This window comes from Lycium barbarum, chromosome 5 (assembly GCF_019175385.1).
Source record: "Lycium barbarum isolate Lr01 chromosome 5, ASM1917538v2, whole genome shotgun sequence".
Classification (NCBI taxonomy): domain Eukaryota; kingdom Viridiplantae; phylum Streptophyta; class Magnoliopsida; order Solanales; family Solanaceae; genus Lycium; species Lycium barbarum.
This window is the reverse complement of record NC_083341.1, coordinates 58,739,273-58,811,361: the sequence shown is the minus strand read 5'-3', so window position 1 is coordinate 58,811,361 and position 72,089 is coordinate 58,739,273. Positions and strand designations below refer to the sequence as shown.

The following is a 72,089-nucleotide window of genomic DNA, read 5'->3' as shown; positions in this document are numbered from 1 at the left end:
GAATTATAATTATTTGCATAAAGAGAATTTTAAAATTAAGACAGGGTACTAATTGTGTAACCTATCAATTTATTTCAACTTGGATAAGGGTATATTTTCTAGAAGTGTGTGATTCTCCTATTGAAATATTGATTTTACTTGTATTGTTACTTTGTAAGTAGTGGAGGCATTATTCGCCTATTGAAATTTTACTTTTTACTTGTAAAATGAGATTTTCCTATTGAAAATGCTACTCTTGTTTATTTTGTTAATAAAATAATTATGTGATGACATCTCGAAGATGTTGTTTAATGTTTGTTTGTCATGCTGATCAAATGTGAGATTTTTATTTGTTGTTCTAAGTGTTTTTATGATTTAGCTAAAGATTACATAATTTGATTTAAAAAAATTTATCTCACTCATTCATAGAAAAAAGAACTATTCACAATTTTCAAAGTCTGAATATCCTTAGCACAATTCCTGACTACGCCATTGGATATGAATATATTTAACATGACTAAAATTATTTTTCACATTAATGGAAGAGAGAAAGATGTCGAAAGAATGAACATAAATGTCAGTTAATAAAAGCTATTCCCTTTTTTCAATTTGTAGTTTAACTTTGCTTTTTTAGTCAGTTCAAAAAGAATATTTATTTTCTATTTGACAACTCTTTAATCTGAACATTTACATGGCATATTTAAGATCACAAGATTAAATGAAATTTTGGTACATTATACATATATTTAATTTAAGACTGCAATATTCAAAAGTCTTTTTAAATTTCTCAAACTTCATACCAAATAAAATTAAAACGAATGAAATAATAATTTATTGGAGTTGTTCAAACAATCACGTAAACAATAGTACTTCTCATAGATCAAGATGATTTTGCAACATGACATTATTTTACTTCAACAACCTAATTTCACGAGGAAATGAGATCTCTTACCCTCTTACAATTTGGATAAAAAAAAATGACCTTTTTCGATCTGTTATGTGTTATTTTTCAAATCTCTTGTAAAAACGTCATAAAACTAAAAATATTTTGTAAGTGGCGTCCAAATCCAATTCTCATATGTAACACAAGTTTTAACATCTCGATTCATTTATTTCACAGTTTAATCAATGAAAAGGATTCAGGGGTAAGATGGTCATTTTATAGTATTATCCCAGGATAACTAATTCTGGTATCTCACTTGGGAATGGAATAATTTAATCTCAAGTGTTGCTTTAATTTTATACTAAGTTTAATTTATACCTCATACCAAACATGGAATAAATCTAATCTCACCTTATACCTTGTACCAAACGACTTGTAAAAGATACATCACGAGGTATGCGTCTGACTGTTTCTAAATCTTGTGGGAGCTTTCTGACAATTCCTCAAACCACAAGGGTCATAAAGGAAAGCGGTGTAATTTTATATGTTGCCCCTTGAGACAAACAGTTGGGCAAAAAGCGCTACGCGTCTCCATCAACATGAAATTGCTCCTCCTTAAGTGGAAGATAGGCTCATTTGGATAATATTTTTAAATCAGTATGTGGAAACCGAAAGGCAAAAGAGTAATATAATCAAATGCTAATTTCAAGTTTCAGTTAGGAATCTTTGCTTATCGGTTCACAGTTTTAAGGTAAAAGTGACCAGATCAAGAACTTCAGATTTTAATTTCTTCTAAGCTTAATTCGAATTAGTACCAGATGAATCCACTAAAATAATGGTATTCAGAGTTCAATTTGAGACTTTTAGTTTAGCAAAAGTAAAAGAATCAAACTTATTTCACTATGACAAAGAATAATTTATGATTAATTTCAATTGTATATACTGAAATTCGAATTAATCTATAGTAAATTATAATACTCGAAGAGTTAAGTTATGCATTAACGTGTAAAGATATTCACACAATCAGGTCACATATAAAAAAAATTATAGATAAATTCTTGATAAATCAGATAAAAGTAGTAAATAATATGTTATATTATAAATTATAGACTAAAATTACATTTATTAATAATTTATTAAAAGAATATTTAGACTATCAATTATATAACTTAAATCTTTTTTAAATTGCCATATAGCCTTGTTAAAGAGACCTAACGTAATGGACAAAACTAGAAAGAAAAAGAAGATGCACAAAACTGACTTATATTTCATAAAGAGTTAATGGTAAAAAACGCATCTTGAACTATTACTTTTTTGTGGATTTGTGTGAATTTTCTTTCTGTATTATTACCAATTATTTATTAAAACACAACTAAAATATCAGTTATTTATTTTTTCTATCTAAATGATTGTGATAAAAAACTCGCACATCTAATATTTTATGTAAAAACTCACAAAAAAAGTGATAGTGAAGGTGTGTCTGTTATCTCTTTTATATAAGGGGGAAAAAAAATCAAGAGGCAGTTTCAAGTTTATTGTGGGGCTATTTAAGTAGTACTAATACTCTTGATTCCCTCCACTTCTGTGGTCTGTTTCACAACCTTTTCTATCCATCAAACACCACCAGATAGTTGGGTTGAGAAATATGGCAACTGGGTTTGGGAGCAGCAACACTTGTCTTGTATTGAATCGACGCAGTGACTCTTGTTCCTCAATTCTCTCCCATTTTCCTTCTTCTCATCCTACTCCTTTTTGGTCCACTCCAAAAAGATCTTCAGTCAGGTATTTATCTTTCTTTCACTTTCACCCATGAATTCTACATTTTAAGTCACTGGGTATCGAGTACTATTTTGTCGTTGTTCATCTTATTTTTCTGAATGTTATGTACTGCTTTCCTTACCGCATTATTTGGTTATTGTTACTGCTTTCGTTTCTGTATTCCCTTTTCAAACTGCTTTGAAATGCTTTAATTGAGTCGAGGGTCTATCGGAAACAACCTCTCTATCTCTATTAGGTAGGGGTAAGGTCTGCGCATACTCAACCCTCCTCAAACCCCACTTGTGGGATTACACTGAGTATGTTGTTGTTGGGTGTCGAGTACTACTGGTTTGCCTCTTACTCTGTAACAAAGGCTGTGTGCTTAGTGTGTGTATTCGTTTTGTAGAACTTTTACCTATTATTGGCGAAAGTGAGTTTTTCTTTCAGAACAATGCGTACTGATGATGGTAGTGTCTGTTTTTTGTATTTATGCTTGTTGTACTTGTGCTTTTTGATTGAAAAGAGTTGATTGTTTTAGCAAAGAATGAAACTTTCATGAGTTTTACATGAATTGAAAACGGTGACTAACTGAATTTCATTCATTTTTCTAGCGGTTGTTACTTTTATGAGCAAATGATCTAGAGCCTGTTTGGATGGGCTTATAAGCCAAAAGCAATAAGTTTAGGAATCTTAACTTATTGCTTTTGGCTTATTTTCATTATTTTGGCTAAAAAAGAAGCGATTAAAAACATTTTTTATCTTAGCCAAACACTACAAAAGTGCTCAAAAGCTATTTTGGCTTAAAAGCACCTAAAATAACCCAATCCAAACAGGCTCCTAGTCTTCACTTTTCTTTCCTACTTACTAGCAAAGGCGGAGCTACGATTTGAAGATTATGAGTTCTAGATTAAATTTTTTTAAGTTACTTTCTAAATCACTCCCTCCGTCCATGTTTACTTGTCCATGTTTGACTTGACACATCTCTTAAGAAGCCATAAATAAATGGTAATTTTACTATATCACCCCTAAATATTAGTATAATTCATCTAAATGTTGGGAAATGAATAGTACTTAATAATAAGGGTTAAATAGATTAAAAAAAATGGTATTCTCGTGGTTTTCCAAATTGGACAAGTAAAAGTGGATAGTTATTTTTAGTATAATGGGCACAGAAAAGTAGACGAAGGAAGTAATAGTATGTACATATCCAATGGATTTTTAGATAAATACCGCGTTTGAACCAAAGTTGCTGGTTCCTGTTCTACCTTTTTTCCTATCCTTTTTACTCCTTCTGGAGTATAGTCATCTTGATTCGAATAACATTTCCTCTTATCTTTTGAGGTATCTAGTGATTATTTTTGGCAATGTTTATTGGCTGAGTTTGAGGATTATGAAATGCAGATGCCAGTCCACAAGCACAGATGAACCAAAAACAAAGATGAATTTATTTGACAATGCTAGCAACCTCCTCACTAATCTGTTGAGTGGGGGGAAAATTGGGTCAATGCCTATTGCGGAAGGGGCAGTATCTGACCTTTTCGACCGGCCACTTTTCTTCTCATTGTATGATTGGTTCCTAAAGGTAATAGCCTTAGTATGATGCTCTCTCTTATCCCTGTATTCTTTTGAGCAAAAGGCACGATTTAATTTTGTACTATTTCTTATTTCTATTTGTTTCTCAATGGTTAGAGGGCACAGGATATTGTTTTGGATGATGTCTTTTCGAGTGTTGGGTTGGTGTAAAGCTTTTATCTAAGCAAGAAAACCCTTGTATCATTTGGCAGAATATGTGAGAAAATAGAGACATGAAATATCACGGAGGAGAAGAGACTGATAATGTCCATTTGTAGTTTATGTCTGCGCCAACAGGATTACTTATATGCCTACCAACTTTTTTAGAATGAATTGGTTATTCAGAACAAAGGCGCCAAACATGTATTTAGTCTTTAGACATATTAATATAAAACAGCCAAGAACTTGCTAGGATATGTTGACTAATTTATTCATAACACATTTGACTAAGCTTTTAATCTATTTATAACGAGAAAATGGTTGAACTTACTTGTTAGGTTTTTCCCGGAAAAGCTATCTGAAATAAATATCGTACGACTTTTCTCTGCATGTTTGTCCACCTATTTTCTTTGTGAAATAATAATTTTCTTCTTTCTTTGGTTGAGCTGACAGTATGGATCAGTCTATAAACTTGCTTTTGGACCAAAGGCATTTGTCGTTGTATCAGATCCCATTGTTGCTAGGTATATTCTTCGCGAGAATGCATTTTCTTATGACAAGGTATTATGCTATGACTTCTCTTTCTCTCTCTCTCTCCAGCCCCTCCTCCTCATCCCACCCCCCATAAAACCTCCTAGCCCTTTTGTTCTTTGCAACTCTTGTGTGCATTCTTTAACATATCTAAGGTCATGCCTGCACTTGTATATACTCATATCTTAACTTGCCTCTATCAAAAGTAAATTATCTAAATTGCTTATTAGCTTTGGTTATATTTGCAATTCAATATCGCAAAATGTCAAGTATCAGTGGAACCTATAGACAAGTAGTAGTTGCACCTTGGTTCTTCATTAGGTTAGTTACTATGTTATATGGTGCATCCGGAATAGTTATTCTTATTCATTGAAGGAGAAATCTACTGTATGCAAAGAACTCAAGTTAACATATGATATTTGGACCTTGATATTACATATTTACAGTTTCTTGTTGCATATCTGTCCATTAGTTTCTATCAACTTCAAACCATAATAATTCCAGGCCTTGTTTTTGTTAAGAACTTGCTGATGACCTTTCTTTTCTCTTTTTAATTGTTAGGTAGAAAGTCTTGTTAATATACCTATATTAGCTGATAGAATTTAATTTTTATAGTCGCATAATTTTTTGTTTAATAACAATAGCAAGAAATTCAGTCAACTTACCTTTATTGTATGTTGTAATGCGACTCTTCTTATTTCTAACCAGGGGGTCCTTGCTGAAATCTTGGAACCGATCATGGGAAAAGGGCTGATACCTGCTGACCTTGATACTTGGAAACAGAGGAGAAGAGGTAAGCATGTGTTATATGGGGTCGCCCCTGGTTCTGCCTACTTTGTTCCCTTCTTAACGGTTGCCAATGATCCTGCAGTGGAAATTATTGACTCATATATTGGTTAATGTGGTCAATATGTGAAGGAAAATACAACAATCTAAGAACACACAGTTCTCCCAAGATCCATATAGTTGTTTCACTAGTCGACAGTATAATCACATGCATAAACGAACTATACCGTAAAGTTCATAGTCTAAGTCGTACCTGTTACAGAAGATTGTTCCAGTATTCGATGAAGATCGCTTTCATTCTTCTCAGGAATCTACCACTGTAGTTCTTCACGGAGAAGAAGGGAGGTTTTTTCTATTTTGGAATGAAGGAAGGAAACATTTCTTTTTCAGAAGTGAGAAGTTCTTTCCTGCAGAACTTCTTTTATGTTTCCTGAATAGGTACAACTGTTCAGGAACTTTTTCCAACAGTTGTGTCCTTTCCGTTTAACTTAATTTAAATATATAACAAATATATATTTGTTTAATATTTATTATTTATATGGATCCAGGTTGACCCACATGGGTGACCCGAATCTAATTCCTTCAATGTGGACTGTGATTCATTGTTTTCTTCATGATCAGTACATGATGCATTATAAACATTATTCTTACTTTATTTGATGGCCATCTTGACCCTAACTAAACTTTTCCATGATTAAGGATACTGATTTTCGGTATCGCTTGATTACGTGCTCTTTCCTGTTATTTGAATGGTCAAATAGAATGTTGCCCATCTGTGATAAGTTGGTTATGCAAGAGAAGTGCAATGCCTTTGTGACCGGTGAACTTGAATGATATTTGACATCAAAGTTACTGTAATAGCCTTTTGTTATCAAGGCTGGCACCACTGCTTTCAACTGTCCCCTAGGATACTAAGTGAGGCAGCATTTTGTTCCAGTGTTTCAGAAACACAGAAGTGCCATTATAATATTCATCACTAGTCAAATGATGTAGGAAAATTACTAATAGATGAGAATACCAATAGAAGTCTTAGAGAGAAGGATGAAGCTGCTCCAACCACTAATAAATCATAGAGATGATACTGTTCTGCTTCAGTTCTCTACAAACAAACAATTCTATTGATTGCAATTTGCATGGAGGTGGCATTCCGTCGACTTAGACTCCCCCTCCTACCTCAACACATAAAAAATAAAAATAAAAAGATAACATAAAGAAAATAATAAGGCAAAAAATTTACAGAGAGACTCAAGTTCCCTATCCGTTTTAGAAAATGATATGTAGCCAAAGAGAAAAAGGGTCATCTTGGTAATTGGGACTTTTCTCTTTGTCGCCCAATATTTCAAGGTAAAAGCTTTAAGACAAAAATAAGCTTTTGTGATCCCACACGACAGAGAAAGTTGAGGTGCCATTTGAGATCCTTATGCCTTTGTGTGGGTTATGAAGAGTCAGAATCACATTTATTAGCCAGTGGCAGATGTAGCTTTAGACCTATGGGTTCAACTTAACCCAACATTTTTTACTGGAAGTACGGAACATAGATAGATATGTAAAAAATAACAAAACTTCATCAAATATTAGAGTTTGAACCATAATCTTGAAGGTTGAATCCATCAAATTAAAATTCTGGATCCGTCTCTGTGATTACCAGTCATTTGTGCATACATTTTTTTTCCCTTGTACTTATTATTATGTAGGTGTATACATACAAGCGTGTGGATTCACGTACTGAAATATGTACACTTCAAATATTTTAACTAGCTCTCCTGTGATTGACAGTTATTGCTCCTGGATTCCACTCATCATACCTAGAAGCTATGGCTAAACTATTTACTGACTGTGCTGATAGAACTATGCTGAAATTTGATAAGCTTGTTGAACAAGAAGAGTCGGGAGGAGGGAAAACAATTGAGTTGGATCTGGAGGCAGAATTCTCAAATTTAGCACTAGATATTATTGGGCTTGGTGTTTTCAATTATGACTTTGGTTCCATCACTACAGAGTCTCCAGTTATTAAGGTCTGGCTATGCAACTATATTCCTTGATTTCATGAAATACTACCTTTACTTTCTCAATATGCTGAATCGTTAAGCATATTATTAACATTCCATGTTTTTCTCTAAACTTATAGTTCTGGAGTAAACAACACACATTTGCTTTTCTAACAGCTGACAAACAATTTCAACTTTTGCATTTCTACACTGCAGATATTCTTCTGTTTTCTCTCACCTTCTTCCACCCAATCAAAAACTGATGGTTCTTTTCATGAATTTTGCAGGCAGTGTATGGTACACTTTTTGAAGCTGAGCATCGTTCTACTTTCTACATCCCCTATTGGAATATCCCTCTGGCAAGATGGTTAGTTCCCCGGCAGCGAAAGTTCCAAAAGGATCTAAAGGTCATCAATGACTGCCTTGATGGACTTATACAAAATGCAAAAGAGACCAGGCAGGTGAGAGGATGGATAGTGCTATTATCTAGCATTTAGAATTTCACATTCCGTATACTCTATCAGTTCAGTAATAGAAATTCCTTTTGCATTTATCTATACTATTTATTGCCTTATGGTTGATAGTTGGTTTTGTTCCACTCTAGTTGACAACAGGCACCATAATGGAAAAAAAATTGGTTGTTACACTTATCAGATTATACTTCCATATATTAGTATGGTTTGGTATTTTCATGCTAATCCAGGCCTGTTTGATGATCTGTATTTTTTAGGATCATACGTATATGATAAGCCAATAACGCTTGCATTGTTAAAATAAATTCCCTAAGTAAAATAATCAGGCGTATCTTTGGGTGCATAGCAACATTGTGTTATTATGCTGTTGCTGTTTGTCAAGAGTCTTTTAATTTTGCTTAGAGAATCGCATGCGCGTGTATGGATAAATGTGGGTTTTGGAGAATCTCTAGTTTTCAAGGCCCCGATTAACCTTAAAAACATAATATGTAGTATTGGAATGAAGTGGACCTGAATAGAGCGGTATGGATACAGAGAATTCATACAGTTGACCCATCTATATTTGGATTAAGGATTTGTTAATTGATTGATTGTTAGCAGAATAATTATGCTATTTTCTTATCAGTTTAAATTTTCCAAACAGCAGACATATTCACCCCCCCCCCCCCCCCCCCCCTTTCTAGCCATAAGTGAACAAGTACAAAAAGATGAACATATTTTAAGAAGAATTTAGGTGATATTAAAAAATACTCATTATTCTATAGAATAATGAAAATTGTTTAGCACTACTATTATATTTTAGTCAAGAGTGGTTCATGATTAGGAAGGAGAAAGGAAAACTGAACAACTCACGTGACTAACTAATGTAACTTAAAACAACCAATCAATCAACCAGCTAGCAGGCACATATATAACAACGAAATTGGCTGAGTGGGATGTTTAGTTTGTCAGACATTTTCTTTCTTAATTTGTTTGTGAGGTGAAAAACCTTAGTTTTTCATGGAGTGCAACAGCAGTGGAATTACCGCAAAGCGTGGAATAGCTTTCTGTTCTGTGTAGTTATAGATGTGAAATGTGAATTACCTTAGGAAAAAACAAAATCAAATAGAGGACCTTTGCAGATGTTTATAAAGTTACAGGGTTATACTGTACCTTAGCTTAATCCGTGTTACATTTTTTTGCAGGAAGCAGATGTTGAGAAGCTACAGCAAAGGGACTACTTAAATATTAAGGTTTTTTGCTTATTTTTCCTCTTCTTCTTCTTTTAGTTATTTTTTCCTCTTCTTTTTGGCTGGTATACAAAGTGTGTACAATTTTAGAGAGCATTGCAAAATCCAGACGAATGAGTCTTGGCATTGTAACTTTTAAAGTTTGCAGGATGCAAGTCTTTTGCGGTTTTTAGTTGATATGAGAGGTGTTGATGTTGATGATCGTCAGGTAAAATATCATGCTCCTTTATCTGTAAACTTTTTCCATCATAAAGTGATAGAAAATTGTCACAATCACCAATTTTATGTGAGTTTTATTTATAACATAGTGGAAATGCACGAAGGTATTCGTGGGATATTTTTTGTGGACCAAAATTCATAGTGTGTAAGTAGTTTATTGCGCATATCAATCTCAACCCTGTCACTAATTTCTTTGGACAGCTAAGAGATGACTTGATGACGATGCTGATTGCTGGACATGAAACAACTGCTGCTGTTCTTACGTGGGCTGTTTTCCTCCTAGCACAAGTATGGCTCATTACAACCCAAAATAATTATCTTTTACACTGTTGCAAAAATGAAATGCATAAATAAGAATTTGTCACACTAAAGGTTGTAAATTGTTTGAGTTTCAAATATACAAGTTTGCAGACGGAATTTTCAAGTCCCTTTCCTAAAATGTAGTTGTCCATTCCCTTATTTGCCACTTTACACCTTTTTTGCTTCAGTTTGAATGAATCTCCTTAAGTTGATTTGTTTTACCTCAAGTTCCTTCAAAGTGGATCATGAGCATTGTGGTTAATGTCACTTTGATAAACTATCCTGAAGCATCCAGTAAAAATGAAGAAAGCGCAGTCAGAAATTGATGCAGTGCTTGGTCAGGGAAGGACAACCTATGAGTCTCTTAAAAAATTAGAGTAAGTTATCGAACTCACAGTACTGGTTCTTGTAAAAGGAGCAATCACTTGTTGTGGCATTTGCTCTCAAAATGTAAACTTCTGTACTTCCCATCAGTGGGCATAAACCTAGGTGGATATGCTCACTCTTTTCTTGGTTTTAAGATGAACTATTTTCTTGAGTTGAAGTAGTATATGATATCTAGTGGAAATGTTTTTGGTGTTTATCTTGAGATGATAAAGTTACAAACAATTTCTATTGGTGTTAAATGAGGCAATAGGACCAATATGCAGTTTGTTGATTAATGCTACTCTTGTAAACTTAGTAATAGCTTAAGTAAGAATGTCACAATGGATGATGCATAATCTCAACAGAATAAGGTTAGGAATGAAGAATATCTGGCTTACTGTTAAAACATTGATTGTAGAGACTAAATAGAATTAAGATGGTTAGGCCATACGGGGAAGACATGGCTGTCCAATTGAACATTCATTAACCTGGAAAATAGAGGAAGAGGAAGGTAAAATCACGTGGAATGAAGTAATTAGGAAAATCATGGAATGGCAAACAAAGGCTTGATATATAGTTGAATTGAAAACAGGGACTGCTGCAGCCAGTCCTGGATATATTTACTGTTAGCAATGAGATAAAGTTTTTAGAGATTACCTTTATTAGTTGCAGAAAATTATAGGATTTTTTTTTGCATGATCTGTAATGCATGTTTTCATGGTATCAGATATTTGCGACTTATTGTTGTGGAGTCTTTGCGCTTGTATCCGCAACCTCCATTGCTTATTAGACGTTCCCTTAAATCAGATAAACTACCAGGTAAGATTCCTATAGCTGATTTGATTATCTACTCCTAGTTTTGGTAACTTGGCTCAACTAGTCTTGTACATATTTCCTTATATTCTTATGCTAATTGCTATTGGCATTTACATGCCCTCTACCTCAGCTATGTCTGTGGCCGTAGCTCTCTTTCCATTTGCAAGCCGGCAGTTTCTTTGTCATACTTTTTGCACTCTTTTAATTTCTTCTTTTTCAAGGGTCAAAACCCTGTGAATAGGGTATAATCATTGTGCTTCCCCACCCTAGTGTTATCAATGCTGAGACTTTATGTTACTCTTCAGGAGGCTATAATGGTGACAAGGATGGATATGAAATTCCAGCTGGCACTGATGTTTTCTTATCTGTCAGTTCTCATTTCCTTACTATTACTTTTTTAGTTTTCTCCAAGTATTCAGTTCTTGTGTCACTCATGTCTTGTTGAGTCTTGGTTGGCAATATCTAGATGAATCCAATTGACATTAGCACATCCAAGCAGGTATATAATCTTCATAGATCACCATATTTCTGGGACAAACCTAATGAATTTGAACCTGAGAGGTTCCTAGTACAAAAGGAAAGTCAAGGCATTGAAGGGTGGGCAGGTTTTGATCCATCTAGAAGTCCTGGAGCATTATACCCAAATGAGGTGTCTTTCTGTTTCTCCACTGTTTTATAGCAGATTCATTTCCATTTTTTTTTTTACCAATGCGTTTTTCGTCTTTGTAATCAGATTATATCAGATTTTGCCTTCTTGCCTTTTGGTGGGGGACCAAGAAAATGTGTTGGTGACCAATTTGCACTTATGGAGTCAACCATAGCATTGGCAATGTTGCTGCAAAAGTTTGATGTGGAACTGAGAGGGTCTCCCGAGGATGTAGAACTCGTGACGGGGGCAACTATTCACACGAAAACTGGCTTGTGGTGCAAATTGAAGAAGAGATCAAATGTTTGAAGATCTCCAGCTTATGGATAATAATATCCTATCACAATCAACAATTCTGGTATATTCTATGAGGAAGAGAATCCATAACAGCAGCGAAGGAAATCACCCAAGAGTTCTATTTTCTTTTATAATGATTGTAGGAGGGAACAGCTTGCATCTAATTAGATGCCACCTTTCACTCATATGCTTAAATCCATTTTAAATAGACTGAATGAAAATTTTGTGCCAAAAGTCTTTTGCTCTTTTTCATGCATAAATAAAATAGAAGAGAAGCCAACAGAATGGCAACTCATAAACAGCATGAAGTGCGCTGACCTCAGAGACAGACCTAGGATTTGACCGTGACGGGCGCCTGTCACGACCCAAAATGGGGTGAGACATGGCACGACACTCTATTCATGCTAACTTGCACCGAGCGAGCCCGTTTTCGTATAATGATTATCCACTTTGTACTCACGTATCAATTGCTTAGCATCGATATTAAATGGTTAAACCAAAATAAGTAATATTAATTTCAAATCCCACGTGTCTTATAAGTCTAAACAAAATGATAAAGGTGTCATTCATGAAGCCAAATGAGTAATCACAATCCAAAACAAGTCTATGTACAGAGCCTCTATAACTTAATGAATGAATAAATAAAGTTACAGGGTTTACCCTCACTATGCAAAAGAATGGAATTACAACGTGTGACCGCGATTTCAAAGCCGACTCACCTATGAAGATGTAGGATCCTAACTCGCACATGGACCTTCTTACTCCAGACCAACTCCAAAATCTAACATCATGAGATGACGCCTGAGTATGCAATTCTCAATATACGTCATACTCATGCCACTCGTGTTCTCGTTGTGTTTTCTCTTGAGCCGAGGGTCTTTCAGAAACAGTCTCCCTATCTTCCGAGATAGGGGTAAGGTCTGCGTACACTTTACCCTCCCCCAGACCCCACATTGTGGGATTTCTCTGGGTATGTTGTTGTTGTACTCATGCCACTCGTGATGGGGTAAAAGTTATATATAACAATAAATGCATGATGGAGATTGTTCGTGCAGCATGTGGAGTTCGTTCATGTGATGTATGAATAACGCGGTTGTCCCCCATGGATTGCTAGCCCTTTAACTCCCAGCTCGTCCAGGTGTATGCAACGCGTTGGGAGTATTGATTATATTGAATTGGTTGAATCTGTACATATCTTCTATATGTGCTCATTGTGCATGCTTAGTTATATGTTGTTTAGTTTAATTTGTGCATAATTTCTCTACATGCTGATTTTGTATGTTGTCATAGCATTATTCAATTTGATTTACTTTATTATTGTTGTTCTATTACGGTGAATGGTCGGCAATGCAAGTATTTCTAAGACCAATCCTATCCACTACCTTGTTGGCGTCGGAAGATGATACTTGTACGCATTAATTTTTGTATTCATGTTACACTTTCTGCACCTTTTTATGCAGGTTGAATTAATTATATTGCGAATTCGTGAGAGAGTATCAGAGATCATTCTAGTGTTCCAGGGCTGAGCTGCTAGCTTGTTCGTGGTAGCTTAGAGTTTTTATTTTTTGTGTTTATATCTTTTCAATTGTTGTATATGTAGAAGTCGAGTTGCATTCTCTATTCTTAGTAGCTCATGACTTGTGACACTAGTTCATCGGGGTAAAAGAGTATAGTTTGACAAAGTATTTTGACACACCTTTATGATTTGTAATTGTTTGAATGCTTACTTTAGGCATTATAATAATAGAAATCTGTTAACATTGTAAATGGTTCGCCAATCGGACTTGGTGCAGGTGCCATCACGGCTTAAAAAAATTTAGATTCTGATAAAGTCCTGGTACATCTTTGTAACTCCAGGATGAATAGAATACTACGAATTATGCGCTTCCTCAAGTATCAGTTTCCTTAAATTCCCAACATCAGGCACACAAATTCGACCTTGAAGCCGATGTTACACCCCGGAAAATTTTGCGTTACCAAGACTGTCGACGGCTTAGTATGAGCTCAAGGGAGAGCAAAGTTATACAAGGATTAAGGATGAAGATTATATTATCTGAGTATAAGAATATACATATGACATTTGGAGATCGTATGGAGTAAATCAGTTAACACGATTACTCGATGATAGCCCTCGTAACTATAAGTTAAGGTGGGGCTCACGTGTCGGGATTTTATAAAGGACATATGAAGAGATATATGAGTAGTACATGTGAAGTTGAGTAAGTCCTAAGAAGAACCCTTAAGCCAAATATGGGCATAAGCCCTCCAAAAGGATGATTTAAAGATACGTTTTCGGATGACCTGACTTGGAGGGGCAAAAACGCTATTATACGTTTGGAATTTCGAAAAACACAAAGAATGAAAGTTGTAGTTAATTGAAATAGATTTCCAACCGTAGGTCGTGGGCCCTCACAGCATATCGGGATCAAAAGTTATGGCCATTTTAAGATCAGGACTCTAAGCTGCCAAAATGGCTCCGCGGGCCCCACATGGGTAAGTCGGTGGAACCGACCTAGGGGGGATATAAATACCCCCATCAACTCGTTTTTTTCAGCATAATAACATTCCAAAGGTTCCTAGAAATCTCTCAAAACATCTCCTAAACATTATAGTCCGGTAAATCAAGAATTTAACAAGATTACGCCAAACTAGTCCGTGAAAGGTAATTATTCTTGCTTCTACTTACGCTTGGTGTTGGAAAAAGGTTGATGTGGCTGAGTTTCTTCAAATATAAGGTATGTTATTCATCCCATCCCTTGTGTTGAGTTTATTTGAAGGTCTAGCAAGCTTTAAAAATGAAAATAGTTATGGAGGAAGGGTCATAAAGTGTTGTGTTATAGTTGTTGTGTTTATGGGCTGTTTTGAACATGTTGTGGCCATGTGGATGGACTGAATTATGCGTATAAAAATGGTATCTAAAATTGTTGGTGTGTTGATGAGATTATACTCCTTGATTGGGATGGAAGGAAGTGTATATTGTTGTTGTATGTTGAAAAACATCGTGTGAGATGTTTATGAAATATATTGGTATGAATAATAGTGTTGTTGATGTTGGTATTATTGTCGTTGTTGATGTTGGTATTATTGTTGTTGTTGATTGGTTACTGAATTGTAATTTTGGGCTAGGCATATAAACAGGGGAGATGCTGCCCGATTTTCGGCAGAATATAGAATAGTTTGATTTGAAATTTGGAACAAGTGTGCAATAAAGAGTCTAACGTTTAGTGTGAATCCTTTTAAATGTAGACTTACGAGCTTGAATGAATAGGTGTGGCTAATAAGAGGCGGAGCAGGTATGTAAGACTTACCCTTTCTTTCTTTTGGCATGTCCTAGAGCTAAGTAAGGTATGACACGCACCTTGGGGTAACTCTATTCTTTAATTCCGAGCTTGTTTACGATTCTTATTCACTTCTTGACATGAGCATACTTAGTATAGTCGAGCTTATTGTATGATTGAATAACGAGCAAAACATAAAGAGTCCCTATTCCTAAAAGGGTTCTATAAGGATTAATGTCCCTAACTTTCATAGGCGGTCTCGGATTGCTTTGAAACGTTCGTAGAGGTTTCTGTAATGAATAACGTCCATAACTTTCTTATGCTAACTCGAATTAACTCGAAACGTGTTTACGATCCTTCAAGTGTCGATTAGCGTACTTACCTATCGAGTCTTAAAAACTGATTATATGCATATGGTTTCTCACTACTCCGCTCGTGCATGCCTCAATATATCTTTCACCGAGTCCCGGGCCGGGTATGTTATCGTGCACACTCCACTGCATTGTTCACCGAGTCCCTCACTAGAGGGCCAGGTACGGTATATATATATATATATATATATATATATATATATGATGACATGATGATGTGATGATACGGGGATGGCGGCCAGGAGGGCATATGATGACTTTATTCACCGAGTCCCTCACTAGAGGGCCGGGTACGGTATATATGTATGATGATATGATAGCATGCTGACATGATGACATGATTTTATCCACCGAGTCCCATAATGAGCCGGGTACGGTATATGATAATGATATGCATGATTTTCATTTCATAAGGCAAGTGTATCGATGTTTTTAAAAGTCATACTTGTTTCGGGCAAATCTCCATTTTAGTTATGATCCTCTTTACTGTATTTCATGTCTTACATGCTCAGTACACATTCCGTACTGACCCCCTTTCTACGGGGGCTGCGTTTCATGCCACACAGGTGTATACAGATGAGTAGAGGACATTGCCAGGAGATGTTCCAGCTGGATTGACGAGCTCCATTTTTTTCCGGAGTGTTGCCGAGTCAGAGTATCCACGTTATGGTATCTTGATTGATGTTAGAGACTTTGTAGACAGAGTCACGTATACAGGATGTCAGTCTTGTAAGCGGCTCTGCAAGCCGACGTACCATTATGCATTATGTTACAATTTCCATATGATTACAGATTTTACTTGATTTGAGAACGACGAAAAGAATGGTTTTTGACAAGTTTGCATTATGCATTTCACTTCGTAACTTAAGAGTCCAGTGAGGTTATGAACATAACTAGAGCTAAAGGGGTTCGCTCGGCTCTGAGTATGAGGTTGGGTGCCCATCATGCCCTATCAAGATTAGGGTGTGACAGCCGAAATACACCATCATCCCAATAAAAACTATAAAAGCATCACCTAATTGAATCTTTCTCTAAGTGCACTCAAACGTGGGTCCTCGTATTGGTGTGCCTTAATTTGCTCAAGTAGCAAAGACCATGCAACTACACAAGCAAAAACCCTGCTTGAATAAAATATATTCATCCTAACCATAAGGTTAGCCAAGTCCTGAATTTCTATAGCAAAAGAACACTCCTCAATTAAAATACAAGCTAAGCTATCCATAATAGCTAAGGCATCTGCTACTACGTTGGTCTTACCGAATAACGAAGGATACTAATGTCAAGTCGTTAACCTTATTTTTTGCGATAAAATTACATATTTAAAAATTAAATTATTATACGTCGCAAATTCTAATTAGAAACATTTAAAGATTTTGAAAAGGCATAGTCTAAGAAGGATTATTGAACTCCCTAAAGAAAAGTTTTGCTATTTCAAATGAGATAAATAAAATAATTTTTTCACTACCGAAGAGTATGGATGAGTGAAATCTCTCCACCTTACTTGTGTTGGAATCATTATGATGAAGAATTTCATAATAGAATGTTTTCTTTTAATGAGTCTTAAATAACGCAAATCAAGACATTTAACCTTAGCATTATAATAATATAAATATGAAAAATATGTGTCTTGTAAATATCTAGTTTGAATAAACTTTTACTAAATGAACTTATAGGAAGAAGAAAAGATTCTTTTCTGTATCTTTCCTTCAATTTCTCTTCTTTTCTTTTTGTTTTACATTTTCCCATGCTTCTTCTACTCACTAAGATAACTTATTTTTTGTCCTTTTTGTAACCATATTTATTTAAATCAATCAACAAAATTGACATATTTCACCTAATTAATTTTTATAAGAATTGGAACCATAATTTACAAAGAATGTCAGGTTATCTCTTGGACTTGAGTTGTACCAGTGACAAAAGGAAGAAACCAAAAGAAAAGAATAAAGGAAGTGGCCCCAAAGTCTCAATTAATACTTCCACTATCTTTCCACCTAAAAAACCCACCTTCCCTTCAATCACTATTAACCCTTTTCTCCCACTTCACAAGTCACAACTACTCTCTTTTCTTCAACACAAAAACATAACATAATATGCTCTTCTTTACAGTCAACTCTTCTGCCTCTTAATTTGTCCCTTTTGTCTCACCAATCTAGTATGTTTTACTATTCCTCTTACATTCTTTTTCTTTTTCTTTTGTGTGAAAAGAAAGCTTTTTTTCTTTTAGATTCTTGATTTTTAGGGATAATGAAGAACAACTACTGCAAATTTGAACCAAAAAGTTAACATTTTTTTTGTTTTAATTTTGATATTTTGCCCTTTTTTTTTCTTCTTAATTCAGTCAAATTTGGAGAAAAAAGAAAAGTGGGGTTTTATTTACTTGGTGTTGTGGAAAAAAGGGGAGAAATTTCTTTTTCTCTTCTTTCCCATGTTTAGCATTTCCCAAGCATTGTTTCCTTTTTGTGAAAGAACTGGTTTTTCTTGTAAATCTAGAATGTCAGGGTTTATGAAGAATGATTATTGATAATTTGTAGCAGAAAGGAGGAAAAGATTTGATTTGTTTATTCATTCTTGATTGTCTGAGATTATTAAGAGAAAAAGAGTGGGTTAAGTTAATTGGTGTTTTGAAGAAAAGGGGTGAAATTTTTTCTCACTTGTTGGAGTTGAGTGGAAGTGAAAGTGTGAAAAAAGAACTTGTGGGGGTGTGAATGATGGTGAGGAAACATGGATGGCAGCTACCAGCACATACCTTTCAGGTCTGATTTCTGTTGACAATTGCTTTCACATTTGGCCATTATTCTGTGATTGCTCTACTAGACTCTGAATGTTACTCATTGATAGTAGTGGCTTGTGAAAATTGAGGAGATTAATTGGTAAGACTCTTCCTTCAATTATGTTGTGCTCAGCTTCTTCTTTTTTCCTGATAACCGTGGTGTCCGGGCCAGCTTGCGCGCACGTCGACTAGTTTCACGGGATATCAGGTTACTCTGTCCACTAAGGGTTAGACAAATGGGAAAAAATCGCCTAGTGTTTTTTTTTTTCTCTGAACGTGAAACCTCATGGTTATCCTCACATTTCATTGACCACTAGGCCACACCCTTGGGTGCTATGTTGTGCTCAGATATTAGGATTAGCAATTGCTAGATGGATTATCATTCTAAGGTGGTTACTGTTTTTGCTACATTAATGAAATAGACCTCATCAAGAAGGGAGAAGAAAACAAGGGTAGGTTAAGGCAACTAAGCTATCGATGGTTCCATTTGCTATGGAGAATGATGTCATTAAAGATAAATGCAAATCCTAGATGAGTTTGTATGGATAAAAAGAGCTATTGTAGTTCAACTTGATTAACAACTAGGGATTTGTATTATGAAACTTGGTTCCGTTTTCCAAATGGTCACAAAGTTTCCCCATAAAGAAGAGGGAAGAATAGCTTATCAAATTTAGTGATCCCTTAGTACATTTTTTTTGGGAAGTTAATTTCCAGCAGTTGGAAATTAAGAAAATGGATCTAGGAAAGACTTAAATGAAGGAAAATGGTCAATATTAGTTAATGACAACCTTTAGGTACTTTATGTTCTTGAAGTAGAAAAAGAAATGCATCATGTTTCTAGACACTGACAAAACTTGTGACAATAATGGAAATTAGTTTTTCACCATATAATCCTGATATTGCTTGGTAATTCATTTTGGTGATCTCAGTTTTTATTTATTTTGCAACCATTCTACATGTTCAATGATTTGCTATCAGAATGAATCGGGAATGACCGTTCTGTAAGTGGGTGCATGCTTGGTACAAATTCGGTCTTTTTTGTGTAAACTATTTCGGTTGTGCCTATGCAATATGTGGCCTAAATCTTGGACTCTTTTGTGTAGGTTGTTGCTATAACTGTATTTTGCTTGTTAGTGGTTGCATTTTATGCTTTCTTCTCACCTTTCCTTGGAGGACGCTTTTGGGAGTATGCTTCCATCGCAGCTTATTCACCAGCGGTATGTGAATTTGAGTTATCTGTATATATGTCTTGCATCTATTTTTCTTTTTGCTTAAGTCAAGGACTGCAGGAAATTTTCTTATGATGGAATCTTGATCATTTTCTCTTGAACGCCTTCCTGTTAAGTGTCGTCTAGTTGGTTATTTTTCTGAACTTAAATTATGTGTATCGATTTGGCTAAAGGCTCTCATTTCTTACATTTATCCTACTGTTGCTGGATTCATTACTTTCGCGTTCTATCTTTCTCCTAATCTATGAGACGAACTCTCTGCTGTTAAACATCCCAAAATATTTGACTATTGGGACAAATTCAGCGACTCATCATGTCGATGTTTCTAAAGTCAAACAATCTTTTAAAAAGGGAAAAAGAAAAGGAACTCTGCAAAAAATTATTATTCTATGACTACCATATTATAAAACAATTTAGCTTTGTAATCTCCTAGTCCCCCCAAATAGTGATAAAAAGATGGATCTGAGGGACTATTATTTTGTAAATTTATCTAACGAAGGTTACTTAAAGTTGAAGTGCCTCCTATGTCATATTGCAGGCATTGCTTGTTTTTGTTCTTTATGTTCGGAGTACCGCAATCAATCCTGCAGATCCAGGCATAATGTCCAAATTTGATTCTGGAAGAATGAACGACAACAACTCAAAGCATGGATTGTCTGCAAGAAAATTTGATGAACATAGTAATGATGCACGTTCTTCTCTGTCGTCAGCTTCAAGAAGTTCCATTGCTGCTGCTAACTCCATCAAAAGAGGTCAACAAGAAGCAGGGAGATTAGATAATGAAGTGGTTTCTTTGACTAGAAAGTCCTCTTGTTGTAAATTTGGAGGAGTCTTTTGCTTTTTATTTGTGCACAAGGATTGCCGCAAAATGGATGGAGCTGCTGAAGAGGAAGGGACGGGTGAAGATGCTCTATTTTGCACATTGTGCAATGCTGAGGTAGCTTATCTATTATTTTGTTTTTGACAATTTTATCATGTGCTTTTCACCATTTGTAATGACATAGTTAGAAGCTTGCATTATAACCAAGTTGCGGAAAGTTGCTCTTAATGTCATGAGGTGTTTCATAATCCACAAGAGCAAATATTTCCTTGAGCCCATAAAGGCTTGGATGCACAATTTAGCAATTCATATGAATAACAACATAAGATTGAAAACAACCTTAACATCACTGGCCAAATATGTTGATGCAATCTATGCAGTTATTTTAATACCAATGTAATCCATGGGGAAACAATATTAATATGTGAAACTTAAACTTAATATATCATTGACAAATGACACTGAATGAGGCTTGGGAAATGCCTTAAGACAACTAAGGAGCTACTGCAAAGCTGGTACTTGAAAAGACTGGGAAAGGAAAAGCTGAAAACTTGGAATTCACTGCCCTGATCATATGGTGGATCATCTGAAAGGAAATGAACACCAGAATTTTTTAAAGCAAAAGGAATCGGTCATTAGCATTAAGTATAGATGCATTTCCTTGCTGTTTTTTGTTTTTTGTGTTGGGGGGGGAGGGGGGTGTAATATGGCAATTGCAAATGACACAATTTTTGATATTGAAGTATGTGACTATTCTCATCTAAAAGCTTAAGCTGCTACAGAGAGCGCACTTTTATTATTTACTTAATTATATTCTCAACACGCCCCCCACCCACGTGCGGGCCTGATTTTTTCTTTCAATGCGCCAAGCACGTGAAGATTCTTTTGATAACGGGTAGCAGTGACACTTGATTCCAGGACCTCTTCCTGCTCTGATACCTTATTGAAGTGTGTGACCATCTCGTCTAAAAGCTTTAGCTGTTAGAGAGAGCACATTTTTATTATTTACTTAATTATATTCTCAACAAGCTCGTTAAAAATTTGTGATGTGGCTATCTCTCTCTAAATACTTCCAGCACTTTGCTGCACTTTAATAGAATATCTTTACCAATAAAAGAAAAAGACATTGATTGAGGAATTCAAGTCAGAAATTGGACTGGGAATTGTTTTTCTAGAATTGAACTGTAAAAATTGTGAAAAGAATGGATTTCTCTATAATATTGACAATATGCAAGAGAGGCTCTTCTGATAGAAGTCTTATGCTATTTTATTGTAAATAATTATTCTCTATGCATAGTAAGGTAAGTGATTATTTCGCACATTTTGTAGTAGACACATTTTAACATACAACTTCATCCATTTTCTTGACTTTCGACTCTTCATAGACTGTTTGACAACATGATCTGCTGAAAAAATTGTTAAATAATGTACAAATTGAGAGATTTGATAGTCTATAAAAATGGATGAGGTATACCCGCAAGGGTGGCTCAGTTGGTTGAGCATGAGGCTTTCATAATGGAGGTCTTGGGTTCGAAACCCCCTGCCTACGACAGCAGGGGATTTTCCTTCTGGGTTGAGCTCGTCGCACGGGGCTTGCCTAGTGCGGATTATCTCTCCTGTGTGGTTTGCGAGCTATTGCACAGGAGCTGGGTTTACCTTGTGCGCACCCGAAGGGCAGGGGCTGTGGGTTCCCATGTCATCAAAAAAAAAAAATGGATGAGGTATGTACGTCCACGTGTATGCAGACAAAATCAACAGCACATGGCCATTTTATGCTCCTTCTGTTTCTGTCCTAGTTTTGTTGCTTAGGCATGTGACTTAGTGCAGATTCTTCATCATGGGACATATATAATCATCAGGGCCACCTTACATTTGTTCTTACGCAAATAGACATGGCCGTCTATAAACTGACTGCCTGGTGTGCTGCAGGTGCGCAAGTTCAGTAAACATTGTCGAAGCTGTGATAAATGTGTGGATGGATTTGATCACCATTGTCGGGTATACATCTCAGTCATCTATGGTACATCTTATTCTGATTCTGTTATGGAGCCCACTTTTTCATAATTATTACCAGGAAACTAACCCCATTTATCGAACTGGCAGTGGCTGAATAACTGCGTTGGGAGGAAGAACTATGTTACCTTTATATCACTGATGGCCACCAGCTTGGTCTGGGTATGTTCGAGCCAAATGCTTTGTTACTGATGAAGTGATTGTGTTATTTATCACTGAATCATTCACACACTGTTCTGCAGCTTGTTACTGAAGCTGGAGTTGGAATTGCTGTTCTGGTACGATGCTTTGTAAACAAAAAGCACATGGAGGCTGAAATAGTTGATAGACTAGGGAATGGTTTCTCACTGGCCCCATTTGCAACTGTTGTGGTATTTTTTACTTGCACTGCTTACTATTCTGACTGGTTAATGAAAACAGAATCCTGTTCATAATTGTGACGGATATTGACTTTATGCAGGCTGTATGTACTGCTGTTTCATTGCTGGCTTGTGTGCCCTTAGGGGAGCTTTTCTTTTTCCACATGATACTGATAAGAAAGGTTAGATTGTTTATGGTTTTCTCTTTCTATTATGAGTTGGAACTTGACGTTTCGTTGTCTGATTCTTTTTCAAAATGACCTTCCTGTCAGGGCATTACAACGTACGAGTACGTAGTAGCTATGAGGGCCATGAGTGAGGCACCTGGAGGAGCATCTATAGATGAAGAACAGCCTAACATTGTATACTCTCCATCCGGATCAGCTACGACTGGCTTCAGCGGTGGAAGTTCTTTGGGACTGCAATATAAGGGAGCATGGTGCACCCCTCCTAGGGTGTTTGTTGATTATCAGGTATTAGTAACAACTTGAGAAGTTAAGTTATTGAAAACTTCCAAGTCTGTTGGTAGGCAGAGAGGATGCCTTAATCCTTCCTTTTTTTTTTCCCATTTTGGAAATCTTTGTTCCAGTTGTCTACAATGAACATCTAACAGTGAACCATGGGCCAGAAGAACGACACACATGTCCATAAGATAAAATATATGATTTTAATTTGGGAATTAACCTGCCTGAACCTGAATGTGTGATAAAAAAAAGTGAACCTGATAAAAAGGAGAGGTTTTAATTTAGTAATTTTGATCAATATCACAAGATGCTGAACTTGTGTTTTGTGATCCAAATTCTATTGCATTTTTCTTGGTATGAAACAAAATATAAAAAGTTGGTAGTTGCTTCGCTGTCTCACAACTTTCAGTGCCACTTCCTTGACCATTCATTTATCATTATTATACCTAGAGAAATTAAGTATTATTTTTTAGTTTCTGAAACTCCAAAGTTGCAAGAATTTTAGTAGTAGGCATTTGCTGATGATTCCAGAGTTAACATTAGTCTGCTGGGTCCGGTGCGTTGCCACACCTAACATAAATAGCCAATCATTTGGCTTCAGAGGCCTCTCTTGTGGTTATCGCCTATTAGCACATTTTCAATATTTGGACTCTTACTCAACTTGAGACACGAGTGCATTGGTGCTTGGTTGCCATTTCACAATCCATTTTATATGGGTAATAGATTTTTCTTGATCTGGAAATCACATACACTGTTGCTTTGAGACTTTCTTTGTGCCATACTTCTAACAAATATTTATTACTTACTCGTACTCTTGATGTCTAGGCTTTTTCAAGAGTTTTTTCAAATCTGTTACTAAGAACATGTATCGTCGGCCTTATCCAGGGGAAAAAAAAAGAACATGTTTTGTTGGCTATTCAAAGCATAGTGCTAATGCGTTTGATAGATAGCTAAGTTAAATGGTTAAGCCTAAACAGCTATACCTGATGTAATGCAGTTTGGTGTCCCACATCGGGTAAATATAGGTATTTACATTGTAAAGTGATTCAGTTACAAGACATTTGTCTTGATCATTCAGCGAATCTTGAATCTTGAGCCAAGGTGGTACTTGGAAGCCCCAATGCTCGGGATTTATGCTTCCTCAATTTTGGATATCCTCATGACAAGTAACCAAAATTATTCTGGATAATAGAAACATCATATGTATAAAGATATTGGATAATTAAGGAAAATTCAAAAACAATCAGAAGCGGTAATCAAAACTAAAGTGCTTATACCCAAAGGGGACTGTCGATGCAAGAGGTAGTAAAGCAAAAGAGTTGGATGAAAGTACCTAATTGGACAAATTGCTTGTAATTACTCTATGTTTGTGTTGTTCTAATCTAGAAAGTTTCCCCTTGTTTCTGCAGCTGCCAGTTACTCAAATATTAACCGTAATCTCCATTTAAACTCTGATGTTCTGAATTGTCACCCTGCATTTCAATTGATGAGCAGGAAGAAGTTGCACCTCAGTTAGAGCCTGGAATGATCCCATCAACAGTTGATCCAGATGCAGCTGGGTTTGTTGAAAAGGGAAACAAGGGACCGAAGCGGCCTGTTAAGATCAGTGCATGGAAACTTGCAAAATTGGATTCCAGTGAAGCAATGAGAGCTGCAGCAAAAGCTAGAGCATCCTCATCTGTTCTACGTCCTGTTGATAACCGTCGTTTTGATCCTGATCAATTAAGTTCCAGTGAGAATATGAGTGTCAGAAGCAGTATCAGTGCTGATACCGCCGGAGGAAATAGGGACATGAGAAATGAATTGAGGAATTCAGTTGCTCCTAGTCAAGGTAGCCGAGATGAGTATGAAACTGGAACTCACAGCGTCAGTAGCTTCAGCAGTCCTAGCCATGTGCACGAGTCAGTCACACTAAGCCCTCTCCCACAAGTTCACAATTTAGGTCATCTCAGTGCCGGCATTGTCCCAGAGAGGGTCCGAACTACTCTGCCTGCACCCCTTAATAATAACCACCACCTCGTACATTCTTCAGAATTTGATGAGAAAATCATGCAGAGGAATAGTACCACCGATCCGTTATTGCTTGCAGCTGCTGCCCCTGCAGCTTCTCTGCTGAGAGACGTTAAACGAACATCTGTTGTTTGGGACCAAGAAGCTGGAAGGTATGTATCTGTTCCAGTATCAGCTTCAGATGCTCGGACGAGGCCACCGCCTATGCAAGGAGGATCATCAAACCCAAATGCTGTTTCTGCTAGCAATGACAAGAGGCCAGCAGCCCCTGTCCCTCGAGAACCTTCACAGCCTTCCGCAAAGCCTCCAGTCGAGCAGTCAGAAAAGCTAACATATACTGGAGAGTCCATATTCTTTGGCGGTCCACTTTTGCGCGGTCCAATTAAGGATGGACTGAGAAATGAGAGAGGCGCTGGTTCCAGAGATAACCAAGAGAGGCTGCCATTTAATTTGCCTCGTGAATCCAGGTTTAGAAGGGATGCTGCGTCACATCAACTTCCTGTGTTTGTTCCTGGTGACCTTGAGTCAAATAAATAAAGCTTACAGGACTACCGATGCATTTCCATTTTTCATTTGCCTCTGCATAGCAAAGGCTTCAACAGAAGAAACCCTTCGAGCTATAGCTGGTTTTGGCCTTCCAGGAACCTTGCAGTCCGTTGGTGTACACTCCGAGGTTCCAGTGGTTTCTTCTTGACGGATTGTCTAACTTAACACGGAAGAAAATGAATGTAGTGTGGAGGAAATGCACTCCTTGATCCTTTGAACTTTTTATCTGTACAATTGAAGCTTGAACCGTAGGGTGGGTTTGTCTAACAATTTTGCAATGAGAATCGCCAGACTATTCCTGCTTGAGTGCATTTTGGTTCTTATTTTAGAAAAAATTGCGCGGGTGTGTTCCATTGCAGGCCTGGTAATATTTGTCCTTGTTTTAGAATTCTTGCCAAAAACAGGCTCCTTCTAGGCAAGGCAGGCGACATCTTTACCCTTCCACTCCCCGCTTCTCCAGCTCTTCTTCTTCCTCCTTCCTCCCGCGCCTCTCTGTACTCGAGCTATTTAAATTATTAACTGTGCTGGTGGTCTCATTGTGAAATAAAGATACCAGTCAATAGATAACCTTTTCTTTTATACGATTATGAATGTTTTATGGAACAGAAAAACGCCGTGCTACTAGTCGAAGCCTGAATGCAACACCCTAGTTGATGAAAGTTCAGTAGCCGAATGCAAATGCAGCCTCTATCTTTATTTTATTTCAGGGACTAACTAATAGATAGTATGGTAAGAAAGAAATAGATGATGTTCTATACAAACTTATTTTGCTTGTTATAGTGTTTGACAGTTTGCAAAATATACTCAACAGCTATTGTTGTGAATAGCAATTAGTGTTACCTTGTAACTTGTAAGTAGAGACAGGGAAACAGATTTAGAGCAATGGTTTAGGTATCACCTTAAATAGACCATAAAGGTTCAATACTTGGATATCGAGAGGGCATATGTATCATTTCAGTTATTGTAAAATTAGACGATTATTCAGTTTGCCAATACAATAGGTAAAATGTAGATGGTACTAAATTATACTGATCCGGCATGATTTGTGAACAATTTAACAAGATTTGCAGGTTAAAAATAGGAAAACTTTTGATGTTTCATGAAGACTTGTAGACTGTAGTCATGCAGGAATTAATCAACGTGGCTAGTGATCATACCACTCATGCCCATGCAGCTATTAATAAACTTTGTACCGTATTGGATGTAGACAAGTTGGCAATAGATGCTGCGCCAGGCTTATAGCATTTATAGTTTGCCATAGGATTGGACCTTGGTCTCTTCGTTGGCAGTTTCTATTGCCGCTAACATCCTCGATGGTCACGTCAACTAGTTTTACTTAAGGACCAGCTATTTAATGTTGTAGTGCACTTCAACATAAACGTAAAAGATCTTGCTATGAGGACATAACAACGTAGTTACCCCTATAAATATTTCACTTTCTCATGATTGTATTTATTGAATTTCACTTGATTACACTCATCTTTACTCTTATTTTCGGTAAACATTGTTGGTCATCACTAATCTTTAGAGATTTTCACCATCTGAGCTAGGAGAATCAATAAGAATCTCTCTTTTACTTTATCAATTATTTTGCTTCAGTGATCTGTATTGTTATTCATTCATATCGCGCCATTCTAGTTATATATTCACATGGACAAAGGATTAACACAATTTCGGACTAATTATGTTGCTTATTATCTCATTCTAAATAATTTGACTGATTGACCTAATAAATAAATTTTTAGCTAATGAATCTTTTTGAGTGACCATATCTTGATATTGGCGTCTGCGTACAGACTTTCGCACCTACTTATTATATTTGTTACTCACTCCCATTTAAAATAAGTGAATTTCCAACATTTCTTCTTTGATTCAAAATAAATGAATCTTTTAAAACTCAAAAAAATATTAATCAATTTTTCAAAGTTAAGGTTATTAGTTAAGTTTTTTCAATGTTACCTTCTCTCTAATATATTTTTTTAAACGTCAATACTGAGTATTTCTACGTTTAAGAAAAGTTTGGAGAAATAGAAAGTAATATTGTCGTCACACAAAAAAAATTCACAAACTAGAGGGAATAATTAATTACATTAATTAAAGAGTCATTTCACTATTTTACCTGTTTGCTTTCCCAAACTTTTTCTTAAAAAATAAAGATTAGCACTGAGATTTGAAAAGTCCATTATATTGAAAAAAAAAATAATTAATAACCTTAACTTTGAAAAATTCATTTATTTTGGATTAAAAAAAAGTGCTAAAAATTCAATTATTTTTTAACAGAGGAAGTACTTAGGTTTGACCATATATTCCCGAAAAAAAATTGAAAAACTTTATTTGGGTGCAGTTTTCAAGTTTTGAAAATGTGTTTCGCCATAATTTTTCAAAACATATTTCACTTTTTATTTTGAAAAACATAAAACATTACATATACCCATAAGTTCTAAAAATTATCAAGAATACCCAACCATACATACGTACTTGTTAATCCCGAATTATACAGAACATAATATTTGAATAACAATTGCTAATAACACACTTACTAGCTACAACAATACAAAGATCCTTCCGTGCAAGAAAAAAAAATAAGGGTAGTAACTAGCTATTCTTTAATATAATCTTCCCACAATGGTAGTAATTGTGGAAACATGATAGATATGATTTTAATGGAGGAACATAACATATAGAATTAGTTGGGTCATAAATAGATGAGTTTTTTTTTTTTTTTTTAATAAAATACAAAAGTTTGGGGTAGTTTTTAAAAGGTTTGAAAAGGCCAAAACATAAATCTTGACCCAAAAATAGGTTTGAGCCAGAATTTGGTATTTGAAGATTTGTTTTCAAAATTTGTCAGAATTTTATGGCCAAACAAAGATTTGAAAACAAATCATCAAAATATGCTCCCAAAATCTATGGCCAAATGGGAGCTTAATATCTACTCCCTCCATTCCAATATATATATATATATATATATATATATAAACACTACTTACGGCAGGCCCGTGCTAAGCCCGTGCCCAAACTCAAAATATAAAACTAATAATATTTTAATTAGAGAAGTATAACATGTATCAAATTTTCTTACCGCATAATTAATATGATCTAGTGGCATGTTAAATATGTATTTTTGAATGCAATACTAAACATTATAATTGGTACTGAACCCACTAATTTTTTTACTTAGAATGGAAAATCTTGGAAGCATTGCGGTGTATTCTCTCATTCAAATTATGCATAGTGATGTGTTTTTTTTTTAATTGACATCATCACAATTTATAATTTCTTAAGCGTTTTAAGATAACCTTAAAATTTTCTAAATTTACCAAAATTGTTTGTGGCACCTTAATTAGTAAAGAAATAAAGTAGGAGTAAAATTAAGCCATATGAAGAAGTTATAGTACTTGTCATCACCTTCAAAAAGTTAGTCTAAGGGATTTTCTATAATAAAAAAAGGTTTAGAAAATAATAAAAGACAAATATAGGGGTAAATGTGGAAGAGGAAACATTTAGTAGGCAATCTTAGTTGTAATGTAACCAAGGACTCTAACTAAGTACTACAAATATATATATATATATATATATATATATAACGGCAGGCTCGTGCTAAGCCCGGGCCCAAACTCAAAATATAAAATTAATAATATTTTAATTAGAGAAGTATAACCTGTATCAAATTTTTTTACCACATAATTAATATGATCTAGTGGCACGTTAAATATGTATTTTTGAATGCAATACTAAGCATTATAATTGGTAGTGAACCTACTAATTTTTTTACTCAGAACAGAAAATCTTGGAAGCATTGCGGTGTATTCTCTCATTCAAATTATGCATAGTGACGTTTTTTTTTTTTTTTAATTGACATCATCACAATTCACAATTTCTTAAGCGTTTTAAGAGAACCTTAAAATTTTCTAAATTTACCAATATTGGGTGTGGCACCTTAATTAATAAAGAAATAAAGTAGGAGTAAAATTAAGCCATATGAAGAAGTTATGTCATCACCTTCAAACAGTTAGTCTAAGGGATTTTCTATAATAAAAAAAGGTTTAGAAGTGCCTTAATATTTCTAAAACACCCCATAATAGTGGAAACAATAAAAGACAAATATAGGGGTAAATTTGGAAGAGGACACATTTAGTAGGCAACCTTAGTTGTAATGTAACCAAGGACTCTAACTAAGTACAACAAAAAAGTTAAATTGGCCCTTATTATATATATTATATATATATATATATATATATATATATATATATATATATATATATATTTGTCTCCTTTCCGATATAAATAATTTTTTAATACTTTTTATGATTCAAAATGAATGAATTTTTCAAAGTTAAAAGTTGTATAATTTTTTTTTTTTACAAAATATAGCCTTTTCGTTAATAGTTTTTTCAACTTCAAATCTCAACATTGACTATCTCTAGTTTTAAGAAAAGTTTAAGAAGAAACAAAAAGATAATATTGACAAATTACCATTTAATTATATATATATATTTGTCTCCTTTCTGATATAAATAAATTTATAATACTTTTTATGATCCACAATGAATGAATTTTTCAAAGTTAAAAGTTGTATAAATTATTATTTTTTACAAAATTAGCCTTTTCTTTAATAGTTTTTTCAACTATATTCAAATCTCAACATTGACTATCTCTAGTTTTAAGAAAAGTTTAAGAAGAAACAAAAAGATAATATTGACAAATTACCATTTAATTAATTTATTTAATTAACTTTCTTAAATAGGTCATACCCCTAAAATGCGTTTATTTTGAAATAGAAGAAGTAATTTTTTACCAGTTCTATGATAAAACTGTTATAAAATAATAAAATTAAAACAAGAATATTGTGAAAGAGATGAGAATTCTTATTATTTCTCTTGAGTGATGTAAATACAATGAAGGGAAACTCTCTATTTATAAGGGAAAAGTAGCTTGGTCACAAAGTGACAAACCCTAAATTTTCTTCTAGAGATAGACATCCACAATAATAAATAATATTTATAACACTCCCCAGATGTCTATTTGATAGATATTGTGCCTCGTTAAACCTTACTAGAAAAGACCCAGTGGAAAAAATTCTAGTAAAGATAAAAGAGTACACATTTCTAATAATACGCATTTTGGCTGCCTAATTAAAAACCTTACTAGAAAATCCTAATTGGGACAAAGCCTTGGTTAAGGAAAAAAGAGTACAGCGCGTGTTAACTCCCACTGAAGAGAACATCAATCCAAAACTTGAATCTTCGCATCCCAATCTTGTGCACCATCTTCTCCAAAGTTGCAATTGATAGAGACTTGGTAAACAAATCAACCATATTATCACTTGAACCAATCTGTTGCACGTTGATACCACCATTCTTTTGGAGATCGTGTGTGAAGAACAATTTTGGTGAAATATGCCTTGTCCTTTTATGAATCCCCGCTTTAATTAGGCTATGTATGCTGTTGCATCTTCAGTCTTTGGATAGAGTTGTATCAGCATATAATATTGTTGAAATCACTCCTAGTGCATTCCTGATTTGCTTTATAAGCAAATATTATCTTTATATGATTTGACTATCATGTAGAACAACATCATATGACTGTAATCCCTCATAATCATAGCAAAATATACAAATGCATCAATTGTATAAAGATATGGCACTTTAGGACCAAAGAATTGTGCAAGTTTCTCATTTCAACTTCTTTCAGCAGATAATCTATTGCTTATGGAAACTCTTCGAGAGTTCGAATAATTTTCAAGTAATCAATTTACACTCATAAAGATATAAGGATAATAGAGTCATAAGTACCCTTAGTCAACGAATACTCATTATGATAAAATCGCATTCACCTTGCTTGATTTAATCCATATAAGAATTACGAACAAATTTTTAGAAGGGAAAATTTCACTTATAAGCAATTCATGGGTCAAAATTACATATTCATAGCCCATATTTTAAATTACAAACCTACAGCCCAACATTTTATGGCCCAACTTGAATATTCACCTTTATACAACAATATACAACTTTATACACCTACTGTAAACAATATATACACCTTGTATAAAAGTGTATAATAATGTATAAGACTAGTATACAATATTATACAACAATATATAATTTTATACATTTACTGTAGACAATGTATAAACCTTGTATAAAAGTGTATAATAATGTATAAGACTAGTAAAAAACTGAAGAGGAAAAAAAGGGCTATGGCGGGTAATTAAAAAAAGATGGGCTAAAACGGGTAAATATTTTTCCATAATTGGCATACAGTGTTAAATTCCCTTTTTAGAACCTGTATATGCTTCAGGCATTTAAAATTCTTCAAGAATTTTCATATAAATTTTGTCAAGTGACAATATCCATTATATTTAAATGCGTGACATTTTCTGTTGTCTGGACTACAGGTCCAATAAACTTGGAACTTACCAAAATGTGTCATTTCACTTGGTAATAATGTCTATGTTAGCATGCGTTATAACATAGAATTCAGATCTTCACAATCTTTTACAATATTGCGCTATATTGTACCAAAGATATCGTCGACGATATATCATTTGTATCGGTTCGCAATGTGACATAACTTATTGAGATCTCATCACTTTCATTATTTTAGGTATCTAAACCTCTCATGAGGTTTCATGAGGTGTATGTCATATGCTCTTCAAGAGCACATTGCCTCCTTATTATAATCGTTTGCTCCTCTCCCTTTTCGAGGATTATTTCATTTGGAAACGATTGATCTAACACGCTTCATGCATGTTGTAGAATCTGTCGTTCAGGTACATTAATTTTGGTCAACAAATGCTTCTAGCACTTGAATTATCTTTGAATGAGAATCATACTAACGACAATTGGCAACATATTTCATAACTGCTTATTCCTCCCCCTTATGTTAGAAAAACTAACATATATCCCATCTTCTTTGGGGGAATCCATCTTTGGGCATCATGGTAGATTAATTAATCATATACCACACATAAAAAACGGTTAGATGGAAATATCTGGTTCCTAAACCTGAACCAACTGTGAGGGGAGAATTTATTATAATTTATTGGTCTGAAGCATATAAGTGATGTTGTATACTATATATCATATCCCAGATCAGTACATGAAGCTTTGTTTTCATAAGCAATGGTTTAACTATCTAGTGGAGGCATTTAAAGCCAAACTAGCTAGGATATAAACCAACATTATCAAGATGAATTATCTTCATTACATAATCTGAAAATTGTGCTCTTAAATCAATTATTTTGAGCAAGTAACTTTGCATATGTTATATTGAAAATAAACGCACATGTGACCGTCTTATCGATACATCTATTTAAGACATCACATAACAGGTGAATGGGCCAATATTCACCTTTTATATTTTTCTAGAATTTGGGGAATCCAACCCCAACATTAGCTAGTATAATCAACTTATCATGAGAACAAACAATAAATATAAATTCTTGAAGAATCTTCTAGCTTTTTAATATATGTCAAATACTCAATCTGCACATCATGTTTGAATCGGGATAGCCAAACCGCTCATGCCGACTAATAAAATTATTTATACTAGTAAACTTCAAGTTTACCATGCCATGTGCTATTTCTTTTAGTAAACTTCTGGTTTACTATGACATGATTTGTTTTTTGTACCAGTAAACTTCTGATTTACCGTAACAGGTGAATTCATCATGCTTATATTTGTGTAGTACAATTTGGAGAATAAAGAGGGTAACCATTCACATACATATTTCTTACCAATTATGATTTTGAAAATATTTAATCCTCCAATCATTTGTAGCTTCAATATGATAGCCATTTACTTTAGTAAACTTCGGTTTTACTATAACTTGTATTTCTATCATAACAACTTTGTATATTACGATATATGATGAATGTCATAATAATAAAAAAAACCCTTTGGGAGCTTTCAATTTTTTTCCACGATCAGATATTGTTTGGACACTACTGGCGTCATGATCCTTATATACAAACAATTAGGCCCCTCTGGACCTTCATTAATTTTGTACTACCAAATATTGCTTAGATACTTTTGGTATCATGAAAGCAAATTTAGACACTATTGGTGTCATGAAAATAAACAATAACCAAATGAAGATTTAAAACAATTGTGAATTTAGAAATAACGAAAGGTAAACATTAAATTCTGAACTTCAGCATTTCAAACATCTCTTTCAAGGAGATTCACCATTAACATCTGAATATTTTGTATCTTAGGTGCGACCACATAATTATTACATCCTTGATCAAGAAAAATATTTGAATTTGTTATTTCCTTCGGGAAAAATAATAACAACTAATCATATTATATTAATGTGTTTATAACATAAAATATTCTACAATACATAATAAAAGTATTTAATAATTCAACGTATGACAAGAACGTGCAGGAATGACCTTCATACCACCAATAACATTTATATCCTTTGTTATTTTATCTCTTCAGGAGTTGTGTTGTGGTATTTCTTCATTCACTTCAGGGAATGAAACTTGATCATTTCGACGAGCTTCATACATAATTTTCAATAGCTCATTATTTCTTTCAATCACAAGAAAATACCGCTTCAATATATGTTTCAAACCTTTTTCTGCTTTAGGAGTAAAGTTTTAGCGTTTTACTACTTCGCGAGTAGATTTCAAAGTCTTACTATTTCAGGAGTAGATTTCAAAATATGTACTTCTTCAGGAGTAAATTTCAAAGTTTTACTACTTCGCGAGTAGATTTTAGAGTTCTACTATTTTGAGAGTAGAATTCAGAGTCGTACGACTTCAGGAGTAGAGCTCAAAGTTTTCTACTTTGGGAGTAAAGCTTAGAATATTCAAAATGTTTCTTCTCAATTATTGTACCTCTTCTGGAGGTGAGTCGGGATATATTCACAATCAAGAAACACGTTTGATTTATAATCTTTACTATATAAAGTCACATTTACTTTAGGAAATAGATTTGTACCTATAACATTTATCAAAAGTTCTCATTCTTCAGGAATGAAAATAGTTGGGCGTGTCTTAAGCATATAAAATTGTGATAAGTTAGAATCTCTTTTATGATATATAATATAGAGAATTTTTCTCTAACATGTGTTCCAGAATAATCATAATAAATACGAGAAAATATTATCACTTATAGTGATTAACGAAGACATGAAATATACTTCCGGTGATTGTACACATATCCTTAAAACTATGTTGGAGTTCAAAAAGAGTTATTATTATTGCTATCCACTCCGTAATTTATCACTGGGATAGTCATGGTAAAAATAACCATCAAAATAGTTACTGCTTGCATACTACTCCCTCTGGATAAAAAAAAGAGTCCACTTAGCCATTTGCTCACCCCTTAAGAAAATACTAACTCCTAGATAAAAATAGGTAATTTGATTAAACTACCCCTAATTAAATAGGCATTGAGATTTGATCATATAACACTTAATAGGGGCAAATATGGAAAAACAAGGTTAATTCTTTCTTGATTTGCTAAGTGGACTCTTTTTTTGATCCACGAAAAAAAGGCTAAGTGGACTTTTTTTTGATCCGGAGGGAGTAATATGTATATATAGTAACTTACCAAGTTTTGATAAGAACACTAAGAGCCTATTTGGATTGGGTAATTTTAGGTGCTTTTAAGCCAAAATAGCTTTTGAGCACTTTTGTAGTGTTGGTTAAAATAAAAAGTGTTTTTAATCGCTTCCGTTTTAGTCAAAAATAAGGAAAATAAGCCAAAAGCTATAAATTAGGATTCCTAAACTTATGACTTTTGGCTTATAAGCCATAAGTTATAAGCCCATCCAAACAGGCTCTAAATCAAGAGTAAGAAAAGGGCTCAAATTACATTACCTGTATAGTCCATTTCTATCTTTTGCCACATAAGATAACTTATTAGGAGCCACATACCTCATGAAGGATTAAAAACATACCTAATCACCTACAGTGAGCCGTTGCTGATTTCCGGCAACGGGTGGTACCGCCAGGCTTCCGAAGATGGTATTTAATTCTAAAGTCACAAATCCTAAATTTTCTTCAAAAGATAGACATCACAATAATAAATAATATTTATAACAAAAACTACTTATTTCTTTTTTGTCAATCTCGCCAATATCTTTTAGGGATTATTTTAAATTGAAAGTTAAAATAAGGATAAATAAGCTTTTAATTACTAGTATAACATTTTCGACTACTTTGAGCTTGAATCTGTGATAAGTGCATGCCTACATTTAACTAGGCAGGTCAATTCCACATTCATTCTCCTCAAATTAGGTTCACTCTCCAAAATCATGCCTTTGTCCAAAATCACTTTTCAAATTGGCAATAGATTACATGAACAATTAAGTTCATCATGCAAATGAAAACAGCCTCTTCATCCAAATCCAGAAATGAGACGTAGCTCTTTTATTTAATAACTAGTTTTAGCGTACGTGCGTTACACAAGTCAATAAATTAAAAATTCTATGTAAAAAAAATCAAATTATATGAAATAGCAACGGACATTAAACATGTAATTTTGAGTTATAATTTCCATTAATGATATTACCTATATTTTTCTTAGGACATTCAAGAAATGGATTTTTATTTGTATAATTAAATCTTTGTTTTGTCGAAATTCTTTGATTGTTTGAATTAATTAAATACTTTTAAGCATTAATATTAACTTACTCTTATTTTCAAAATATTTCATAATATAAATTAGTTACTCTTACATTATCATACCCCCTCTTTGTAGGCTATTTTTGCTATTTTCACAATTTGATTTATCACCTTTAGTGTTTGACATATGTAGTGCTCTTTTATTGCAATATAAATGGCAAAACGTTACACATGGGCTTTCCCAATTTTTCTAGATGGCCAGAAAATAAATCTTAAGAATTACTACTATCTTATTGACTATTGCATAGACATGGACGTTAATGATCTAAACTTCCGTATAAAGGTACAGTTTTTATGTAAACAAAGCTAACAATTTTTGAAGTTTTCACATCTTTTCATCCTATTCCTAACATACAATCGGATAAAATAGTATGGCATCTCTCCTATAAATTACATATACAAAATCCTGATTAGTCTTAAAGTCCTAATTATTAGGATTTTCTATGCATTTCAAATATAGGAAGACTTATTAATTATCAAAATTTTGAATAATTTTTAAGTTCTAAATATTAGGAAAAAACTAAATGAATATTTTATTTAGTGTGAAATATATTTTTAAATTATATTATGTGAACTGTTTTAAATTATTTTTTTACATCTAAGTTGTATAATAAGATACTATATTTTTATATTTTGTCATTTCCAAAAAATTGAATTATACTATTTTGCTAATTAGTCCATTTAAAAATTTAATTATTTGTTCTCAACATTAAAGAAGATTTATTTTTTATTGGCCCAAAATCTTAATATTAGTTCATCTCAAATTTTAAATATCTAATCTAATTTACTTGAACTCTATAGCGATATTTTTTGGTAATACACAATGATTTGTCTTTTCTTTTTTTCTTTAAGAAAAATTACGTAAATTCTCAATCAAAATAGAAGTGTGCCCCTATTTGGTTTGTTCAATGAACTGGTCAATCAGTAGGCCTCATATTTTCTCTTTTTGGTTATCCACACATTAAAAACTGGAAAAAAAAAACGAAAAATATCATGTTTGTTATATTTGTAATGTAATATGTAATAAGATATGGTTAATTCATGATATTCGTAGAGCGATAAAAACAACTCTGAAATGGCTCATGTTCAACAAATGGATTAATATTGAAAATGCCAATTTACTTGACTGGTAATGAGCATATGCGGGCCAAACATAATTATATAAGGACTTGGTTTATATAGAATAAAATTTTAGTCAATCCTAAAGTTTAGGATTTCTGACCGAAACGTAAAAGAATTTCAAAGTACTGAATAATTTCAAATATTAAATAATAATTTGAGAAAATAATAAATGACAATTTTGTCTATTGTAGAGTCTTTTAACGAAGGGCAAAGTTCAATTATATGAACCAATTTCAAGTAAAATTAAGGATAAACCTCAAAGTCACACAAAACTCAGAATAAATCACACAATTAGGTCAATGATTAAACCAAAAAAACACTTAAACCAATGGACTTAAATTGATGGTAAACGTATGTCAACAATAAATAAAAGAAACTCCAAAGAAGATACATATTACATAGAAAAGAAAATAGATGCAGACAGTGGTTAGAACACAGTGTGCCTATTAAAATCCGTAAAAAGTCATTTGCTCTTGTGAGTATCTGTATACTAAAGGGAAAAAAGAGAGGCAAAAACCAAAATTTTAGTATCGCCAAATTTAAATTGACGGTAAACATATGTTAACAACAGATTAAAAAACTCCAAAAAAAAAGATACATATTAAAAGAATTTACGCGCGTACCTTATTTGACAACAAACACTATAGGGAAAAAAGTTGAACTTAGACACAAACTTCATCGTTAGTCTGTCGCTAAATCATCGCTTAATAGGATTAGTAACAAATTTACTATTTAACTTTCTGTCAAAAATCATATTTATTTAGCAGTGAGATAACTTAATGTATAAAAAAATAATAACAATTCATTTAGAATATATTTTTTGTTTTCTGCCATTTCATCCTTTTACATTTGCATTGTAGCAATTTGACATTTAACATTATACCATAATCGATTTTGGTTTATTTCTAATTTCTTTCACCATTTGGATTTTTCTTATTTAACAAATTTATATACTTAAGAAATTTTTCAATAACACTAAAAATTTACTAATTTGAAAAACAATAAAATTGGATTCTTTTGCTAATTAGTTAATTCAAAATTTTAATTATTTGTTTGCAATACCAAAGGAAATAACTTATTTTGTACTAATTCAAATTCTCGATATTAGTTCATCCTAAATTTCAAATAATTATAATTTTATTCCATAATAATTTTATATGAACTTTCCTAATTTAATTCTTTTAAAAATATTTTCACTTTTTTACTTTCTCTTGCAAAAGTGTTATTCCATTTTATGGGGAAGTTTCTGTTTTAATTTAATTAAAAAAAGAATACATAAACATGAGGAAACATACCTCCGAAATCTACAAGGAAGGGAAAGTGGCGAAATTTTCTATATAGATGGAAAGAAAAAAAATTTTTAATCTTAAAAGGCAGGAAAAGAAGTCGTAGATTTTGGGGGGGAAATAATATCTATTTCTAATATCTTAAAAATAATAATTACATGACTATTTATCACATCACTCTTTTCTTCTAACTTTAACCAATACATATCCTAAAACATTCTCTAGTTACAAAATAAAAATAAAAAGAACATTGTGTTAAGAAATATTTTAATAAAAGAGTAAAAAAGTTACTGTATGATGTATTTTAGTGATCTAATAGAGAACTGAATAACTGGAAAACAAAAAAATGGAGAACTCAATATGATTTAATAGCTTCTATATCGCAAACGATGATAAAATCACTGAAGTTCAACTTTTTTGCAAATATACATTTGGAAAATTGCATGTCTTTGTCAAATTTAGCTATTTGTTCAAATAAGAAGATGATTTATTTAAGGTAAAAATTTAATTATTTATAAAATTTTACATAATTCAAGTAAGGAAGGATTAAATAACCAAGTCTTAGTTAATTTAAAAGATTTCTTTGTTTCGTCTGCAATTTGAAATCAGAATTCACAACCTAACCTAAATAAGAAAAAATTAAAGTATAGTGAACCACGAAAGAGATCCAAAAATAAAACTGTCAATTTAAAAGGTACTATGCTGCACATATTGTTGGTATGAAAATAACCATATACTCATTAAAAGAAAAAAGATAATGTGTAAGACACAAATCTAACCTATTAAAATCTGTCAAAAGTCATTCGCTCTCGTGAGAATATGTATCCTACAAAAGGAAAAAGAAAAGAAACTCAAAGCCACACAAACCACATATTAAAATCCCACAATTAGTACAGAGTTAAAACCAAAAAACACTTAAAACAATGAACTTAAATTGACGGTAAATGTATGCCATCAACAAATATTAACCATATACTCATTAAAAGACAAAAGATACTGCATACTCATAAAGACACAAATTTAACATTCATTAATTGTTGTAAATCAAATTATTAAACATTGAATAGAATGAATCAAATATAGAACGATAATATTGGCCAAAAACGTAAGAACAGAGAGAAAAGAGGAGGCAGGAGAAACCTACCGTGCACATGAAGGCAATTACGGATTGTAGGTGTTAGGGTTTTTATAAATAAGTATTAGGTTATTTAGAAGATCTCAAATTCAATTACGTATTTATGGAAATTCCATTATCAATTGATTTCAAATTCTTTAAAAAGTCCTAAAGAGTTTTGGTGTATAAAATTATACTTATTTAATATTAAAAAAATAGTAAAACGTATTTATCGAAATTCCATTATCAATTGATTTCAAACTCTTTAAAAAGTCCTAAATAGTTTTGGTGTATAAAATTATACTTATTTAATATTAAAAAAATAGTAAAACGTATTTATCGAAATTCCATTATCAATTGATTTCAAACTCTTTAAAAAGTCCTAAATAGTTTTGGTGTATAAAATTATACTTATTTAATATTAAAAAAATAGTAAATGACGATTTTGTCTATTGTATAGTCTTTTAATGAAGGGCAAAAAGTTCAATTAACATTTCTAAGGCCCTTCACACTTTTAATATAATATAAATTAGTAAAAAAAAATTCAAATTTAAATTTCATTCTCTTTTAACTTTTATGGAGGAAAACAAAATTTATTTAAATTTTTCAAGCATGTGCATGCATCAAAAAGTATTTTTGGTTTCGCTCCAAAAATGGTAAGAAAGAGAATAAAATTCAAATTTGAAATCATATTTTTTTTTTCTTGAAAGGGTTAATTTACTGGACAGGGACAAGTATGGTTTGTTATTATGCGCGAGTTTGAACATTTTCGACAAACTTCTTTGGAACAAATAACACTACTCTCTCATATTGGTTGCTTAACGACTTTCGCATCTACTTATTATATTTGTTACTCCCTATAATTCAAAATGTGTATTTTTAATATATTTTTTTATACAAAATAAATAATACTAAAAGAGGTTTACTTTTTTAAAATTTACACTAAGAAAATTTGAGGAAAATAAAAGAATAATATTATTAAATGACCATTTTATTAGTGTAGTAACTTACTCCCACGTGTGCCTTAGAAGAGTTAATTACTTACACCAATGAAGGTCATTTGACAACATTAACTATTGCTCTCCAGACTTTTCTTAAAAGTGAAAATAAGCTTGAGATGTCAAAAATATTCATGGTAAGGCCATCTCCAACCTTGCACTATTTTTTGCACCAATTACTATTTTGGTGTAAAAAATGATGTTTTAAAGCTCCAACCTTACACTATTTTTTACACTATTTTGATGCATGAATAATGTTGCAACAAATTTTGTGCAACACTATTCATTGCACCATTACTATTCATTAATAATTTATTATTTTTTTATTATATAACACTTTTAATTTAACATATTATAAATTTTAATTTTTACATTTAGATTCCTAATATACCTATTCATCTACACCATTACTATTCATTAATATTTTTTTATTATATAACACTTTTAATTTAACATATTATAAATTTTAATTTATAATTTTAGATTCCTAATATACCTAATGATTTTTTATGTAATATCTTATAATAATAATTTTACATCTTAATTTTGGAGTGTAAGTTTTATAAATTAATTTTCATATATATTATTTTATATAAAATTGTAAGTTAATTTTATTATAAGTTATAATTGTATTAAAAAATATAACCATTACAAAAATGAAAAGTGCAAATATAAAATATAATATATTGTTAATAAATAACACAATGTTCAATAACATAATAATTTCGAATATATAACACAATTATAACATAATGTTCAATAACAACACAATGATCAATAACATAACAATGTTCAATACATTAAACAACATAATAATTTAGAAAATTATAACAATAATTTAATACTCTGGTAGGTCATTTCCAGATCCACCAATATCATTAAAATGTTAAGTGTACGGGGCAGAGGATGGTTGTGGTTGTGACTGTTGAAATTGTTAAACTTCTTTTATACATTATTCGTTTTTGTTCTTGTCAAATAAATTCACGAATATTTGAATCACCAATAGAATTTAAATTTGACAATAAAATTTTATTTTCTTCTTTAAATTCTTTTAGTTTCAAAGCTCTATCTTTCATCTCCAAATCTCGCTGCCTGTCTGCACCTAACTTTGCCAACAACTCAACAAGCCGATTATTTTCTGATTGGACCATTTACATAGCAGATGAAAAACCTTCTTCGATTTTTCTCTTCAATTTTGCTTTCTTCACCCCAATAGGTCGTTGTGATGACGTGGAATCACCTGCAACATACTCATTCAAATTTAGTGAAAATGATGATAAGTTAGGAGATGATACTAGAGGTAAATCAGGAGTAAGAGTCTCAGACTCCAATGATATATAAGAAAAGCCTTGCTTTCAAACTTTTTTATCTTTAAACTTCTCAAAATCCTTCATCATATCCCACATGATCAAATTTAAAACTTTTTTTATAGTTCGAATCTTGCATAAGTAAACATTTTGCTTGATTAATCTGCAATATTTTTAAAAAAAATTGAAGAAAAACTGTAAGTAAATATATACACATAAAGTATAAAAATTTACCAAATAAATACTCACAAAAGAAAATAATATAATATAAAAGAGAGAAGAATATAAAAGGAATATTCTTTTTTGTTGCAAAAAATGATGCAATGGGTTGAAAATTAATTTGCACCATTTTGGTGTTTGCATCATTTTAGTGCAAAAAATGGTGCAATGGGTTGGAGATGCCTAAGTTGGGTAACTTAGAAAATAGTCAATTCACAACTTTTCTAGACTTTTGAAAAAAATCATTTATTTTAGATAATTTTTTTTCTAAAATTCCACTTATTTTTGGACTGAAGGGAGACTTTGTGAGACACCCTAAAAATCCACAGAATGCAGTAACTTTTTACGGTTCAATTGATAATTATTTCTTTTTTGTCAATCTCGCCAATATCTTTTCAGGGATTATCTCAGACCTACAAATTCAAATACATTGACCAAATTAAGTTAATCATGCCAATATAAAACAACTGAAACCTCTTCATCCAAAATCCAAAAATAAAACATAGTGCCAATTAAATCACCTAGATTAATTATTAAGTAAAGTCACTTGGCAACAACAAAAGACCAAAAAAATAAGACACTAATTAAAAAAAGAAATTGGTAGCAATTAGCAACAAGATAAATGTAGCAGGAGACAGGTAGCAAGATGCAATTAAAAGTGCACCACGCTGTTTAATACTGGCAATTTAATTTATGCTTCGGAAACTTGAACATCCCTCACTTTTGAAAAGAGAGTTCACCATAAGAAGCAACACTTTTTTAATAGTAACCAAAAAAAAAAAAAAACAGCAAGCAAAAGGGATTTCAAAAGGTTCTGAAAAATAAATTTTGATCTTTTTTCTATGATAAATTTCAGATTAACATGTAACAATCCAACAACTTGGCAAACTGACAGAGAATCAGTTCACTATAAATAAAACTAGTTGGCATTGACTTTAATCTATGCTTCCCTTGACACGTCCATTGAATATTAGTAAATCAATGCACGCAACGCCTCGTTAAGCAATTTGACAAATTTTCATAAACCTAAATTTCCAACTTTCCAGTCACAAGTATAATAAGATAAAAATGAAAAAACGAATTAAAAAAGAAAAGAAAAAGAGAACAGCTACCTTAGTTGGCTCGAGGATTTTCAGAGTATTGCCCTATTTGAAACTATAGCTTTGCATCGCTTAAATAAAGTAGAACAGCTTAGGATGAAACCCTAGTTATCATGAAATGTCTGGGCCTTGGGCTATATGTTGTCAAAATGGGGCAGGTTAAAACTGGCCCAAATAACTATCTACAAACTCAGTTGACCAAAATGGTCCAAACAATGTATAATTTCAGTAAAATTTTCAGGGCAATTGGCGCGAATGTTCCTCTTTTGGGCTGGTCTTTATATTTTGGCCCTCAAAATGGTGGTCTTTAACTATTGCCCTTCCGAGCAAAAACACCATAATAAAAAGACTTTATTATCCCTAACCGTTACATATAAAAGCCTAAGAGAAACCTACCTTTGTTCGAATCCTTCTTTCATATCATTAACCCAACCTTCATTCCCAATTTTTCAAATTGTTCAAATCGTTGTTTTAAGCCAGATTTCTCCATTGATTTTGCTGCTATAACATCAGTAAAGGTATATAGCGTAATTCAACTCAATTTAATGATTTTATTGAGTTTAGATTTCTTAATATTTGAAAAGAAAAAAAATCATCTTCTATGACTTGATTATTAGGAAACAACTGATATACAGTTGAGATTGCACATTGCGCATGATAAATTTACTCAGCAAAATATAATTGATCGTGAATTGGCTGATAAATTTACTCAGCAAAATAAAATAAATACAGTTGAGATTCCACATTGGTTGATTTATTGCTTTGTTCTGATTTTAATTAGTTTATACGTTCATCGATTTAAACTTGAATTAAGGGAAACTCTGAACAACTTTTGAACAAGTATGCTGGACGAGGCAAAAATTCAATTTATTAAAGAGTAAAGTATGTCGTTAGAGGCAAAGTTCATTATCATAAGCAAAACAAAAAGTACTTATGCCGGAGGAGGCAAAAGTTCAATTTACAAAAGAGTAGAGTATGCCGTTACAGACAAAGTTCTGAACAAGTATGCTGGAGAAGACAAAAGTTCTGGTTAGAAGTCAATAAAGTAAACTTCTACAAAACTAAAGTAACTTAAACTTCATTAATATACATGTCCACAAAACATAAAATCCTAACTTCATAAGTACGAAGCTACCATCATCAGTTCTAAGTTCATGTGTACCCATTCCAAATTGCCCCATCGTCAATTTGACCATTGTGCTAGAATAGCCTCTGCCTTATAAATCGTAATTCTCTTCGTAGATCATCATTTTCTCTACTTAGAGCACCGTAAAGAGCCCTCAGAAAATCTATGTCTCTTTTGATATCAGCAATTTCTTGAGTAATTTGCAGATTTGCAATATTAGGATGGATTTGGTTATGAAGATGAGCATGTTCATGTGCTTGCTCATGGCCACCATTAGCATGTACAATATGTTGATTTTGGTTCATTTTGTATGTGATTATATTTGGTTTTCAGAATGTAAAGTATTTTTTTCCTTCTTCCAAAAGTTGTGTTGGTTTATATAGAAGGATAAATTAGTCCATTTTAAATTGGAATAACTGTTGCAGAGATTTGATTTCAATTGGATGAGGATAGAGGAGGTTTTTCAGTTTCTTTTTTTAAAAAAAAAAAAAAAAACCAAAAACAGTTACTGCATTTTTGAATTAGCGTAACACAATTATTGAGAAAAACACAGGCAGTTTTTTCAGTTTCCACTTCATCTTTTTTTTTTTTTTTTTAAAAAACAAAACAATTAATACATTTTGAATTGGAAATAACTGTTGCACCTATTAGGATTATTTGGAAGAAGAGTCAGTTTTTTGTTATCGTTTTTGTTTTTAGTAAAAACAGTTACTCTGTTTTTGAAGTATGCCGGGAGGGGCAGAACTTCTGTTTACAAAATGGTAGGTTATGCCGTTTGAAGCATACGTCATGACTTTACATACAAAGTCTGCTGGGAAGGGCAGAACTTAAATTTTCAAAAAGAACAACTTAAATACATTGCATTTTAATTTTTTCTCAAATGCATCTCTCTTTATGTACGAAGTTCAACAAAAAATGGCACCAAGCTGCATCTACATAGCCTTCAACGGCAAATGAGGCGCCGCCTACAATTATGTCAATCATGAAACCAAGCTAATACTTGTCAACGATGGTGTAACTTTTCAACAATTCACTCGACAGATATTTGAGGGGCATACACAAGATACTCAGCACAAAGAGGCCAACATATGGTTTGACACTAGTGAGAAAACATCTAAAGGGATGCGTGTAACAAACAACATTGATCCTTACACTTGCTTGTACCTGCTCAACAACAATGAAAACTTCAGAAATTTTCGTTTCATAGTAGAGTTCAATACAATTGATGCGGAGCACAACCCATTACAAAAACATTATAATGACTTTGTGCAAATAACAGAAGGATAAACCATAGAAGAAATTGACAGACAACTCTGCATTGCTTATGAAGAAGACACGTCTGAAGTTGGCTTGGATGACGAACAACACAACCCTATTGGATAGAACCTTGGGATTCCACACAGGGGCGGATCTATGTAGTGGCGTGGGAGTGCCACGCCACCCCCACCGCTCGGTTGAAACTATGTATATGGATGTATATATCTGTAAGATATACTATAAATCACAATCGCGCCACCCAGAATAACAATTGATGCCGTGGTGCCAATGGTTCGGCGCTTGGTTTTCCTCCCCAGGGGTGCCAGTTCGAACACCTGAAGCTACATTAATTTTTGTTGCTTTTTTTTTCTTCCTTTGTTCTCTCCCAGTAATTTGGTAATATACTTAACAAATTAACAAGTCTTTATTTATCTTCTCTGGACTCGTACCATTTCTCTTCCTATTTATTTTAAGTATAAAATATCAACAAGACAATAAATAATTTTCTTCTTCCAAAAAATTCTTTCTCTTCTCCCAAATCTTCTCCTCTCTCTTCAACAAAATTTTAATAATTTTTTCCCTGCTGCTCTCTTCCGTTGTTGTTTAGTATCTTTAACTTTACATGTTATTTTATTTAAATGGTTTGACAAAATGCAAAGAAAATAGTATGTTGAGTCTTGGTTCATGTCCATGATGATTTAAAAAAGAAATTTTCTTTATGTTATAGTAAAAATTATGCTTGTAAGCTTGAGTTGATGTACCTATAAGAGCGTAATTTTTCTACTGTATCTAATATTTGGAATAATTTGTTTATGTAAAACAAAAAAGACAAATAATCCGAACCGCAATCCAAAGTTGATCAAACCGATCAAATGTGTACTCTATTAATTGGCCTGTGTAAATTGCACTACGTCTACATTTACAGTAGAGTGGCACCCATAACCTCTAAATTCTGGATCCGCCTCTTATTCCATATGACCAGAGTGAGATAGTAACTCCCAACCAGACACTTGAGCAACCACAATGGCAATAACCAAACATTGAACAACTTGTAAACAATGACCAACACCCTTCTAAGCATCCAATTCTAATGAATATTGTATCACTTACTCTGAGCATGACAATTGAAGAAACACAAATACAATCATCCAACAAAAGAAAGACACTAAAGAGGAAGAGGATACAAAATGAAACACCAATTTTGACACCTAGTGCATCCATTAATCAAATAGAAATGGTATTTTATTCAAAGACAAAGATGTCGTGAAAAAATGCATGAATAACATTGCGATTACACGTCATTAAAATTACAAGGTAGAAAAACAACGGTATTACATCAGATGTGTTGACTCAAACTGCATTGGCTTTTCCATAGTTCAAGGTTCAAAGGATCAGAACTTTTCAAACTAGTTAACTTTGAAAAGAGACATAGTTGTTCAATAAATTTCATTACCTCTGACATGAGGAATGCAACATCAAAAGTCATAGCGGAGTACATTACAGACCTAGTACGCTATACACAACAAGAGATAACACCCAAATTTGTGATTGAAGAAATGAGAAGCAGATATGGGTTGTACATTGGTTACCACAAAGCATGGCGTTCCCTCCAACACGCTTATGATGTCATAAGAGGAAGCCCAGAAAATAACTACAGACTTCTACCGCAATATCTTCACATAATGAAATTAAGAAATCCTGGAACAGTTTCTAATATCAAATGGACCCCTGACAATAAGTTTAAGTATGCTTTTTTCGCTTATGGAGCATCGATTGAGGGTTGGAAACACTATAGACCAGTAATGATGGTGGATGCAACCTTCTTGAAATCAAAATACTGTGGTGTCCTCATCATAGCAGTAGAAAAGGATGGCAAAAACAACATATTCCCTCTCGCATTTGGAATTGCAGACTTCTGAGAATAATGAATCCTACAGGTGGTTCTTCAGACACGTGAAAAAAGTGTTTGGCACGCACAAAGACCTATCAATTCTTTCTGATCGCCACGCATCAATTGCAACTGCAATCAAAGAACTGTATTTAGATACCCAGCATGAAATATGCATCTGTTACACCCCGGAAATTTTCCGTTAGCATGTGGAAAATAGGATAATAAGGATAAAATATGTGTGTGGCATTTTGAAGGCAAGTAATAAGGTCCCGTAGATTGGTATCGAGGAGTTGAACAACTTTTACGAAGGTTCCATAAGGATCGGAAATGAGACCAAGTCAAGAAAATAAGCTTCAGTGAACTGGGAGTATACGGTCCATTATACGGACCGTAAAAGTGTTTTACAGTCCATTATACGGACCGTAGAAGTGTCACAGAAGAGGCTGGCTGAAGGGTGAGTTTTACGGTGTACTATACGGACCGTATAACGGTTTGACGGTCCGTAAAATGAATCGTCAAAGTGTCACAGAATGAGGTTGAAAGAAGGTCGATTTTACGGTGAATTATACGAATCGTATAACGATTATACGGCCCGTCAAATGGATCGTCAAATGGTTACAGAAAGGGGTGATCTCTGGGTCCATTTTACGGCCAGTTATACGGACCGTATAAATTTATACGGACCGTATAACGAACCGTATAATGACATCGGGACTGAAGTTGAATTTTATAAAATATGATCCAAGTCTCATTTTCTTCATTCCCACTTTCTACTACACGATCCTCTCTCTCTCTAGAATATTCTACACTCTCCCAAACCAAGAACACAAGTAGAAATCTAAGATCAAATTCATCAATTCACCATAACCTAGTGCAAGAACACATCAAAAGGGATTATTTGAGTCAAGAAATTCCTAGAAGGAGGACCTAGGGTTTTGTTGGAGCGAAGCATTTCAACTCAAGGGTTGTTCAATCACCATCCAAGGTATGTTTCATGACCTTATTAAGTTATTTAAGTGTTAGAAACATAGGAAAAGCTTGAATTGTAGGAAGACATAGAAAAATGGGTGAATAGTGCCACCATTGAGTGATGATGGAATTGAATCATATAAGTTGAAGTGTTAAGGTTATGAATATGATAGAAATGATGATTTTACCATGAAATAAGTATTAAAGGTGTGAAAACACGATGATAAGCTAGGTAGGAAATTATGGAAAAATTGGAGGAAAATGGTGAAATGTGATGAGTCGATATGAATGATGGTTGTTGGTGGTAATGTTGTGGGTATTATTGTGAATGTTGGGAATTGATATAGACGATGGGAAAAGTAGAATAAACAAAGGAAGTGCTGCCCAATTTTCTTTAGAAAATAGCGACGCGTTCTTATAGCCCACTAACTAACGATAATTCGAATTCCCTTATGAAGGTAACGACGCGATATTTCAGAAGAGCAAGTGAACGGTATTCTAGCTAAGCGACCAAGGTATGTGAGGCTAGTCCCTTTCTTCAAATGGCATGAATCCCATAGCATAAAATCCCCTTCTTTCCATGAGCTAATAGATATGATATGATAATGCTAAAGCGATGATTATGTCCTCATTGTCTACACTCACCTCATGTACTAATTCCTTCGAGGTGAGGCAGAATGTCAGAAATTGCTCCATAAAGAGATCGGGGGATCACGACCTTACGTCACCCCGGTAGAGTACAAATGATCATGAGCTCACGCATGTATTATGATAAGATAAGCATGTTTTAAAAGTATATGATGATAAGTATTTTATGTTAAGCATGTCATGATTGCATTTACACCGCGCCTAGTTGGCCGGGCAGACACCGCTTCGGCGGGCGGCTACACGGATACACTATGACCCTCTCGGGCATGGGCAGACACCACTAGTGGGCGGCATGAGATGGTACCCCGGACGCGGGAGGCCTGGACGCGGGCTTATATTATTGGTGATCACACTGTTCCGACATGGACGGGCAGCTTGCATGATATGTATACATGATATGATAAAGAGTATGAGTAAGACAACATGCATCATCCTTCCTATGATTATGATTCAGCTTCACATGTTCACTTTGATGTTCATTAGGTTGTTATTGTTTCTCTCTTCATTATTTATGCCTCTTATACTCAGTACAATGTTCGTACTGACGTCCTTTTCTTTGGACGCTGTGTTCATGCCCACAGGTAGACAGGGAGACGAGCTAGATCCAGAGCCATAGGGGAAGTCAGCTGTGGAGAGCACTCTATTGTTCGGAGGTGCTTGTGATTTCTTTTGTGTATACGTACATATATCTATATCCATTTTGGGGCATGACGGAGTCTTGTTCCGTCCATTGTATAGCACGTCAGTAGAGGCTCGTAGATGCGCAGTGTGGGTTAGATGGTTCCACAAGATATTACTATATGTATATACTATCTTGATAGCCGTATGGCAAATGTATGTAAAGCAAGTATGTTTCTTGTAAAGTATGATTTTCACATGTTTCGTCTATAAATTCTGAAAGAAGTATTTAATGAGTAATTGAGTATTAAGAAGAGCGGTGCTCGGTGGTTAGCCTCGGGTACCCGTCGCGGCCCCTAGCCGGGTCGTGACAAAAGTGGTATCAGAGCAGTTCAGTCCTAGGAAGTGTCTATGAGCCGTGTCCAGTAGAGTCTTGTTTATGGTGTGTAGCGCGCCGCATCAATAAACAGGAGGCTACATGGCATTTAGGAAAATGACCATCTTTCTTTTCAGAGATCGTGCGATAGAGCCGTGTGTAGGATTTTATTCTCTTCTAAAAGTGTGTTATGATTTCAGAATGCCGCCAAAGGGGAAAGCTACAACTGCCCAGAAGGGCAAAGCTACGACACAGAAACGAGCAGAAAGAGAGCCTCCGGCGAATGTGGAAGAGGGTGAATCCCAAAATGAGGCACTGCCTAATGTAGAAGGGCAAGGAGGAGCCTCGGCTCCGGTTCCTCCACCAGTTGCTTTGGGTTAACAAGTGACCGAGGAAATACACTTATTGACTCAGTTGGTTGCCGCCCAGGCACAACAACAAAGTGCGGGCCCGAGTGATCGTTCAGCTAGTACAAAAGCCCGTGATTTCATGACTCTAAATCCCCCGGAGTTCTTTGGGTCTAAGCCGGATGAAGACCCGCAAAACTTTATTGATGATATGATGAGAACCCTAAAGATTATTCATGCTTCCGAGACAGAATCCGTAGAGTTGGCTTCTTATAGACTCCACGATGTGGCGGTGCTATGGTATAACAACTGGATGGCATCAAGGGGAGAAAATGCACCCCCTCCGGTTTGGCAAGAATTTGCGGATGCTTTTGTTCGTCATTACTTGCCACCCGAGACTCGCCGAGCTAGAGCAGACAGGTTCCTGAATTTGAAACAAGGGAACATGAGTGCCCGAGAGTATAGTATACAATTCAATTCTCTGGCTAGGTATGCTCCGAGTATAGTAGCTGATATGGGCGATCATGTGCACAGATTCGTGAGTGGTTTGGGGCCACATTTGTTCAGAGAATGCTTGACGGCCTCTTTGCAAGATGGGATGGATATTTCCCGAATACAGGCCCCTGCACAGAATCTTGAGGAACGACGACAATTACAGAGAAGTGATTATGACAGTGACAGGAGACAAGGAAAAAGGGCTAGATTGATGGGAGCAAGTAGCGAATATAGAGGGGGGTCGAGGCAGATGCATTCTAGGCACTTAGGTCAGTCAGCGACCAGTGCCCCTTCTAGGTTCCCAGATAGGAGGGTTGATCGTTCTTTTCAGCCAGGACAGGGCCAGAGTTCGAGAGCCTCAGATTCCCAGTTCAGGGGAGATTTCAGTCAGCGGAGACCTCCAGTACCGCGGTGCAGTCAGTGCGGTAAATTGCATTCTGGGCAGTGTCTTCAGGGTTCAGATGCATGTTACGCCTGCGGGCAGGTTGGTCACCTTATGAGAGATTGTCCTTCCGCGAGAGGCAGAGCGGGGACTCAGCCCACAGGTTCAGCAGTGGGTTCTTCTTCAGCACGCCCGACAGCACAGACTTCTTAGACTACAGCAGGTAGAGGCAGAGGTAGAGGGGGAGTATCCACTTCAGGTGCTGTTCAGCCCCGCGTATATGCTTTAGCCGGGCGACAGGATCTTGAGTCCTCCCCAAATGTTGTCACAGGTACATTGACTATATTTTCCCGTGACGTGTATGCCTTGATTGATCCAGGCTCTACTTTCTCTTATATTACTCCATATGTTGTTGGTTGCATTAGGGCGAGGCCTGAGTCAATTAAGCCCTTTGAGGTACTTACTCCGGTTAGTGAACCCGTGATAGCAAAACAAGTATACAAAAATTGTGTCGTTGTTATGTGTGACCGCCAGACTAGAGCCGATTTGATTGAGTTAGAAATGGTCGATTTCGATGTAATTATGGGTATGGACTGGTTGGCGTCATGCTATGCTAATGTTGATTGCTGGACGAAAGTGGTCCGATTCCAATTTCCGGGAGAACCCGTACTTGAATGGAAAGGTAACACTGCATCCCCAAAGGGTAGGTTTATTTCCTACCTTAAGGCGAGGAAGATGATAGCAAAGGGTTACATTTCTCATCTAGTTCGAGTTCATGATATCGAGGCAGAGCCGCCAACTTTTCAAACAGTTCCGGTGGTAAACGAATTTCCAGACGTATTCCCAGATGAACTCCCAGGTCTTCCTCCAGAAAGGGAGATTGATTTCGCTATCGATGTATTACCTGACACCGAGCCTATTTCTATTCCTCCGTACCGAATGGCACCAGCAGAGTTGAAGGAATTAAAGGTACAGTTAAAGGATCTACTCGAGAAAGGGTTTATAAGGTCTAGTTCATCGCCATGGGGAGCACCAGTCTTGTTCGTAAAGAAGAAAGATGGATCTCTGCGAATGTGTATCGACTACAGGCAATTGAATAAGGTGACAGTAAAGAATAGATACCCTCTTCCCAGAATTGATGATTTGTTTGATCAATTGCAAGGCGCTAAATGGTTCTCCAAGATAGATTTGCGATCGGGTTATCATCAGGTGAGAATCAGGGAAGCAGATATCCCCAAGACTGCCTTCAGGACGAGATATGGCCATTATGAGTTCCGAGTAATGTCGTTCGGGTTAACGAATGCCCCGGCAGTGTTCATGAACTTGATGAATAATGTGTTCAGACCATTTTTAGATCTCTTCATGATAGTATTCATCGATGACATCTTGGTATATTCTCGCACAGAATCAGAACATGCAGATCATTTAAGGATTATCCTTGGCGTTCTCCGAGCCCGAGAATTATATGCAAAGTTCTCAAAGTGAGAGTTTTGGCTTAAATCTGTGGCATTTTTAGGCCATATTATTTCAGGTGATGGCATCCGAGTCGACACTCAAAAAATTGAGGCTGTGAAGACTTGGCCAAGGCCTACGACACCGACAGAAGTTCGTAGTTTCCTGGGTTTGGCAGGATACTATAGGAGATTCGTAGAGGGGTTTTCCTCCATTTCAACTCCCTTGACGAAGTTAACTCAAAAGTCGGCAAAATTTCAATGGAACGACGCTTGTGAGCACAGTTTCCAAGAATTGAAAGGCAGGTTGACTTCCGCCCCAGTGTTAACACTTCCCGAAGGACCAGATGGCTATGTGGTATATTGTGATGCTTCCGGCATGGGATTAGGATGTGTATTAATGCAGCATGGCAAGGTTATTGCATATGCCTCGAGACAACTGCGTAAACATGAACATAATTACCCAACTCATGATCTTGAATTGGCTGCAGTTATTCATGCTTTGAAAATATGGAGGCATTACTTGTATGGAGTGCACGTCGATATATATACGGATCACAAGAGTCTCCAACACATCTTTAAGCAGAAGGAGTTGAATCTGCGACAGAGACGGTGGTTAGAATTGTTGAAGGACTATGATGTAAATATCCTGTATCACCCCGGAAAAGCAAATGTGGTAGCCGACGCGCTTAGCCGTCGATCAATGGGTAGTTTATGTGGAATTCCCTCAGACAAGGAAGAAATGGTCCGTGAGCTTTATCGATTAGCCAAACTTGGAGTGCGTGCAATTGATTCGAGTAAAGCAAGTATCAGCATTAATGACCCCACATTTTCATCTTTAAATGCAGAAGTGAAGGAACGGCAACATGAAGATTCTCAACTAAGCCGTTACCGAGACCTATCTTGTGAGAAGGAAAAGTCTCCATTTGAAGTTTCCATGGATGGAGTTCTACGATATCAAGGCAGGCTATGTGTGCCGGATGTGGCAAATTTGCGCCAACGGATCTTAGAGGAAGCACATCATTCCCGGTATTCTATCCATCCAGGTGCAACTAAGATGTATCATGACCTCAAACTAATATACTGGTGGGATGGCATGAAGAGGGATGTAGCAGAATTTGTAGCGCAATGCCCAAATTGCCAGCAGGTAAAAGCAGAACATCAGAAGCCAGGAGGGTTGTTACAAGCCATGGAAATCCCTATGTGGAAATGGGAAACCATCAATATGGATTTTGTTGTAGGATTACCCCGTTCACGAGGGAAGTGTGATTCTATATGGGTGATCGTGGACAGGCTCACGAAATCAGCTCATTTCCTCCTAGTCAGAACTACGTACTCGGCGGAAGATTATGCCCGGTTATATCTAAAGGAAATTGTGCGACTCCATGGAGTTCCTTTAGCTATTATTACGGACAGAGGGGCACAGTTCACAACCAAGTTTTGGAAGTCGTTTCAAGAGGGCTTAGGTACCCAAGTCAAATTTAGTACGACATTTCACCCACAGACCGACGGGCAGGCCGAGCGTACAATTCAGACCCTGGAAGATATGCTACGAGCATGTGTGCTGGATTATGGTGGTAGTTGGGATGAGCATCTACCCCTCATTGGGTTTGCTTACAACAATAGCTACCATTCCGGTATTCAAATGGCTCCATATGAAGCTTTGTACGGAAGAAAATGCAGATCTCCAGTTGGCTGGTTTGAAATAGGAGAATCACAATTAATAGGTCCCGACCTGATTCAACAAGCGGTCGAAAAAGTCAAGATTATTCGAGATCGATTGCTAACAGCCCAAAGTCGCCAAAAGTCTTATGCAGACAATCGCCGACGAGACCTGGAATTTCAAATTGGTGATTGGGTGTTTTTGAAAGTGTCGCCGATGAAGGGAGTGATGAGATTTGGCAAGAAAGGGAAACTAAGTCCCAGGTATATCGGACCCTATGAAATCGTTCGTAAAGTGGGCCAAGTAGCTTATGAATTGAAATTGCCTTCGGAGCTTGAATCAGTTCATCCAGTATTTCATGTTTCGATGCTCCGCAAGTGTATTGGGGACCCCACAAGGATTGTTCCGGTAGAATATGTGCAAGTGATAGAAAAGCTAACATACGAAGAGGTACCGGTTGCTATTCTAGACAGACAAGTGAGAAGGCTTCGGAACAAAGAGGTAGCATCAGTCAAAGTTCTATGGCGGAACAATAATCGAGAAGAAATGACTTGGGAAGCGGAAGAAAAGATGAAGTCCAAGTACCCCTAATTGTTTCAAATCCCAGAAGAGACTAGACATGAAGCAACGACCAATTGAGGTATGTACGCTTTATTTCTATGATTTTGGTCGTGTGTGACCATAGATGTATTGATATTGTAATATAGCCATGTGGGGAAATGATATTATGGGTTGCTGTGACAGGTTAATAGTGCCATATTACAGAGGAAACTCTGGCGAAATTTCTGTAGAATCTTGAGAATTTAACATTCGAGGACGAATGTTCCAAAAGGGGGGAAGAATGTTACACCCCGGAAATTTTCCGTTAGCATGTGCAAAATAGGCTAATAAGGATAAAATATGTGTGTGGAATTTTGAAGGCAAGTAATAAGGTCCCGTAGATTGGTATCGAGGAGTTGAACAACTTTTACGAAGGTTCCATAAGGATCGGAAATGAGACCAAGTCAAGAAAATAAGCTTCAGTGAACTGGGAGTATACGGTCCATTATACGGACCGTAAAAGTGTTTTACGGTCCATTATACGGACCGTAGAAGTGTCACAGAAGAGGCTGGCTGAAGGGTGAGTTTTACGGTGTACTATACGGACCGTATAACGGTTTGCCGGTCCGTAAAATGAATCGTCAAAGTGTCACAGAATGAGGTTGAAAGAAGGTCGATTTTACGGTGAATTATACGAACCGTATAACGATTATACGGCCCGTAAAATGGATCGTCAAATGGTTACAGAAAGGGGTAATCTCTGGGTCCATTTTACGGCCAGTTATACGGACCGTATAAATTTATACGGACCATATAACGAACCGTATAATGACATCGGGACTGAAGTTGAATTTTATTAAATATGATCCAAGTCTCATTTTCTTCATTCCCACTTTCTACTACACGATCCTCTCTCTCTCTAGAATATTCTACACTCTCCCAAACCAAGAACACAAGTAGAAATCTAAGATCAAATTCATCAATTCACCATAACCTAGTGCAAGAACACATCAAAAGGGATTATTTGAGTCAAGAAATTCCTAGAAGGAGGACCTAGGGTTTTGTTGGAGCGAAGCATTTGAACTCAAGGGTTGTTCAATCACCATCCAAGGTATGTTTCATGACCTTATTAAGTTATTTAAGTGTTAGAAACATAGGAAAAGCTTGAATTGTAGGAAGACATAGAAAAATGGGTGAATAGTGCCACCATTGAGTGATGATGGAATTGAATCATATAAGTTGAAGTGTTAAGGTTATGAATATGATAGAAATGATGATTTTACCATGAAATAAGTATTAAAGGTGTGAAAACACGATGATAAGCTAGGTAGTAAATTATGGAAAAATTGGAGGAAAATGGTGAAATGTGATGAGTCGATATGAATGATGGTTGTTGGTGGTAATGTTGTGGGTATTATTGTGAATGTTGGGAATTGATATAGACGATGGGAAAAGTAGAATAAACAAAGGAAGTGCTGCCCAATTTTCTTTAGAAAATAGCGACGCGTTCTTATAGCCCACTAACTAACGATAATTCGAATTCCCTTATGAAGGTAACGACGCGATATTTCAGAAGAGCAAGTGAACGGTATTCTAGCTAAGCGACCAAGGTATGTGAGGCTAGTCCCTTTCTTCAAATGGCATGAATCCCATAGCATAAAATCCCCTTCTTTCCATGAGCTAATAGATATGATATGATAATGCTAAAGCGATGATTATGTCCTCATTGTCTACACTCACCTCATGTACTAATTCCTTCGAGGTGAGGCAGAATGTCAGAAATTGCTCCATAAAGAGATCGGGGGATCACGACCTTACGTCACCCCGGTAGAGTACAAATGATCATGAGCTCACGCATGTATTATGATAAGATAAGCATGTTTTAAAAGTATATGATGATAAGTATTTTATGTTAAGCATGTCATGATTGCATTTACACCGCGCCTAATTGGCCGGGCAGACACCGCTTCGGCGGGCGGCTACACGGATACACCATGACCCTCTCGGGCATGGGCAGACACCACTAGTGGGCGGCATGAGATGGTACCCCGGACACGGGAGGCCTGGACGCGGGCTTATATTATTGGTGATCACACCGCTCCGACATGGACGGGCAGCTTGCATGATATGTATACATGATATGATAAAGAGTATGAGTAAGACAGCATGCATCATCCTTCCTATGATTATGATTCAGCTTCACATGTTCACTTTGATGTTCATTAGGTTGTTATTGTTTCTCTCTTCATTATTTATGCCTCTTATACTCAGTACAATGTTCGTACTGACGTCCTTTTCTTTGGACGCTGTGTTCATGCCCACAGGTAGACAGGGAGACGAGCTAGATCCAGAGCCATAGGGGAAGTCAGCTGTGGAGAGCACTCCATTGTTCGGAGGTGCTTGTGATTTCTTTTGTGTATACGTACATATATCTATATCCATTTTGGGGCATGACGGAGTCTTGTTCCGTCCATTGTATAGCACGTCAGTAGAGGCTCGTAGATGCGCAGTGTGGGTTAGATGGTTCCACAAGATATTACTATATGTATATACTATCTTGATAGCCGTATGGCAAATGTATGTAAAGCAAGTATGTTTCTTGTAAAGTATGATTTTCACATGTTTCGTCTATAAATTCTGAAAGAAGTATTTAATGAGTAATTGAGTATTAAGAAGAGCGGTGCTCGGTGGTTAGCCCCGGGTACCCGTTGCGGCTCCTAGCCGGGTCGTGACAGCATCTACCACGTGGAGAAGAACTTTCAAAAATATTTCCCATCCGAAGCGATCCTATCACTATTCTACAATGCAACAACTACCTACAAACAAGTAGAGTTTCATACCTATATGTCACAAATACAACAAATCAGCCCAAAAGCTGCAGAATACATAGAAGAAGAACCACTGGAAAATGGGCACGTTCATTTCACACCAATAGGCGTTACAACATGCTCACAACAAACAATGTAGAGACAATGAATTATGTGTTCAGGAAAGTAAAGGAGCAAATAATGACATGTATTGATTACATAAAAAACAAGCTGCAAAATTGGTTTTACCAGAGAAGATTGGATGCAACAGGACCGTCCCATGACCTCACATGTTGGGCTGAAAAGATTCTGCTTGAAAAGATAAGTAGAGCCTTCACAATGAAAGTAAGTACATTTTATCAACACACTTCAATCTTAGTTTTGTGAGTAAGGCATAGTTTAAATTTAACCAGACACAAAACTTATGCTGGACAAAGGCACAACTATGACCCTATTTTTATACTTAGTTCTGTCAGAAGGGGCAGAGTTTTATTTTCACTAGACTGAAAGTATGCCGAAAAGGGCATAACTATGACACTGTTTTTATGCTTAATTCTGCCGGAAGGGGCAAAGCTTACTTTTTCACTACACTGATAGTACGCTGGACAAGACAATACTTTGAAAAACTCGCACATAATCTGAAAATTGCCACAAAAATATCACTCATTTATATTGTCAATTTCCACAGGTAGAAAACATAACTTCTGCCAAATTTGTTGTGAAAGATGAAGGATATCAATATAATGTAGACCTGAAGAATATGACTTATGACCGCTTGAAGTTCCAAATTGACGAGTTGCCGTGCAGACATGCCATAACAGTTATAGATAAAAGAAGTTTGCCAAAATCTACATACTGTACGGACTGGTTAAAAAAACAAGCCTGGCAAGAGACATATAAATGTGAAATACTATCAGTTGGCATTATTTTAATATCCATGATCTACATATTGTACGGACTGGTTCAAAAAACAAGCCTGGCAAGAGATATATAAATGTGAAATACTATCAGTTGGAAATGAAGACTCATGGATTATTTCACAAAACATCATGGATATTAAAATAATGCCGCCAGATGTTAAAATAAGACCTGAAAGAAAACCAACAAAAAGATATTGTCCAAGAACAGAATTGACAAAGTACACATACAGATGTGGTAGATGCAAGTTCTTTGGACACACTAAGGCAACCTGTAACCACAGTCCAACTCTCAATCCATATGCAAGAAGATATAGGAAGAGAAAATTGTCATGATAACATCACACTATTATACATGCTTTATAGAAATTTATCTTATGATTTTTGACGCATAATGCACACTCTGCCTGAAAGAAATGACAAAACTTTGGTATTACTAAGACTGAGACCTCAAGAATCTTATCACACAGTTATTCTTTCATCCATCCTTTCTTTTATAATTTTCTTTTATTAAGTTGTTATCTTCTTGTTGCTGATAATAAAACACTATATAATAGCAAGAGGAGAAATGACACTACATGAAATCTACAAAAATACTTCTCTACCATAAAACATTGAGGAAAAAGAAAAAAAAATCATCAACTTTAATTATCCAGTTTTATGATTTGTGCCTCCTGTGGCAGGTATAATAGTTTTTGCCGGGAAAAAGGGCAAAACAAAATTGGTATCTCAAAGACTACATCCTGCTAAGTTTAATAAATTTATGCCTTGGGGCATAACAACATTCTTTCTCTCTGTTGTTTTCAAGTTTTACACTTATGCCAGAACAGGCAGGACTTCCGTTTACAAAATAAATAAATATGTCGTAAGGGGCAGACTTATGTGCTTTGTTGTTTATAAAAAAATTTAAAATGCTAGAAACAACAAGGATAGCAGAAAACATTCATTCATAGAAAAAATGAAAAAACAAAGTAACAAAGATTAAAAATAAAAATTCATTCATAGTAACAACACAATTATACAATCAATATGAGGAGATCTATATAATCTCCTGCTTCTTCTTAACAATAAGCCATATGCCAGTGTTGCACTCAACAACCCTAAAACGTAGAGTATCTCCTTCCCGCAGCCCACTGGAATCAACAAAGTCTTTCCACCCTTGGCAAAGGCGCCGATATGCACCAATTTTGTAAGTCATCCTGTTGGCATGCCGACCATAAAGCACAATGGCTTTGCATTCATAGTCCGGATGACTGTGTGAGATGTCATTTGGAAGGATCTGCAAAGAAATAAACACACAAATTATTATTAAAATTAAAGATGAATGGAATAAAAAACCAGATGAAAACAAAAAAGTTTCATGATAACCTTTACACATACAAAGTCATCAGTCCGCACGTATGACCTGCTCAACCTTTTCTCAAAATTCACATCCATTGTTGTGCAACAACAATTGTATAAGACAGAGATAGAATGTGAATGAATGTAAAAATGGTCTAATTTCTAGTTTAAAGTAATAAGTATAGTCAAATACATTTAATTGATGTTAATAAATGTGTTTGACTGGCCAAAAAGTTGGTGTCACAACTAATCCCCAATAAATGCATTTTGACTGGTCAAAAAAGTTGATAGTGTTTGTCTTTGTTGCTGGTTGTGTCAAGTTTGCTGAACTTAAAGTCTGCTGGAATGGGCAGAACTTCTGTTTACAAAATGACAAAGTATGCCGACCCCGACAAACTTCTATAACATAACCACTATAAAGTTGTGACGGAAAGGGCATAACTTGGGTTTTCAACAAAATTACAACTTTCTCATCTTGATAACCAAAACAAAAACAAAAAAACAACTTGCAAAAAGGTCTACCGGAGGGGGAAGAAATCCATTTGATAAAGAACAAAGTATGTTGTAAGAGGCAAAACTCTAATTTAATAACCAAAGTTTATGAACAGAGAAGTTGAGTTTAAAAATGAACACTATCAAATTACAAGGGACTTAAAGTTGAATTTTTTTAACACAAACAAACTATACAATCTTATAACATTTACAAAAACATAGAGGGGTGCGAAAAAAAAATAGTATTCAAGAGAGAAGATTACATAGCGCAAAAATAACAAAAACAAACTATTTTTTTCCTTTCTTCGCAGGTCTCGCTCTCTTTTTCTTCTCTTACTCACAGTCTATATCATTATGCTCATGATAATCACTTCTTGATATGTCATAACACTTTTTCAGTTTCTCTTTTCCATGAAAAACCAAATTAATTGACCACTCTTTCATGTAGTCCATCAAACCAGCATCACCCCAATCAACAGGATTTTGACCACTGATCAGCATACTTGATCAAAAAACAACCATAATTATAATCTCTGTAAGTCATAAAAGAGAGTTGTTTTTGAACAACAGAAAAGTAGAAATATAAAAAAAAAAAAATCAACAAAAAACAACGGAAAAAGCTAAAAATATAAGGATGAAACGTACAATCCTTGCTTTGGACAGTCAGCCCAGGTATATGTTAGATTACTGGAGTCTTTGTATGATGGCCTGAATAATTGAAAATCATTGATCCCCAACAACTTAGGGATTATACCACAGTAGGCCTCGACATTGCTAATCAAACGATCATCATTATGCTTAAGTGAGTTATAAACTTCTAATCTACGCTCATCAATGATGAAAACAACAAGTACATAGTGAGAAATTGCATCAGGATCATCATCACCTGGGCGAATAGGGATTAATATCCTGTCGACATTCTCCTGTGATATACTACATTTGCCTCTTTTCACATACACAATATTATTAAGCACAAATGCATCATCACTTGGATCACCAAACCAGTGATAATTAACCAGGTCTTTGTAGTATCTATCAATGTCAAATTGCACGAGCTGATCAAACATCGTATCTATGATTGTGTACTTAACAACATTGGCGGCTGGGGGATGATACATCATCTTCTTCCTCAAATAATATAGCATCACATCTATTTGCTGTGTTAAGCAAAAAAAAAAAAAATAGTGATTCAGCGGTAAAGAAATAGAAGAAGCAATAACTAACAGAAAAATAAAAAAGAAAAAGTAAAAGACAATCACGAACCTCATCCTCAAGCGCACAGACACCATGTTACAACTCTAGATAAAACATCCTATATTTTGGCTCAAAATCACCTTCAACTTATTTACTTCACTGAGTTGGTTCAACTTTCCAGGATAGAATACTTCGTCTTTTTCCCTGATTAAAAAAAAGGAAATAAAAATTACAAAAATACAGAGATTATACTTAAAGACTGAAAAAGAAAAAAACATAAACCCAAATGTGCCTGAAAAATGCAGGAAAGCACACACAACTAAAAACTAACCCAGTAGGCTGAAATCTATTTGGTGGAAGATTTTGACGATTGATAAATTTTCTCCAAAAGTTCAAGGCAATTTTGCTTTTGACTGTAACGACCCGCCCGATCGTTATTTAATACTTCTCAAACCCATGTCCAATCTAGGTCTATGATCTTAAATAGTAAGCCCCATGGGGGTTTAAAGGTTTAATAGTGGAAAACATCAGTTTCGGGAAGAGTTAAAAGTCGTGGGCCCGGGGCAGAAAATGGCCAGCTATAGCGGCCAAGGGATCGCCGCAGCGGTCCCGCTATAGCGAGGCTACATCCGCCGCAGCGGACATGGCGGGCGAGTAGACGCATTTTTGATACTCAGTTTATATTTCACCCTCCTTTTTCATAAAAGACCCTCCAAGGCTGTTATTAAGTTTTTACAAGAAGAAAAATCAATGACACCAAGAGATGAGGCTTTTCCAACATTCTCCATATCCTTCCCCACAACTATCATCTCTCATGGATTCGGATAAGGGCTAGGAGGGCGAGTAATTCATGGAAATTCAAATAGTTGTTCGTCATCGAGGTAGGATATGGCTTACTCGAGTTAGATTTTGATTAGTGAATCATATATACATTTAGAGTTGACGGGATATTGCATGATTAGGTCTTCGGACACGGAGTTTGGATGGATATATTCGCAATTTAATGAAAGTTATATGAATATAGTAACTAGGGTAACAAGGAGTATTTGATTGAGTGTTGAGTGGTACTATCGTGAGGCTTATACGTACGGGATAGGAAGTGATTATTTGTCGTGGTTAAAAAGGGGTATTTCGTTGTTCAAAATATGTAATCCTAGGTATATTTGATTTCCGTAAGTTATTTTCAAGGATATGGAAATATTCATATGATTGTCATTCTTTTTGTTAACAAAGAGGATTTTATTGGGAGGATTGAAGGAAGGCATACTAGTGCTACACCCATCAATGGCATAATTCATGACATTATTTTCATTTATTTGCATCATTGCATACATTGCATGAGGTATTATATGGAGCAGAAAGTCTGAGTACGTGCCAGTTGTGTTATCCGGTCGTATGGCCGAGTTGGGTAGAATGAGGTACTATGTGACAGCCAATCATTGGCAGTAATGTAAAGGAAAGTATATCTATATGATGTAGATCCGCGTCTGAGGTTCTTTCCGGAGCGGAGGGTTTATGGCTCGGGTCCGATGAGTATCCAGAACAAGTGGTTCATGGACACCATGAGTCCCTCCAGGTCATGACTACTGAGCAATGACATCAGTTAGCATGTATGTACAGCGTGATTGAGCCCTTACATCGCATCTTCATTGCATTGCATTTCATACTGCTATGTCCTTATATTTGTGTGCTGTCAATCTGTTATATTGCCTTGTGTGTCTCTTATGATTTTGTTGAAGTTGTGTGAGGGGTGATCATTATAAAGGTAAGTGTAAGCATGGATTTCTAAGTGGTAAGTTCGTCCCATGGGTGCATCATGTACTGGTAAGCGAACTGGATAGGAAAGCTCTACGGCTAGAAGTTAGAAATTAGATGTTAGTGTAATAAGGAGTGCTTTCTAACTTCATCTAATTTAAGGGAAATGGGAATGGGGCCTTAGATGACTAGTCAGATAGCCGGTATTATTATGGGGATGAGGGAAGTGGAAGCAACTGGAGTGTTGAGGGTCGTTAACTTATCTGCATATCTTATTGACTTTATATTGTGTTGCGTGAACTAATCTTATGTACTACTCTTGTTATATCCTTTTTGGGTGTAGGTATGTCAGGTTTAAGTTAAAGTTTCTTCGTGTGGATTACCGGGCATCCTCCTACAGTCTCGCTTATCTCATTCCAAGCAGAGGCTGGGTCATTTATTTTTGTTTATCCTTGTGTAATAGAAGCTCTTGTACCTGTCTAGACTAGATCTCGGAAAGTTTTCAGTTTTCTTGTATCTAAAACAGAGTCCGTAGGAGTTTTTACTTTTAAATATTGTGATCCTTAAGAAATTGTTAATTATAAAACTTACTGAATATTGGGTTGGTTGGTAAGGGTTCGTCTACTAGTTAGTAATATGGTAGGTGCCTGCACGACCCGTAAGTAGGGTCGTGACAGTTGGTATCAGAGCCTAGGTTACCGGTCTCACAAGTACTAGAGCAAATGTCTAGTAGAGTCTTATGGAATGGTACGATGATGTCCGTACCTGTCTGCAAGAGGCTATAGGACATCTCGAAGTTTCCCTTCATTCATTCTATTGTGCTACCCCAATACGCTGTCTCCTAGTTGAATCCAATTGGTTTCTTAACGGGCTAATTGATATATGTCGATTCCAATTGGTGTCTCTCTATGTTGACTCAAGGAAGACCTTTTATGAGTAGGTACGTGTTAGTTGTGTGAACAAATGAAAATTTCATGACAGTGTAAAGTGTTACGGATTATGTGCTTATTTTAGGAAGATTAGCAAGTTAATAGTGCATTCATACTCGTTAGGTGAAAATCGTGTTGGTACATGTCAAGCAAATGAGCGAGCCCTACGTGACCTGAATTGGTGGGCAATTTTCTGCCCACTGGCACTATAGTATCGCTGCAGCGGTATGGGGACTGCTACAGCGGACTCGCTGTAGCGAGCATTGGTCCGCGATAGCTGACCTAAGCTTCTGAACAGTCTCGCTATAGCGAGACTGTCATTACCATAGCTGAACCGCCACAACGATCAAGTGACCGCCGTAGCGGTACCATGAATAGTAACCCCCTCTCTGCTCCCTGTTTTCCCAACCTATGCAATTCATCAACAAAGACAAGAAGAAGCCATTTCCAAAGAAAATACCTACATAAAAACATCCGACCGACTAGGCAATTGTCTTACGAGTGCCCTTGAACCGGGCACCCGCACCAAAAACAACAAAAAGAAAATTATCCAAACAATCCAAAACAAACCCAAAAACTAAAATTGTCTGAACAACAAACCCTGTTGGGGCAAGGGATAACCAAAGCTGATATAAGGGGTGGAGGGGGTGGGGGGTCTCTAAGCCGCTCCTCTACTAGTCGCCTCATCACCACCATCCTCCGAGTCTCTAAGAGTCCTTGCTGTTGACACCTAATTTTTACTGCATAAAACGTATATTTTAATTTCCATATTTCCTGAGTCCAAGACGGGGTAAGGATGCCCTAAAAATTAAACAATTTGAAAATTCCTAGAAAGTTGCAAGATTGACGTTTAATTATTATTTCATCTAAAGTTTAACAATTACAAGTTAATTACGGGTTATTTACTTTCGCAAAAGTGATGTGAAAAGAGGATACACATCCCGTTCCGTCTAGCTCGGGAAAATTGAATTACGGTACTCTTGACTGCATTTTTCACGTTTTTAAATATTGCTCGGAACTATGTCAATATTGGGCTCGTTTTAAAGCTTGCATTTTTACTTTACGAGTCTTAATTTTTATTTTAGCTTAAATGATTGATATATTTAGCTATATGTACATTTATAATATATAGTCTATTAAATAAAAAGAGGGGTCAATTTAAATGTTTCTAAAACTAAAGGGGTGGGGTTCTTTTTTTAAAGGGAGTGGAAGTTTATTAAAACTAACTTCCACCCCCCTCTTTCTTTTCACTCCCCGACTCTTTCCTCTCTCATCTGAGGCGATTTACATTGTTCTTAGGGTTCCGTCGACGATGGTTTTTTCAGGCCAATTCACGGCTGTTCTTCGCCGGATTTTGAGGGGTTTCTTTCCTTATCACTAGTCCGTGTGATTTCCATGCTTAATGGCGTAAATTTTATTAAATTGCACCCCTTTTTAGGGATGTTGCTCGGGTTACCCATGCATGTGGTTGCCATGGGCGGGACCTCTAGTCCCTTGCTAGCTTGTGAGCCATATGCGAGTAAATGGGGGCCTAGGGTAATTTCCCATGGGGGGGTCTGTTGGTTTGGGTATGAATCCGAGGTTTTTTATCCTTTGGGTACGATTATCCCATTATATTTTATGATTGTTTGTCCTATATGTGACTAGGTGTACTATTTGGTTGGTTGTTCCTTAATTTTAGGGATTTTTGAATTAGAATGGGTTGGAATTTTGTTTGTTTGTGTGTTATGTACAAAATCTGAACTGGAAATAGTACTATTTTTGTACAATGCAAATTTGTTTTATCCAAGGATGCCTAAATTTCAAATTGTTTTGAGGTTTTGGAGGGAAAATCTTTTTTGGGAATATTCCTTCCTATTTTTGTCCCCAAGTTGGCGGTATTGCCTATATATAGTAAGTCTCTATTCGTGTCAGGGAGGAGATTTTTTTTGGATCCTGAAAAAAAAAACTAAGTTCGTTATCTTATACACTACTATATACAGTACAATATATAATATACAATAGAAAAAAAAAGACAAAACACATTAGGAATAAAAAGCTATTTTTTCGAAAAGAAGAAAGGTGTTTTGGTCTTGTTGATGTTGAAGCTTGGATTTCAATCTCCTCATTTGATCTTTAGGTTGTCTTTGCAAAATATAATATCCCTATTTTATTATTTAAATCAGTTCAGTTTTCATATGAGTTCAAATAAATGCCTTGTTGTTTAAATATGTGTTTGGAACTTTATTTCACTAATTTAGATATATTTCCGCCTTGGTTTAGTTGGTAATATAGTGTTAATGATGTTACGTTGTAATAATGTGATTGAGTTTTTTTTTTTTCTGAATCATGTAGAAGTTTTGATTGTTGTTTCTTTTCTTTCTGGATTTTTGGAACTAAATGGGATAAAGGATGGTGTTTGGAGTTTAGTTTTGTTGTATTAAGTTGTTTAAGGTTCCAGCTTTGCTATATGATACTTTTTCATCAAAAATTTAAGTATTTAGTCCTGTTCTTGTGATTTCTGTTCATCATGTTATGAAAGTGGTTCTGTGTGTTAATCATGAGTCAATTTTGTCTACTAGTTTCCTTGTTTGGTATGGTTTTGGCCCTAGATATGGCTTCACATTGGCTTCATTATAAAAGAGTTTGAATCTTTTCTCTAGAAATCAGCTAAGTCTAAGTTTTAGGAGATAAATTTGATCCCCTTCCATCATTTGTTGGCCTTGAATCATTCTTAATAGTCTAACATCTTTTTTAAAGGGGTTACTTAAGGTTCTGAAGCCTCATTTGTTAGTTGAATTGTTTGAAGTCTTTAAGCTTACCTTTGAACCTGTGTGCATTGCTGATATTTACCTAGAATCTACTATAAAAAGGAAAAAAAGGAGGGTGTGTTTGCTTAAGCTATTGTGTGTGGATCTCATTCTTGTGATAACAAGTTTTCTTTTCTTTTATTAGCCATTTACCTAGATTATCATGGAAACTGTTATGTCTTAGTTTAGATTTTGCAGTGCTAAATGGGCAGACTTCATGTATTCTTGTTGATTGAATAAGCACGAGTATAAAAAAGGGCCTAAACTAAACCTAGTAAGTGAAAATGGAACTCAGTAGTAACTCAGTTTCTTGTTCTTCCCTCTATGTGCTTGATTTCTTGAAGATTTGGTCTTTGATTGAAATTTCCTTTCTAAAACAATGCTATGAGTTGATTGAACCTTGTTGTTACTATCATGCTAAAAAATAGATGAGAAAAGTTGCTTTTGAAAAAATAAACAAGGTGCTTGCTTGCTTATCCTTGCCTTGTTAGTTGTTTGGTAATCTCAGACCTATATGTTCACATGTTTTTCTATTCTTCCTTGTATTGTTCAGTCCAAGTGTGATATTTGGTTACCTAGGATTAGAATCATGATCCTTCATGACCATGGTCTAGTTTTTTCTGAACTTATGAGTGTTTCCATGTGAATTCCCCTATGTCTGTGACTTACTGTGACCTTAACTGATTTTTACTACACTTAGGATAGATTCATGCTCCCCTGATTCCTGTTGAACTTGTTTAATCTTGTTCAATCATTCTTTGTAACTAAGTAGGACCTCTGCTAATTGCTACACTTTGTTTGGATTTTGTATGTAAGTTTTAAATAAAACCAAGTGTAAATCATCATTTGGGAATCCTGTTGATGCTTCATGAAGCTGACTTTGATATAAGATGATCTTAGTGAATAGTTGAAGACCCCTATGACTTAAAATTGGCTAAAATCAAAAGCTTAGAGGTCTGAAAATGGCAGCAAACTTGTGATATGGCCCTAAGCTTTGCTTAAACTAAAATTGGTTTAGAAGACACAACCTCAGACCTGTCACTTGATTCTATGATACTTTGTATTGATATGATGAAACTAGGTGATATGCCATTTAGTTAGTTTAAGAAGTGATCAAAAGATGAAATTTCTAGAAATAATGTGACATTATTTGCATTGGTTGTTTGCCTATTTGTCTTGCCTTGCTACTTCTGGACCTTGCTGGGTATATGAAGATTAAAAGTGATCTTTCCTAAAGCCTATTTGATATATTTAGACTGTCTAGAATGAAAGTTAGTAAAAATGTGAAAGCTGTAAGATTTGTAATTAAAATTTTGATCATAGAAGAGTTTAAGTGTCTTGGATGTTGTGTGTGTTTCTTGCCTTCATTGCTGAAAACTGCCAAAAAGAATAAGAGTGAGAAGTTTATAAAAAACTTGGCCTTTTTGAATAAAATTTGAAACAACAAAGTTAGAGACAAATCTATAAGTGGTTTGCCTACATCTCACCTCTGAATTTCTAAAATTTCTCTGTGTCTCACTCACTTTTTTGTCCATGCAAACTTGCAATCTGTATCTTATGCTTTTATATTAATATAAGGGTATAGTGTAGTTGAAGTCCCCTGCTTCACATAAATTATTAAAACCAGTGCAAAAGGTGTAAAAAAAAAAAGAAGGTCAAACTGCCCCTGGGAAAAACTAGTCGTGTTCCTTATTTTGAGATCTGTCACTTCCTTTGTTGTTTACCTGTTGATTTGAACATTATTTTTGTGTCATTTGTGCTTTGATACTTACTTTACTGTTAAAGACGCATTTGGGCATTTTGATTCACTTAGAAAGTAAAATACCCAGAAAGGGGCTTCAGATCAACTTGAAAAGGTAATTATGATGCCTATATTCTTCCTTTTGAGATCCATCTGTGAAACCTGAGTCTGGTTCTGTCATTTACCCCCTATCTATGCTATTTGAAGCCCCTACTTGATACCTGTGTATTTTTTGTACAAATCCTGCAATATGGACTAAGTGTGAACTACTCTGAAGCCCTATTAATGCTTTTATGAACTTGTGATTTGCTTATCCTGCTATCATTGAAATTGCTGGGATTAAAACTAAACTAAAATGGCCATGGTTTTGTAATTTTTCTTCTGTGACATCCTTGTTGACAACAAACAAAAAAAAAAAAAATGGTTTTTTAGCATTTAAATTGGTCCGTCACTAGACATATATGACTTTCTAAGTCATTTAATCCCTCAGTTTCACCCCTTCTTTGGTTGCTGACTCTTTAAAAACTAAAAAACAGAAACATGTTGGTGTGTTTGTGTCACGACCCGACTAGGGGGCCATGACGGGTACCCGGAGCTAGCTACCGAGCACCGCTCATTATACTAATCATCATACTCAACCTGAACATATATAATCTCCAAGGTAATGCATAAATATACATAGGCCCTCACGGCTGCAAAAACGATATACAAATGTACAATGTAGTTATCATGGGACATCTACTACCCACACATACACATCTACGAGCCTCTACTAGAGTACTATGACATAAGGACGGGACAGGACCCCGTCATGCCCATATATTTACACAAAAGAATACATCATAACTGGCACCTCCGGAATAGTGGGGTGCTCTTGTGTATCTGCTGAGTAGCTCCTAGGAATCTGGGCCACCTCCCTGTCTACCTGTGGGCATGAACACAACGTCCAAAAAGGAAGGACGTCAGTACGAACATTGTACTGAGTATGTAAGGCATGAACAATAATAACATATCGAAGAAATAAGGGACACCAAGTACGGAAACAACCTGTACTGTAAATCACTTAAAATAGAACAATGCATGCTAACTTACATTATAAACATCATCATATCAAGTATGCATATATAAGCTGCCCAACCATATAGGTACGGTGTAATCATCATTAGCCCGCGTCCAGGCCTCCCGCGTCCGGGGTAACCATCTCATGCCGCCCACTAGTGGTGTCTGCCCATGCCCTCTAGACATGGTGTATATGCTGCCCGCCTTAGCGGTGTCTGCCCGGCCATATAGGCACGGTGTAGTCTCATCATCATGTACTTATCATAATGCATGCATAAAAACTCAAGGATAAGCTATAACTCTATTGGGGTGACGTAAGGTTGAGAACCCCCGATTCCATTATGGAGTAGCCATACTCATCATACCTCACCTTGAAGGAATTAACACTATAAGGTGAGTGTAACAACAATGAATAACGTCAAGGAATCATTAGCTTTAGAATCTTTAGACGTAGACTCATCATCAACATTATCATATTCATAACATATCTCTTATCTTTATCTCATGAGAAGCTTTTTACAACATAGACTCATAGTTTCCGGAATGTAAGAAGGTCATGGGAAGAGTAAAACGAATCATGTCATAGGAGTCATGCCTTAGAAAATAAGGGACTAGCCTCACATGCCTTTTCTCCTTTCTAACTTGCTAACTAACGCTTCCTTCCAGGTTCGTAATTCTACATTCAAAGGAATTCATGCTAAGATTAGATAATCAGAAACATACTTGGGCTTAGGCTAAGCTAACGAAAATCGGGCAGCATCTCCCTTGTTTCTATAACCTTCTCCATATAATATAATAACTTCCAAGCATCAACAACACACCCACAATATCATAATCAATAACCTTTATTAAGTTGGCCATTATTTAATTCTCACAATTTCCTCTCAAAGTTATCCATAACCATGGTGGTCACCCAACATCATATTCATTCACATATCATGCTTTTCCAACATTCTTAATATTATTTATAACAAGATTATACTCATAATATCTCAAGAGTTATGATTCATGTCAACTATTATTCAAAAACACCATTACTTCACATATGAGCTCCATATTCTACCTTCTTCCATAATCCAAGTATTCCAACCCCTCAATATTCCAAATAACATGAAATGATCATAAAACTTACCTTTGATTGTGTAGGAACGGGTTTTGGATGGAGTTGCCTCACTTGAAGAAAACCCTAACTTCCATTCAAAGAGATATCTTGACTCCAAGCAACCTTAGAGAGCTTCTTTACACTTGATTTCCTTGAATTGATGAAGTTGATCTTTGATTTATCTTGGATTCTTATAAATTAAGGGTGTGGAATGTTCTAGAGGTGTGGAGAGAAGTGGAGAAGTGAGAAAAATGAAAATAATAACTTGGGGTCTTATATTTATAATTGGAAAAATCTGACCCGTCGTGAATTATACGAACACTTATCAACAATCTAAGGGGCGTTATAACTCTTCCTCAAGGCATCATTAAGTCAACATTAGTTCGGTGCTTTGTAAAACCCCTCCGAAATACAACGTATACTTCGTCTTTCTCAACGAAATCTCTTCTCTTGCCTCAAACGTCTTTGGAATCTTAATTAGAGCCGTTAAGTACTACTTCTTACTTGTAGAAACATCATATAATTCTCACCCTACGTTAGTCTATT

The 72,089-nt window shown here is 35.2% G+C and overlaps 2 protein-coding genes, 1 long non-coding RNA gene and 1 other non-coding gene across 5 annotated transcripts; 2 read left to right on the top strand and 2 right to left on the bottom strand.

Moving 5' to 3' along the window:
• The first annotated feature begins 2,387 nt into the window (after nucleotides 1-2,387).
• On the top strand, nucleotides 2,388-12,236 carry LOC132640877 (cytochrome P450 97B2, chloroplastic). The gene is made up of 14 exons (XM_060357675.1): nucleotides 2,388-2,644; nucleotides 4,022-4,202; nucleotides 4,805-4,912; nucleotides 5,591-5,675; nucleotides 7,445-7,683; nucleotides 7,944-8,117; nucleotides 9,314-9,361; nucleotides 9,507-9,566; nucleotides 9,779-9,865; nucleotides 10,166-10,254; nucleotides 10,971-11,062; nucleotides 11,365-11,426; nucleotides 11,559-11,708; nucleotides 11,793-12,236. Exons 1-14 carry the CDS (start codon nucleotides 2,508-2,510, stop codon nucleotides 12,012-12,014), a joined length of 1,734 nt encoding a protein of 577 aa, XP_060213658.1. The 5' UTR covers nucleotides 2,388-2,507; the 3' UTR covers nucleotides 12,015-12,236.
• A 5,392-nt stretch (nucleotides 12,237-17,628) lies between these two features.
• Nucleotides 17,629-26,173, top strand: LOC132640875 (probable protein S-acyltransferase 19). Of its 2 annotated transcripts, none has more exons than XM_060357673.1 (9): nucleotides 17,629-18,404; nucleotides 19,525-19,638; nucleotides 20,189-20,587; nucleotides 22,400-22,468; nucleotides 22,574-22,645; nucleotides 22,726-22,854; nucleotides 22,944-23,024; nucleotides 23,115-23,315; nucleotides 24,801-26,173. In XM_060357673.1, exons 1-9 carry the CDS (start codon nucleotides 18,357-18,359, stop codon nucleotides 25,851-25,853), a joined length of 2,166 nt encoding a protein of 721 aa, XP_060213656.1. In that variant the 5' UTR covers nucleotides 17,629-18,356; the 3' UTR covers nucleotides 25,854-26,173. The 2 variants fall into 2 exon arrangements, with proteins under 2 accessions (XP_060213656.1, XP_060213657.1); XM_060357674.1 differs by having other exon boundaries at nucleotides 18,384-18,521.
• Nucleotides 26,174-41,735: 15,562 nt separating this feature from the next.
• Nucleotides 41,736-43,869, bottom strand: LOC132640874 (uncharacterized). Its single transcript, XR_009582471.1, has 2 exons — nucleotides 43,667-43,869; nucleotides 41,736-42,268 (listed from the first exon to the last, which is right to left on the bottom strand). It is a non-coding gene; the product is annotated as an uncharacterized LOC132640874 (long non-coding RNA).
• Nucleotides 43,175-43,307, bottom strand: LOC132643126 (small nucleolar RNA snoR137). The gene has a single exon (XR_009583570.1). It is a non-coding gene; the product is annotated as a small nucleolar RNA snoR137 (small nucleolar RNA).
• Nucleotides 43,870-72,089: the final 28,220 nt, after the last annotated feature.

Coding starts and splice junctions, on each gene's coding strand:
- LOC132640875 (XM_060357673.1), top strand. CDS start 18,357: ATGATGGTGAGGAAACATGGATGGCAGCTACCAGCACATACCTTTCAG. Junction 18,405..19,524: donor TACCAGCACATACCTTTCAG/GTCTGATTTCTG, acceptor TCTTTTGTGTAG/GTTGTTGCTATAACTGTATT. Junction 23,025..23,114: donor ACATGATACTGATAAGAAAG/GTTAGATTGTTT, acceptor CCTTCCTGTCAG/GGCATTACAACGTACGAGTA.
- LOC132640877 (XM_060357675.1), top strand. CDS start 2,508: ATGGCAACTGGGTTTGGGAGCAGCAACACTTGTCTTGTATTGAATCGA. Junction 4,913..5,590: donor ATGCATTTTCTTATGACAAG/GTATTATGCTAT, acceptor ATTTCTAACCAG/GGGGTCCTTGCTGAAATCTT. Junction 8,118..9,313: donor ATGCAAAAGAGACCAGGCAG/GTGAGAGGATGG, acceptor ATTTTTTTGCAG/GAAGCAGATGTTGAGAAGCT.